Source organism: Amblyomma maculatum, chromosome 3 (genome assembly GCF_055883805.1).
Source record: "Amblyomma maculatum isolate TAMU_Amacu chromosome 3, ASM5588380v1, whole genome shotgun sequence".
Classification (NCBI taxonomy): Eukaryota; Metazoa; Arthropoda; class Arachnida; order Ixodida; family Ixodidae; genus Amblyomma; species Amblyomma maculatum.
In genome coordinates, this window is record NC_139346.1 from 30,949,710 (window position 1) to 31,016,626 (window position 66,917).

The 66,917-nt window shown below is 45.0% G+C and overlaps 1 protein-coding gene across 1 annotated transcript; it reads left to right on the forward strand.

Annotated features, from left to right (window-relative positions):
• The first annotated feature begins 403 nt into the window (after positions 1 to 403).
• LOC146194448 (uncharacterized) lies at positions 404 to 55,500 on the forward strand. Its single transcript, XM_084596558.1, has 11 exons — positions 404 to 527; positions 19,837 to 20,039; positions 20,498 to 20,687; positions 28,476 to 28,607; positions 33,757 to 33,881; positions 36,242 to 36,409; positions 40,630 to 40,774; positions 42,609 to 42,772; positions 45,334 to 45,511; positions 51,643 to 51,859; positions 54,250 to 55,500. The coding sequence occupies exons 1-11, from the start codon at positions 404 to 406 to the stop codon at positions 54,548 to 54,550; spliced, it is 1,947 nt and encodes a 648-aa protein (XP_084452684.1). The 3' UTR covers positions 54,551 to 55,500.
• Positions 55,501 to 66,917: the final 11,417 nt, after the last annotated feature.

Sequence of the window (66,917 nt, forward strand, 5' to 3'; positions counted from 1 at the left end):
TTCGCACCGCCGTTGGGTCTCGTGCAGAAAGCGTGTAGTAATCCTTGACCATGAAGTGGCCGCCGCTGTCTCCGGCGTGTCGGCCTAGTTTTTTTCCGCGGGCAGGCATTCTCTTAAGATTTCCTTCTTTCGTCATAACTGTGTGCTCGCGCCTCTCCTCTCTTCTGTGGAACACGAGAGGGCAAGGGACTGCAACGACAATGAATTCGCGCCTCCCGGTCCAAGGTATCTTTGCGGGGTATCAAAAGAGTCCCCGCAACCCACTCGCTACCAGTTTTGCGCGCAATCGCGACCAGTGAGTGCTCCGTGCTAATCGGATGAAGCCACTGGCCTGTAAGGGCAAATATAGTGGCCAGTTGTTTTTTTTTTTCGTTTTGAGCCGTGCTCAAGCCCAGGCGCAGCCATGGTGTCTAAGTCGGACCTTTTGGCAGTGACGATGATGTTTGCCTACATGAACCCGAAGCAGACCCCCGAGCATCTGGACACGCCGTTGAAGCAACTGAGGAAAGAGTACGACTACATCATAGGCAAGTTCTGCGCAAAGCGCAGTGTATTCTCTGTACGCAGTGTGCGTCTCTGGACAAGCGGCTGGCAGATCGAAAGGAACATTCTCGACCCTTATGAGTAAGAGATGCAGTGCGTCTACCAGCTGCTTGTATCTACTTAAGACGAGGTGTGGCGACTATATTTAATGCCGGGGGAAGATTGGGCGAGTATCTTTAACCTTCGAGTCTGCTCGCTGAATTTAAAATCACGGCAACTAAATCTTCATGCCGCTTTGCAAGAAATTTCGGTTTTCAGATAATTTGAAGCCCAATGCTTGGCACTGTGATTATGGTTGACTGTTTAAAGCATTTTCTGATGTCACAAGATGCAGGCGCTACGAAAAGCGTCAAAGACATTTTTTCAGATTTATCACGCTCTGATGAGATTGTCTTTAGAAACTGTTTTGCCGACAGCTGCGCACATAGGGAACAATTTTATTTCGTACTGCAAAGCATATGCGTATGTCTTTATATCTTTTTTAATTCATGCAAGTTACGCACATTGGCAGCTCTGGCGACCTCTGACCAAATATGCACTATGGTCCCAAATGCATACAAGTTATAGTGACGTCAGGTCCAAAGCGTATGTAGGCAATTCATAACTACACGGATATAAACTCTTTAGTCGTTGAGCGTTTCGACCAGCCTTAGTGAGCATACATGGTGATTCATGCGCCGGCAGAAGCATCGGCCGCAGCTTTGGAGTCTTGGTCAAGGGTTTCCACTAAGTGTTTCAGCTAATCATAGTTCTATAAAATTATAATGGTCACAAGTAGTTACATGAAGAACAAGTTAAAATCAAGTGGATACAAATTACCGCTATATAGTCAAATAACTACATAGATTAGGTTACTGATCACGATGCGAAATCAGCAACTCAGTGTTGAATTTTTCTATTGTTTTCTTCACCTTCCTGTAAAAAGAGCCCTCCTAAACTATTTACTATATTTCTTCGGTAAAGTGATTCTAAACAGTAATTCGAGTAATTTATCACCGAATACTTCCTCACTTTCGATTGCTACAGCTGCTTTCGCCTGTTACTGCATTATATATATATATATATATATATATATATATATATATATATATATATATATATATATATATATATATATATATTAATATTATATAACTATTATTATATAACATTTTTACATGTAATTCGACGTTTCGGTCGTAGCACGACCGTTTTCAAGCATCAGATATATATGTATATATATAAATACTTGCGAACAAAGCACTCTTGGCTGCTGAGAAAATAAATAACGAAGGTGATTAACACTTAAATGAAGTGTTATTCATCTGCGCTATATATATATATATATATATATATATATATATATATATATTGACACATGCCATTCATAGACGACGACGATTTGAACCGGCGATTCGGAGAAGACGACGAAGCGAAACAGTGCTCCGCTTTCGTGCTGCCCTGACTGGCTGTTGGTGTTCTTCGGTGTCAGAGTGCCAGAGCGCCTTCTGTGTAACGTTACGTTACAAATCTGGTGGAAGAATTGCCAGGTATCGATCCAGTCCTGCATAATCAACCTACCAATACGGAGCTTATCCACGTACATCAACGCCTCGGCCGCCGCCTACGTGGAGAGCCCCCTGAATTCGGACCCCTTCCGGCCGCTACCAGGACGACGCATCCTCAGACGGCCGTCGAACCTGCTGCAATGACATCTGAGAGCAGGCTTCCCACCCACATCCTGTGTCATCAGCCGCGAACACCCCCCTCCTTTCATGGCGACGTGTTCGAGGACGCCGAGGACTGGCTTGAGAACTACGAGCGAGTTGCTCGTTACAACGGGTGGACTGATGAGCGAAAGCTCCACAACGTGTACTTCGCCCTTGAAGAGTCTGCACGGACATGGTTTGAAAACCATGAGGCTGCCTTCCCATCCTGGGCAGCCTTCTGTCGTGATTTCAAAGCCACCTTTCCTAGCGCCGACCGCCGGGAGCGAGCAGAAGCTGCGCTACACTCGCGCAATCAGCGCCCGAACGAGAGCGTGCGTATGTTCTTTGAGGACATGACACGCCTTTTCAAGCGTGCAGACCCACAAATGCCTGAAGATAAGAAACTGCGTCACCTGATGCGGGGCGTTAAACAAGAACTTTTCGCGGGACTGGTGCGCAGTCCACCGCGCACTGTGGCGGAGTTTCTCAGCGAGGCAGCGACCATGGAGACAACGCTGCAACACCGAGCCCGTCAGTACAACCGTGACGTTAACATCATTGGGTCCGACGCACCTCCTGTGCATATCGGCAGCGACATGGACGCACTAAGAAATCTCATCCGTTCTGTCGTGCAGGAGGAACTGCAAGCGCTCCGGATGCCTTGCAACACAACAGCTTTTCCTTCACTGGCTGAAGTCGTCCGCGACGAGGTGCGTATGGCAGCTCAGCAAGTTGCTGACGTTGTTCCCCAGCAGCGCGTTCCCCACCAGACGATCGACGCGAGGCCCACCTACGCGTCCGTCTTACGTAGGGCTCCCCCGCCGGACCATAGTATCAACGCCGCAGCTCCAGCAATGGAGCCGCAGGGTCCTCGCATGGAGGGCCTCGCATGGAGCCGCATGGGGCCTCACTACTCCCCTCCGCCAATCTACCAGCGACCCCGTCAAGTATGGCGGCCCCGGGACCGTCGCCCCCTGTGCTATCATTGCGGGGAAGCCAGTCACCTTTACCGGGCGTGCCCGTACCGCCGCGTCAACATGCGGGGTTTCGCCTCGGAGGAACTCCACCTTCTGAATGACGAACGGCCTACTGAGATTGCAAGCGACCTTGCAGCGCGACAGTATCCCGTCACGTCCGGTTACCAAGAGCGTCGGTCTACGTCCCCGACGAGCTACCGCTCGACAAGTCCCCACTCTTCCCGACGCCGCTCCTCTCCCAGCCCTAGCCGGGAAAACTAATACCAGCGGCCTTCGGAGGCAGGGTCGCTGATGTCGGGAAATGTGAAGATCCTCCGTCATCGTCAGGCCGACCCGACGAGATTTCGCTTGTGTCAGGTAGCGACAGCATCCGGCATACTACCTCCGATTTATGTGTAACGATTGATGGAGTGGATGTCACCGCGTTACTCGACACTGGTGCCGATTATTCAGTAATGAGCCGTGGTCTCGCCCGAGAATTGAAGAAAGTTTTGACACATTGGTCCGGCCCGAAAATTCGCACGGCGGGAAGCCACTTGATCGAACCTGCAGGCAAGTGCACAGCGCGGATCGGCATCCGTGGTTTTGTGTATGTTGGAGAATTTATCGTGCTTCCTGAGTGTTCGAAAGACTTGATCCTCGGTCTACACTTCCTGCAGACCAACGGCGCTGTCATTGACCTGAAAGAAGCGCGTGTTTCCTTTTCGACGAAACGAGCCGTGGCGCGCATTGAAAACGAAGATCAGGGTCTGAACGTTTTGCGTACAGTCGACGATGACGTGAGGGTTCCGGCACGTTCTAGTGTGTTGGTTCTTGTAAAGCATGACTTATTCCACGATTACGAGGGCATCGCGGATGGGCACCTTCCGCTACTACTCGAGAAGGAATTAGCCGTTGCTCGAGGACTCGTACAACTCCAGAACAGTTGTGCTACTGTCCTCCTGACAAATTTTGCTAAGGAGATGCGGCATCTCGCCAAGGACACGGCTGTTGCCGTCCTTCACGATGTTACTGCCTTGCCTCATTTATGCACCACCGGAGCGAACCCTAAAGAGGAGGCCGCACCTTGTCATGCTCTGCAGACCGTTAAAATTAACCCCGACTTGAGGCCCGATCAGAGGAATCTTCTTTCGGCTCTTCTGAGCGATTTCGCAGACTGCTTCGCCACAGGCTCTAAGGTTGGTCGCACTCCTGTCGCCAAGCACCGAATCATCACCGATGAGACCACGTTACCGGTATGCCAGCGCCCGTACCGGGTTTCTCCTAAAGAACGTGACGCCATTAAAATGCAAGTGGATGAAATGCTTGCGGACGACGTGATCCAGCCTTCGACGAGCCCATGGGCATCGCCAGTGGTCCTTGTCAAAAAGAAATATGGCGCCTTGAGATTCTGTGTCGATTACCGAAAGTTAAATAACGTGACTAAAAAGGACGTCTATCCGCTGCCCAGGATTGATGATGCCCTCGACCGACTACGCGACGCCAGGTACTTCTCCTCATTAGACCTCAAAAGCGGATACTGGCAAATTGAGGTGGATCAGAGAGACCGGGAGAAGACTGCATTTGTGACGCCCGACGGCCTATACGAGTTTAAGGTGCTTCCGTTTGGTCTTTGCTCTGCACCGGCCACGTTCCAACGTATGATGGACACGGTTTTATCAGGTCTGAAGTGGCAGTCGTGCTTGGTGTACTTAGATGATGTCGTTATTTTCTCGCCTACTTTCGAGCAACACTTGGACCGGTTGCGCATCGTGCTTCAAGCACTCAAAGGCGCGCAACTAACGATCAAGCCTGAGAAATGCCACTTTGCTTTCAAGGAACTACGCTTTCTCGGCCATGTTGTCAGTGCACAGGGCGTTCTTCCTGATCCCGAGAAGACTACCGCAGTGTCAAATTTTCCACGCCCCACCGACAAAAAGGCACTTCGACGATTTCTAGGTCTTTGTTCATACTACCGACGCTTCGTCCAAGATTTTTCTAAGATAACTGAACCACTGACAGCGCTAACCAGAGAAGGCATACCCTTCCTGTGGGGAGACGATCAAGAACAAGCCTTCCAGGAGCTCAGAAGCCGCCTACACAGACCCCCAATACTCGCCCATTTCGATGAAGACGCCGCAACCGACGTACATACTGATGCCAGCAACGTTGGCCTCGGCGCGATACTTATTCAGTGGCAAGGCGGAATAGAACGGGTTATCGCCTACGCGAGCCGAACACTCTCACGATCAGAGGCGAACTATTCGACGACAGAGAAGGAGTGCCTTGCGGTAATCTGGGCCATCAGCAAGTTTCGACCTTATTTGTATGGACGACCCTTCCGTATTGTCAGCGACCATCATTCCTTGTGCTGGCTGGCAAGCCTTAAAGACCCGTCTGGACGCCTAGCTCGTTGGAGCCTCCGTCTTCAAGAGTATGACGTCACTGTTGTGTTTAAGTCGGGACATAAACACCAAGATGCGGATTGTTTGTCACGCGCGCCATTGGACTCCACTGCAGTGGAAAACGCCGACGATTTTCCCTTTATTGGGGCCATTACCCAATCACATATGGCTGACCTTCAACGCAAGGACCCGGAGCTGGCGCCGCTCATCGATTATCTGGAAGGACACGGTGGTAGAGTACCACTTGTTTTTCGTCGTGGCTTGCAGTCATACGCTTTACGAAGTGGAGTTCTCTACAAGCGCAATTTTGAAAGATCCAAAGAGACATTTCTACTAGTAGTGCCTACGCACCTACGGCCTGACATCTTAAGCGCTTGTCACGACGAACCGTCCTCCGGCCACTTGGGAGTTAGTCGTACGCTTGCAAGAATTCGGGAGAAATACTACTGGCCGAAATTATTACCTTCAGTGCGATCTTACGTAAAAACCTGCCGTGATTGTCAACGCCGAAAGACTCCACCCGTGAAACCAGCTGGAGTTCTTCAGCCGATCGCTCCACCGAAAACTCCTTTCCAACAAGTGGGGATGGATCTTCTTGGTCCTTTCCCGAAGTCAAGTAATGGAAAGCGTTGGATTGTTGTCGCGACAGACTACTTGACCCGATATGCTGAGACCGCGTCGCTCACAAATGGAACTGCCACCGAAGTCGCAGAGTTTTTTGTCCACGACATCGTGTTGCGTCATGGCGCTCCGGCTGTTATCATTACCGATCGCGGGGCAGCTTTTACGGCCCGCCTGACTAATGCTGTACTGAACCTTACACACACTAGCCATAGACGGGCCACGGCATACCACCCACAAACTAATGGCTTGGTGGAACGGCTAAACAGAACTCTGGCCGACATGCTGTCTATGTACGTGGATATAGAGCATAAGACCTGGGATCAAATCCTCCCATATGCCACGTTCGCATATAATACGGCACTTCAGGAGACGACGCGGCTCACACCCTTCGAGCTTGTCTTCGGCCGTCGAGTGACCACTCCACTGGATACAATGCTGCCCGTATACACCGACGACGAAGATGAGCTTGACCTGGACATCGCTAGTTTTACCCAGCGTGCGGAAGAAGCACGGCAGCTGGCAAGGCAGCGCATATACCAACAACAGCAACTAGACGCTGACCGTTACAACAACAAGGGACGGCGCTTCGCTGCCTACAAGCCTGGAGACTATGTCTGGATTTGGACGCCCGTTCGTCATCGTGGGCTGTCTGAAAAATTGCTGCGCCGGTACGTCGGCCCATATCGTGTCCTCCGCCGCCTCAGCGACGTTACATACGAAGTTGAATCCGCGACCCAAGATCCCTCAAGCCGCAGACGACGCAAGTTCACTGATGTTGTACACGTCGTTCGGATGAAACCCTACCACGATCGCCCCGCTGACTATTCTTGAGACTGATGGTGCCCCGTTTTGTGTTGTGGTATCCCACACCAACCTACCATAACATCTGTCAGCTCATCGCATCAAGCAGCATTTGCAGCATCGAGGCGATGCTGCCAAGAAGGGGGGCAATGACACATGCCATTCATAGACGACGACGATTTGAACCGGCGATTCGGAGAAGACGACGAAGCGAAACAGTGCTCCGCTTTAGTGCTGCCCTGACTGGCTGTTGGTGTTCTTCGGTGTCAGAGTGCCAGAGCGCCTTCTGTGTAACGTTACGTTACAATATATATATACATATAACAATTTTGTTTTTGCGTACGACCTACATTCCTGTGCGAAGTCATCTAGTGAAAAGAAAACCATATAGAGAAATTAAGGATGTCCGCGCGATAGCTATTTTCCTGAATGTCATTCTATCTCTGTCCACAACAAAAGCGGTCACTTTAAAGTGAATGAATGAATGAATGTTTATTCCGCTTTTGTCGTACAAAAAGCGCGGGTAACGAAAAAAAAGCAGTTCGCAATGACTGCTTGAAGGGCTTCACCACCCGTAAAGTCGACGATGAACAGCAGCGGCAGTTTGTGCGATATAAAATGAATAACTCACGCGTTACAAAATGAGACAGTGCTTTGAAATAGAAGAAAAATTATACAATGAGAAGGAAAAAGTAAAAATATGAATGGTCGACAGACACAATCCTTATCAATGCAACCTAATCAGTGAACATTTCTCAGAGGAAAGAAAAAGTCATTTTGTTCATGTTGCTATAAAGAAAAGTGTTCAAACGCATTGGCAGTATATATTTCAACATAGCAAAACCATAGTTTGTTCTACACCTGGGTACCTCAAACATTTCAGGGTTTCTTGTAGCATAGGGCGTGTTGTGTGGCACCAGCTGTACAATGCGGGACAAAAATGGGTCATTTCGTGCGGTATGCTTTTTATAAAAACAAGCAAACCTGTACTAGAACAGCTTAAGGACTGGAATTGTTTTGTGTTTAATCCGTATGACACGGGTTGGGGCGTCATGGAAGGAATTTGTTATAACGCGTAGCATTTCTTCTGCAGAACAAAAAGCTTTTGTAAATTGGACATAGTGGTATTTCCCCACACCAAATAGCAGTATCCTAAGTAGGAGAAAAAGAATGCATAGTAGAGGTCAATTTTGTTTTCGTCGGTAGATACATTTATTACGAGAGATAATACCTATGAATATGAAAACCTTAGTGCAGACCTTGTTTATCTGAGTATCCCATGACAATGTGGGTGTAAAATGTATGCCAAGGGACGTGAATGATTGGAAATATTCGACTCTTGAGCCGCTGAAAAATATAGGTGGCGCCTTCCCTACTAGCGTGCCCTTAGCATGAAATATTATTGCCTTTATTTTTTCTTTGTTTACCAGCAAAGAATTTAAGCGCGACCATTCCTTCAGAAAAGTGAGTACTTTGTTAGTAGAATCCGTTTGTGGATTAATATCAGTACAGGAGCAGAATAAGCTGGTGTCATCGGCGTAATTAATAAATTTTATCTCGTTGCTTATATTAACAATATCATTATTATATACGTTGCAGACTATAGGACCCAGAAGGCTGCCCTGTGGCACACCATTAGAAATGTGTAGTATATCGGAGCGACAATTATTGATAACAACATATTGGGATCGCGAGCAGATATATGACTGGAGAAGGTTGAGGGCATGACCACGTATACCACACTGTTGGAGTCTTGCAAAGAGGGTATCATGATTTAGTGTATCAAACGCCTTACTGAAATCTACAAAAATTCCAAGAGTAAGCTTCTGGGATTTTATGTTGCCTAATACAAATTCTTTTTGGTAAGGTTACGCATGTTTCGTAGACCTATGTTTGGTAAACCCATATTGGCAGTCATTTATGTTAGAGTGTTTTAGAAAGAAATTATGCATTCGAGAATGAATTACGCGTTCTAGTCCCTTGAAGAAGAAAGGTAAGACAGATATTGGCCTCTAATTACTAAAACTATTTCTGTCTCCCTTTTTGAAGATTACTGCCACCCTAGCAAATTTCATATCAGCAGGAAACCTTCCTGTAATTAGCGCAGTGTTATATATGTTCGTTAAACATGGAATTATTAAAGGCAAGACATATTTTATTGGGCGACTTTGTAGATCGCAAGATTCCAAGCTTTTCGTATTTTTGAGGCTCTTTAAAATACAGTACACCTCATTTTCATCTGTCGGCTCAAAAAAGAGATTGCAATACTCTACCGCCCAAACATTTAGAAAAATTAGAGCAGTAAGGTCGACTCTCGACTGCAGTAAAAAATTCGGTAAAAGCATTGGACAGAGGATGCCCGTTTAGGTCAATACCTTCCACTGTTAAGGTTTTTATGTTATTGGGGTGAGTGATTCTATTTAAAAGTTGATTAAGGCGCCTCCATTTTTCTTTAGGATTATTAGATAGTTCCTTATCAAAGAGGTTATTGTGGTAAGTCGTCCTAGCTGTCCTGATCTCTTTGTTCAAAAAATTCTGAAATGCTTTAAAGCGGGCTAGTAGTGCAGCATCCTTCGTGCCAATAAATTTCGCGAATATTCTGTGCTTCTTCTGTGCAAGTCGCAGAAGTAGTGGGGACATCCACGGCTTGCGGGCGTTTTTCGGCACTTTTGCTTCAATAGTAAGATAACAATCATGATAGATTGGTAAAAATATCCGCAAGTATAGGCAACATCTGAGTCAATGCTTAAAAAGACGGGTTCCCAGTTTGTTTGCTCTATACAGCACCTAAATGCTTCAAGGTTTTCCTCTGAAATAAGCTGCCGACAGCGATTAAAGGTATTTGTGAAGCGGGATTTTGTATCAATGCGTAGGAAAAGGCGGTGAGAGGATAATTCGTGATAAAAAGGTCGATAATGCTTGAAGACGTAGCCGTTATGCGCGTTGGCCTATATATGACGTTCTGGAAGCTAGCAGCTTGAAGCAATATCTTGAGTTCTTGCTGCGCAGAACTGTTAGCATCCATTTCTATATTAAAATCACCTCCTATACAAGATAAGAAATTATCTGACAAGTAATTTGTTTCTTTTCAAAAACCCGAAGGAACTCGTTTGTACTGCTTTGCGGTGGGCGGTAAACCACAGTAAAGGGTTGACGGCCAGAATGAACCGTAAGCATCTCAATGTTGTGGTCGCTCAGACAGTGTTCTGATAAGATCTGACACGAGTAGCTTTCTTTGTTTATAGAAGGGCAACGCCCCCACCACGTTTTGAGCTTCGGTTAAGAACGAAAGTCTGGTATCCCGGAATTCGAATAACGTCACTGTCAAAGCGATACCATGTTTCAGACATCATGATTACGTCAAACGTGCATTTAAGACTCGACTAAAAAGTTGTCAGTTCATCGGTTTTATTTAGAGCGCACTGCATGTGTAAGTGTAGCATATGTAAATGTTTACCGCGCTCTTTGTTTCATAGAAAACGGTTGAATTCACATGGTGTAAAAAGTGCTGTCTCTTCCATATTAGTCAAAGGATCTGGATCAGATGTGTCGCATAAGCACATACTACGCCATTTTTGAAAGATCATCCTGCAGATACAGACGAACGACATTGGATTCATCAGTTTTCGTGCGTAAATAGCCCCATGTTTCGTCCACAACTATTTCCAGTCAAGTTCCTTTTTCTTTGCTATTGCAGCTCCAATAAGTTTTTTTTTTTTTTTTGTTTTCGGGCATTAGGTGTTCATTGACATAGATTGAAATCTTGCCATGCAGTCCAACATCCTTCGTAGTCAGTCGCATCTTTTTTTATTCCTGCAGCACACCATTACGCTTGGCTTTGGACTTGACTCGAACAACAATGTTAGATTTGTCGGAGTTTCGAGTAGGAACGCGGGGGCAAGCCTCAACATCTAAGTCTGTAATCGGCTCTCTGACTGCATCACCAAGTTTTCATAGAATCTCATTGACATTTTCATCCTCATGTTCTGGGACACCTTGAATTTCGAGGTTGTGGTTTCGGGAATATTGTTCATATTGAACAAGTCGTAACTCAAGTTCCCGAGACTTCCCTTCAAACGAAGCGCATCGGGAGTTAAGCTCCTGATTTTCGATCGTTAGCTTCGAGTTTTTTTTTTCTATTTCCTGCTGCAGCTTTTTTTTCTAATTCAGCAATGTCCTTCTGGGCTTACCGAGTGCTGCTAGTTAGTTCCATCTGCTCCTTTTTCACCTCGCGTACTTCGTTCCGCAGGCCACGTTCAGCACATTCAACTAATGTTTCACTTCTTTTTGAAATTCTTCTGTAAGCTTCGAGAGCTCGTTACGGAATTGTTCTTTTTGTTTTGCAATATCCTTAGCCCATTCTAGCAAATACAAAAATATTAGCACACTTGTACTTGGCAGCAGCGATGACAAAGGAAAGATTCAGAAAACTTCACAAGCACCAACACTAACCTGCAGAAAGAAGCAGGAGAGCGCTTTATGCGTGTCTCGCAAGCTATCGCCGCTGCTGTCAAGAGACCAGGCGGCGCAGTGAACGCTTCTTTTATAGGCAACGGCGCTTGCGCAGGAACCAGGACTGAAGATCACGTGGGCCGCTGACGAATTGTCTCCTGGCGCCGGTTTACGTTGTTCCGTCGATGATCTTGCTGGACGAAACCCGGTGTTACGCCGGCGTATGTCGGGCGGGTCGTGCAGCTCGGCGAAAGTGATCTGCAGAAGGAAGCAGAAGAACGCGTTAGGCGTGTCTCGCAAGCTGTCGTCGCTGCTGCCAAGCCAGGACAGTGAACTAGACAACTCACAGAAATTGGTTAACTCCTTCGCCTTCGCATAATTCTTTCATTTTGTTCGCGATCTAGCACTTATAGAAGAACGTTCATAGAGGAAGAACCGAAGCTACTTGCTAGAGGTATACCAATTACGCCGCGCCGCGCGGCGTTGTGCATGTGGAAGAGAAGGACGAGGTGGATGCGCGAGGTGGGACAAGGCTTGCTCTGACTGCTCCTGGCTTTTATGCATTCCCGGCATATTATGTAAATTATGCACTCTTTCCCCGTAACAATAGATAGTAGTCGATCACTCAGAGTGCGCTCGAAGTTAGGCGGTTGCAACGCTGCCGTCTGGCAAAACTGGCAGGCCAATGTCGATGCCAACATGTCTAATGAAAAGTGGTAAAAAATGTACCGCGTTGATAACGAGCCTAGCAATGAGTTTGCGATTCCCTTTTGGGTTCAAAACTTACGCCAACTTTATTATTTCTCGCTTACTTTGGAAAAAAACATGGAGAGATCAACGGCATATTTCGAACCTCGACCTTTACGAAAACCATTACACGTTTTAAGCAAGTATGCATTTCCGCTCTCCTAAGCTACACAAGAAGAGCTTTTGGTGTAATGGTGTCAGTCTAACAGCGCTGATAGTCCAGATAAAATTTGAAGCTGCTGAGCTACACTGAAAGAAGGGGCATCTTTTTAGGTTCGGGTGTTTTCGAGCCTAATATTAACATTTCTTCGTGGAAACATAGATCACCCATTACCAATAAAAATTGGGAATCTTAGCATTTAAGAGACGACGTGACTGCCTTATTAGGCCTCCTCTTTGCATCTCTTTTTGTGTGTGTGTGCAATTTGTTACCCATTTTACGCACTAGTCTTTAATATGTGTTTATACACATGCCCACTGGCATGCAGTCGTTAGCTGACGCATAATGCGAAAGACTGGTAGTGACAAATAGTTTCAGATTTATCTGTCCGAGTCGTGAAAAATTCTACTGCTCAAAATACTGGACTCTTCCGGCTAAAACGCACTCACAAGATAACTTGTAATGGTGTACGTTTTTTTATATCTTCATTTAGCCTCTCAACTTTCCGGAATTGGCGAAAGTCTGCTGTCGTCTGCGGCGGAACTTTTCGTTGCGGCGAGCAGATCAGTCGATTTGACAGGCCGCGCCATGGGGCGCAGTCCGCAAGTTGGACCCTCGTATTTGATATGGGTGGCTTAGGAGAACCAAACCCCTGAGGAAGCCTTGAATTCCGAATCAGACTGGCTACCCCTTGACCGAGCAGACACGTTCGTACGACTTCGATAAATGAGGCTTTATATCTGTGTCCGGTGGACTTTGAACACAACTGTGCGTTAGAGAGTACGTGCGAAATATTAGAGCAACAAATTCGTGACGTAGTAATCAGGTGAAAGTGTTATAAACTGTCCCCTCAATGTTTTCATATTTATTCATTAGAGTCTTTCGAAGTTGTCTCGCAAACTAGCTTCCAGCAATGAACTCTGTTGACTGATTTCCTCGATGAACGTTATAAACCAATCTAGAAATGAAATATTTATTTTTACGCACTCTACATGCAAGAGAGGCGTGTTAAAAAGCCTTTAAAATTTATGTGAGCGCGAAGTTTATGTGACTACCCCTGATGAAGCAGGGCGCACCGGACCCGTTGTCTGTCAGGAACTCTGAACGGTCGTCGAGGGCGATCCCAGGATCTGCCTTACTCGAGGTGACCCAGTGATTTCTAGAGCAGGGAAAACTGACAGGTGACGGGAAAAAGGAAGGGGTGAAGGTTAAACGCAGAAAGCGCGGGATCAGCTGTTGTAGACGCGAAATAACGATACCTTTAATGCACCTCTCTTCACAACTTTCGAATCCTTACTAAGGAAAGAACGCAAAACTGCTGTATTTGTTTCTGATGCCTTGCTTTTTTTCTTCAACCGTGCAAACGTTTCCTGATATCCACGCACTTGTTAGAGAACAGTACCCTTTCATAACGTTCCCACTTCGTCTCTTATGCTGAGCTCCGTGTGAAACCATGCAACCAGCTCTGCGTGCGATAAGAAAAACAACCTCCCTAACGGAGATAAATAACACGCTAGGAAGAAACGCTGTTCCCGCTCTAAACGCCTCCACCAGCAGCAAGCAACGAGGATTAAATTATGCGGGTTTTTTCTGTGTCTCTGTAATTCTGAGCTACTCGGGGCTAGGTATCCGGAAGAGAAAAGCCTTTTGCACCTCTTTGATGCGGCAGTATAGTGAGCATGAACAGACATAAAGCTACCGACGCAATGAGTGGCAGCACTCGTCGCCTCCTACGTTTCTCCACTTTTTCTTTTCGAGGCAGCACAATGCTTCCGCTTTCCTCTTGGCAGCCATGCATGAAAAGGCTGGAGAAATAAATCACATGGAAGCTTCGACAGCAACGACATGTATATTTCAGTTGCCAGCATATGCAAAAAAAAAAAAAGAGTTATGGCCACCGTGCTCTGCTTTGAAAGGCACCACCAAGCCTTTTTTTTTTCGAACCATCTCCTATTTACGGCTATTCGATCCGACGCAAGTGCTTGTGAGACCTCTAATATGGCACTTATTTTATTGCGAAAGCACTGTTTAACACAAACTAGCTCTGTCATGATTCTTTTCGGAAACCTTTGTCAGCTTGAGGAGGAAAATGGCTGCGGTTTAGCTCGACTAAGCGCAGTTATGCAAGCGTAAGCTTTGCTATGTTTAGTTTTACTGTCTTGATAAGCCAGGTTAGACTCATCACCTCTAGCTAAATCCTTAGCATAATTGGCAACGTCAAACGGATGATTAGACTCAGCCCGTCGTGTGCAAGACCGTCCCGACGGCGTAGACTGTCCCGGCCGGCTAGCTTCATCTACAGACGCTCTTATGTATTGCGCCATGTATCTAAGGATGATCAGATTTTGCCCGGTGTCTAAGATACACGGTCGAAGCACTGTTTCCGGTACATAGCTCCTCTGGCTGTCTGCGAACGCAAAGCAAACGACTCGCCAAAATAAAGACGAGCGCCGCTGGCTCCGCGAGCCACAGACGCGGTGGCAAGCCATGTGGTACGTCCCGTGGCTGTCACTCCTGCACTTGAAGGCCAAATTTACCGCGCCGATAAGTTTTCTTCGTCTAGGCTATTAAAGATTTTTTTTTAAGAAATCAGGAATTTGACCGGGGAAGCGTGTATGGAACCTCCTGCTTGCATGATTATGCCATACATGTCAGCAAACCTTCACATGCTATAGGAGCCTTGCGCTGCCCAGGGGGCGCCGCGAAAACGGTGCTAAAAAGCGCCCCCTAGGCGTCTGCTGGGTAGTACAAATCGCCGGTGTATGCATTCGAATGCATGGAGTCAATATGGATTCACCGCTTTAATTTCTATTATGCATGAATTACAACGAATTTAAGACGCTGGAAATTCATCTAGGGGGTACCGTAATGTAAAAAAAAAGGCAATAAATAACCCAGCGTCAGGCATTATACTGGTTATACGACATGCAGCAATTTTAGGCGAGGTCTGGGCGCACTGCCAGTCGATATAGCCAGGCGAGAGTCGCACGAATTCGTGAAGCTCTACGAAAGCTTTACACGCCGATGAGATGAAGCAAGTGAATACACGAAACCGCAACACGGATATGGGCAGCGTAAACAACCCCTCTGAGGCACAAAAAGTCCTTTCGATGGGCACCTTGAGCCGGCCGTGCATACCATTGGGGTTTGCGTTCAATGGAGGCATGTGATTTTGTAGGTGGATCCTAAGATGGTTTTTGCTTTTTACGCACCGTTTAGTTGATAAGTCACACTCGTAAGGCTTGGAAATACAGTCCACGTACTGGAAAGTCCCACAGAAAGCTCAAGCTGGGACTGCAGAAACGTTCAAATTACGCCGCGGCAGGCGCTTGTGTTAGTAATTAAGAAGGCACGCTAACCTCATTTCATTGCTCAACTGCTGTGATTTATGTGCTTGCAGCTCTCGAGCCAGAGCTTTTGCCTGGTGAGGGCAGTGGGGACTTTGCACTTTGCATATTAGAATTAAGCGCTCTATCAGATCAAGAACGCGCGGTGCATGACCGAAATGCTATTGTCGGCTGCTTGGTAATTATAAATATGCCTTAAATTACGTCTATTACTGTTTTCTTTTGAAAGTGAATGGCTGCTTTCATCGAGATAGCAAACGTTTTCAGTAAACTCTAGTTTATCGTCCTCACCTTTCGTTGCTTGACGTACGCACGTGCAGTTCTTACACAGCTGCCGAACACAGTAGCATAACGGACAGTTTCGCTCTCGATCACAGATAAACATATAGCTGTACTCTATATAATTTCAGCTCTGAGCCGGCGGAGCGGGTAGCTCAGAGCGAACGGCGTTTCTCTAATCGGTGCATGCATGCACACGACCGCCCGTGCCAATCGCACCGTAGCCCCGTTTCGTGCGACTTGAAAGAAAGCAGTAGAGTTGAGCAATGAAATTGATATCTTGTCCATTACACCCCGCGATGCAAGCGAAAATAGCAGCGGTGACGATGTTTCGGGACGGATGGTACACAGCAAGATCAATACCGCATGCTTTGAACATTTCGCCGGAAGGCAGCCGCAGCGCTTTTCTTTTCTTTTTTAATGTTAGGCTACTGCTGATTCACAATGATGTCTATGATACGTGACGACTCTTTTCATGCTTACGAAGGGGCTAAAAGAAGCACGAATTGACGTAGAAAGCCTGCGAGATACGCGTTGCAGCATAGGCAGAGCCGCCGTTGTACTACCCAGTCAGGCTTTTCTTGGCCGCCACGAGGCGGCGCCACCATACCCAAATCTCCAGCGCTTCCGCTGGAGTTTTGTTCGTAGCTATGTTCGTAGCTACCTATGTTCGTAGCTGCCGCTGCAGCCGGTTTTCCTGCTGGTTAAACAGAAGCACTCTCGCGCTGCACATTGCACGTTGCCGTCTCCACCGACTTCCATCTGTGCGCAAAAGCTGTCGCACGTGCTACTCGGTTCATATACGTCTTAACTGCGCTTTAATCCTACCTTTTTGTCTCCACTTTCTCCCCTGGGCTTAGGGTAGTGTTCTCTAATTTCTTCCATTGCTACTCAGCCGCTGCTCCCCTCAACGGCCTTGGCTCCACGTAGCTTGCGCCTTTGCGATGGAGCATCGTTACGCTGTAAAGCTCGACTGCGGAGGCCGTGCTTTGATGGAAGCAAACGCTACAAGACGGTCTGAGATGACAGTACGTGTTCAAGATCGACAAGTGGTTGAAATTGTGTCGAAGCCCGACATAAAGCACCCTCTTTTTCTCTTCGATATTTCACTTCGTCTTTGATTCCTTCCTTCAAGGTGGGGTTCCTGTGCGGTTCCGGTGTCCACCAGGTGGCGTGATAATGCACCTCTACTCCGGAGCGGCTTGATGCGCGCGCCCTCGCGTCCTCGAAGGGTGGAGACAACTCCGTCATATTTTGGTCCACCCTTCTTATAGCGCTTCATTAGCGTTCTTGTTATCTGCAATCCCAATCTTGAACGCGCGTCAAGGAACGCCACGCGACAGCCGCCGCAAAAGCGGGACACACTTGCGTGGGCTCAAATATGGAGGCGTAGAGGCGGAACTGACCCTTTCAAAGAATGTCCCGACCCTCCGGAACGGCTTAGGGGGGCGTACGCATTGAGGCACCCTACCTTTAATCAACCATATAAGCTGGCTAGGGAAGAAGAATCAAAGAAAGCAGGACAGGATATTCAAGATAACAAGGGAAATTGTTTAAAGGGAGACAACGCGGTGAACTACAATACATCAGTTATAGCCGAGTCATTTAGGAGCGACGAAAGAGTAATCTCCGCAAATCAGGAAGCAGCACAAGATAGCCAAATACAAAGCACCTTAGAACTGACCAATCTAAACTGGTAAAAGGCAAAAAAAAAAATATTCCTAGAATTACATCTACGGGAATAGATGGAATTCCGATCAAGCTCATTAATGAACTCGGTGCAAGAAGTAAGAAAAAGTTGTTAAAGCTTTGGAAACAGTCATAACGAATAAGGAAATTCCGGACAGCAGGCGGCAGAGTAAAATCATTTTGAATTATAAGGGGAAAGGAGAAAGGATGCACGTAAATTCCTACAGGCCGCATACAATCTGTTATATACATGTTGGCCATGCAGGTGGTGAAATTGAAGATGCAAGCATGGGTAGAAAGTAACAAGCTACTCGGAGAACTTCAGAACGGCTTTAGAAATGGTAGGCACTGAGATGAATGCCTGTTCGTGCTTACCCAATGCATCGAAATATCTAGAGCGGAAAATAGACCTTTGTATTTGGCCTTCATGAACATCAACGGGGCTTACGACAACGTAAACAGGAAACTCCTGTGGAATATATTAAAAGAAGAAGGTATCGGTTATGCGATAACAGAGTTCCTACAGAAAATATACTAGGATAGCAAAGTAAGAATTACAAGGGAAGGGATAACAAATACGGAAGCTGTCAAGGTATGCAAAGGATTAAGACAAGGTTGTCCTCTATCACCGCTGCTGTTCATGCTTTATATGATAAATCTGGAACGGAGGATACAAGAAAGTAACCTAGGTTTTAACCTGTCATATTGATTAGGCGGAAATGCGGTAGAGCAGCGCCTTCCCGGTTTATTGCATGCAGACGATATTGTGCTGCTAGCAGGGAGTCAGGAAGAATTTGAAATTCTAGTTAAGTATTGTGGAGACGAAGAGGACACTTTAGGCTTCAGTTTTAGCGCAGTTAAGTCGGGTCTGATAATTTTGCAACGGCGCAACTGATCAGGGTCTTAAAATACAAGGCCATGAAATACCCAGAGTAGCAGAATATAAATACCTGAGGGTATGGGTAAACGAAGGATTGGCATACATTAAAAAGAATGAGCAATCACTTAGAGCAAAAGGGCTAAGAAATGCCGCAATAATCAAGCATAGGGCACTGTGCGGATACAATAGGTATCAGGTATTGAGGGGCATTTGGAAAGGAATTATGGTGTCCGGGCTTACTTTCGGAAATGAGGTTTTGTGAATAACATAAGAGGTATAGTCGACATTAGAAATAAATTAAAGAGCCATCGGACGATTAGCACCGGGTGCCCATGGCAAAACCACAAATGATGCGGTACAGGGAGATATGGGCTGGACATATGTCGAAGTACTGGAAGCTCAGAGTAAAATATTATATGAGGAACGCCTGAGAAAATTGAACAGTAACAGATGGACAGCTAAAGTATTTAAATACCTATACCTAAAAAACGTTGACTCACACTTGGACACTAACCAGTAAGTATGCTGGTCACAAGGACGAAGAAATAAAGAGTGTTGAGCAACAGGCGAAAAAACAGAAGTTAAAAATTGGTTAAATTCTATGGAAAAGTAACAGAGTATGGAACTACACTGAAAGTGCAAAGGGCAGATCAGGAAGGCAGCTTTCCTCGATAACTCAAGAGGCAGTGCCCCACTTTTTTAAGGTAGATCAGAGTGCCTTAGAACACGCAGCTACAAAAAGAAATTTAACCACGAGTATGAAACATGTGCTGCTTGTGGTAAATATACAGAAACAGTTAACCATCTTATACTCGAATGTGATGGTATCCATCCGGAAGTTGATGCAGGCGCAGTCACTGTTCCTGAAGCTCTGGGGTTTAGAGATACCAGTGGCCGGATGAATGAACCTGCGGTGGAAGGTAGCAAAAAACGATTTGAAGATTGATGGCTTAAAAGCAGTAAAGTAACATGACGTTAGTAATGTATAAACAAAAATTTAATACATTGATGGTATAGTTATCTGATATAAAACCATAATAAAAATATAGGGGAAAAAAGAGCATGACAGCAACTGCTACCACCCCGTTTCAAAGAGGATGCTCCTATATACCATCCATCCATCCCTCCTTTCTGTTACTGAATACTATTTTTAATGTCACGGGCATGCGAAAACCACTGGCGCACGAAATTGGTAGTGAAACCCTCTACAGGAAGATGAGAGGGCTACCGTATCTTTGCTAATCAGCCGCGTACTTTTCCCACAGTGGGCGGTGGTTCGGCGGGCTCGGTGTTGGCCAACAGGCTATCCGAGAGCCCCGCTAACCGCGTGCTGTTGCTCGAAGCCGGTGGAGTCGAGGACTCTGTGACGGACGTGCCTATGCTGGCCTCGGTGAGCCACCACACGGACATCGACTGGAGCTTCGTCGCCGAGCCGCAAGAGGGCTGCTCCTTCGCGCTCAGGGGCCAGGTGGGTGCCACTTTAGCAACCTGCTTGGTGTCTGTCTCGATGAAGGCAAAAGTATCACTTGGCCATATACACGAACCCGAAGTAAACTGAGAATTTTACGAGGCAGTTACTGTCAACAGGGAGCGGAAGTACTGATTGCGATGTATATCTTGCGCGAAAGCGCTAGAATTATATCGTCTATCTGGTCCCTTTTACCAGTCATTTCACCCCAGAAAATCCGAGCACATTCCGAAAAAAATGCACCCATAGAAAACCGGGGAATACTAGGCGGCACCAGGTATCGAACCTTCTACTTCCTGAATTCGAGGCGAATGCTTTACCACGAAGCCACAGGTTCGCTTGTAAAGCAATTTACAACCTAATGTCGCGGAGGGCTAAAACAGGTAGGCTTTCTAGAGGGGATGCATCTCCAACTTACGGAACGTTATTATGTTCGTCTTCTGGCCCGATGTTCGCAGAAACCAGTGTGGACCCAGGGCAAAGTTCTGGGCGGAAGCAGCGTGCTCAATTTCATGATCTACAATCGGGGCAACCGGCGCGACTACGATACCTGGGCGGCAGGCGGCGCCACGGGCTGGTCATACGATGAGGTGCTCCCGTACTTCAAGAAGTCGGAGGACAACACCAATGCCAGCTACGTGGCAAACGGTGAGTCGGGCCCACTTTTGAATAAAGGACCACGTTGTTGGGCATGAAAGCTCTTCAGTTAACCTGAATCCACTGAAAAGAAATCTTCCTTTTTTTTGTTCTTTTCTAAGCGGACTAAGCCATCATTTGGGGATATAGCACATTCAGACTATTTGAGCTGCAGCTGTTTGCCGCCTTGGAACGGGCAGTCGGAACCATTGCACTTCTATGCTGATGAATTCTCGAAGTTAATTTGTCTATAAATCACAGTTAACAACAAAAAACTATTCTCGATACAGGTTGTAATCAAATTAGTAAAAATATTTCAATGGGCTGCCCTTAATAACGAGGCAATATTGTTTGCAAAAACTGTTAGAATATTTTTTTTGTTAGATGTACACAACTGTGAACTAAAATATGTACACAAATGGTTGTTTGCAAAAGTTAGCGACAAAGTAGATAAAGTTCATCCAATATGATTATAAGCATGCACAAAAAAATTGGCATGTGGAACACTAGGATTTATGAAACCATGGGTTGTGACAAGTCAAGAAAAAATGAAAAACAAGTCTCCTTGTTTTAACTCGGATATAAGCATATGAATTCGGGACCGGTACATCAGCAAATGTTCTAGTAAGCTACTACATACAGGGTGCTTCGTCGAACGCTTTCGAAAATTCCTAGCCATCATCAATAGCTAGCAGCCGGACTATACTCACTGCAGGGCGAAGTGCTCTCCCATTTTCCTCTAATTAACCCCGTCCAGTGCTATCCGCATCCACTTTCCTCCTGCGAATTTCTTAACCTCAACCACCATCCTAATTGTCTGACGTCCCCTTTTCCTAATTATAACTAATAAATAGAAAACCTGTTTTTTGGTGCAAAACCGAAGCCGCTGTTACGTACTTGCTATAAAATGTATGAGATAAGTCTCACAGCTTCAGGCACGTCCAAGCTAATTCTGATTTATTTATAACGTTGGCGCTATGCAGGTGGTGCAATTACCTTCTTCATACCGTACGACGCTGTTAACTTTGTTACTTGGTATTTTAATTTTAGCACTGCACTTACATCTCTAGGCACAAGGAACTGTTTTTATAATGCGTTAATTTTGATAATTTATTTAAAAACATCTTAGTTCTACAGAGCATCTTCGCTTTGCGTGTGAGTTTGAATGTTTTGAGCGTAAAATATTTATAACAAATATTATGGAGGCTGATGTAGAAGTCAACCGTTTCAGGATTTTTTTAGACAAAACATATTTCTAGTTAACTTGAGAAATATATAATAACGATTTTACACTGGCCCGAAAAGGCGTCCGTTCGATGTGTGCAATTTTCGGTGAATGGATGGAAAGCATAATAAACAGATTTGATCACTTACACACAATTAATTTTCTCAGTTAGCATCATCTAGCAGTTCCTTTTTATTCTTCGCGTTCTGACCGTTCTCAACCCCCTTTTCCTATTCTTTCATGTTTCATTACTTTAAATATTCAATCAATCAATTACAATGACCTCATTTACTCGTAATTGTCTGTCACACACCAATCAATCATCAATCACTAGAATCACAAATTGCCATGAAACAACTTTTTTTTTTGTGCAGCCCTCGATTATTTCCGACACGCGGTACCGACAGCAACAACAACAACAACTACTACTACTACTACTATTACTACTATTACTACTACTACTACTACTACTACTACTACTACTACTACTACTACTACTACTACTACTACTACTACTACTACTACTACTACTAACTACGCCGATAGATTTTCAGCCGAACGACCTGTATAATGTATCGCTCAAAATGTGCGGCATCCTCTATCAGCACAGACGTCAGAGGCATAACCGCTCCTTGAAGGGGAAATAATAAATCAAACAAAACTGTCACAAAATAACTGACGGTACTTTCAGAGTACGCTTCTCAAGCATACGCTGGTCAGGATAGCCTCACGATGCTATACTTTGGTATTCTTTCTTTTTTGTGTGTGGAGGGAGTGGCAGAAGCCGTACCTTTTCGGAGTCTTTCGCAATCGTCTGATAATGTGGTAAGTCATTCATTGTCGCGACATGAATAATCCTCTTGCAGAGCTCGCTTATCAAAGGTACTCGAAACGCACGAGTCGACGGAGCGTTGCAGTCGTGAACAATGCCTTGTGTCCTGCACGTTACGTGCGCGGCCAACTGAGGGGTTGACGGCAGTCGCTTCAATGCGCAAAGCTAGTGCAGGTCATTGGATAGTTTGAGCCTCTTCTAGGACGGTACAGCAAGAACTGATGGGCATGTTGGTCAGACATGATTTCTAGTGCAACAGCACAACGGCACGAGACCAGAGGACAAGAAGGGACGAGACACAGCACTGACTAACAACGGAATTTATTCAGGAAGCCATTGCCTGTAAAGTTTCCAGCGATACTGAAAAAAGGAAAAACATATAAAGAGCCGTAATGGATATCGCTCATAGCAAGCACATTTTTATAACTAAGTAGGCAAAAATAGATACTCTTTCTGCAAGATAACTACAGAAGGGACGCCTGCACATATCTGACCTAACTTTAGGATCTCAGATACCTCGATAATTTCTCTAGGAATTCCCCGTTCTAGAAATTCTAGAGCGGATGGGTACAACACTCAGTAGCTCTATGTGCTTCTGAACCTTTAGCACAAACACACTCGCTAAGCAGTGTTGAGAAAGTGCCCCATGTCTTGACTACCACATTACCGCAGGGTCTGCCTACCGACGGCTTAAATGCTCGAAAATCCTCAAATTTGCTCGGCAAAGGAGTTTGTACCTCGCCGGCTTAAAATTCAAGAGCTCGGCTTCGAACTCACGCAGTGTGAAGTGGTAAACGCCAAATCGCTGCCGGAAATCATGAATTTGGGACCTGAACTCCTCGGCGTAGGTGGGTTGCATTTAATAGGCCATATTTTGCGACAAAGGGAAGTATCAGTCCTGATATACGGCATGTTCGTGCAGAATCCAGCCTTAATAGTTTTTGTTTCTGAAGCCATAGCCGCTGATCGCTAACAGGTAATCCTTGATGTCTAAGAAAGCTAGGCATATTACGACAGACGTTCCCTTGTACGCATTCGAAACTGCAAATGAAGGCCTGTTCTGAGACTATTCTTTTGTACAAGCCTTTAGAACCATTACATTAAAAGAGTGCAGAAGATGCTTTCGAGTGAGCTAAGTGCGACAATCATATTGTTCACACAGACAGTGTGACGAAAGAGAAAATGCTTGTTTCGCAATGATAATTTCAATAGCCACTGCATTTGTCAAGCGAAAACTGCCTTTGAAATATTTGTATCCTCGACAGACGCATCATATCATGCTTCCACTGATTTAATTAATTGCTTTATGAATCTGGTAGTTTTCGGGTGAAGGGGAATTTAGCGTGTATAAAAAAAAACCAGTGTTACTCTAAACAGCAAATGTCTAAGAAAAGACATTCCCAAAGCACTACTTGATTTCAGATATTGCGACATCTTTACGTTGATTTCTTAGGCTACGTGTGAGGAATGCTGCGCAAGCAGTCGAAGAGGGTGAAAATAAGCACAAGCTGTATAGAAGTCTCACATCCCTAAAGAGAAACCAAACTAATTTTGTACCGCTTAATTGCCATGCTATTTCCACTTCGCGCAGACCATGCTAATGATTTCGTTAGCTTCAAAGCCTGGAACCTAGAATCCGTGGCGATATCCGTAGTTTCTCCGTCTCCAACAAGAATGACTTCGAGCTTTGCATATTCGCGCCTAGTGTCCGCCTTGTGTCATCGAGCCATTATTTAGGCGGCCAGTTGAAATCGTTCGGGCGCAGCCGTTTAGATGCGGCAGCCCCTATTTACGCTCGTTCTCAACCACCTCCGAAAAGCGCGCGAAGCTGTCTTTCCTCCTTTTTTCCGTTCCCGCCAGGGCCGCTCTTTCATTGTCCGCTACAATGAACGGAAACACTTTCCTGCCTGGACGCGTGCTTAGCCAGTGTGCGGAGTGCACCTCGTTAACTACTGCGATGACCTCGTCCCGTGCTCACGCATCCACTAGCCTTTCCTCACGAAGTCGAGGCTCTTGACTCGAGCAGTGCTCACCGCACCGTTAGTTAGGCTGTTCGCGGCACGCATATGCGGCGCAGAGGCGCTTGTCACGTTTTTGCGGCGAGCACAGGACTGCCTCTCGGCATGGCTAATCACCTCCCAGGCGCTTAGTAGCGCTCTCTCCGTCCACGATCCCCATGGGGCCGTCTATCTGCACTGTTACCTGAGCACTCTGTTAACAGCAGGCGGCCTTTGTTCTGCCACATCGTTAGCTGTCGTCAAGTAATTGCGTTATAATTTGTTCATCGTCTAACAAGTACAATGTGTAGGCTACTCAGATTCCTTATCTTTTGTGACAGTTTCTTTCTTCTCGGCAAGTGGTTTTAACAAAGAGCAGCACGTCCCTCGTCTTGCACCGGTTGTTACTCGCGAAAGAAGAGCATTTTACAGCGTACACGGATAGCGGTGCAGGTGATGCTTTGAATACAACGCTTCTAGAAATAAAGCGAAGGCATTAGTTCCCTTGTTATGCAGCATGCCTAACGCATTGTGTAATTGTAGAGGTAGAACAATTAAAAAGGTCGCGCCTTGCATGTGTGATTCTTGAGTTCACGGCAGTGGTCTTTTATGTGAATCACGAAGTAATCTTGAATCCGGAACGCCTTTTCGCACCACCTTTCAGCCTGTAAAAAACGACAAAGAAGTGTAAACTTTTGTGGGCTAATGTAGCGACAAAAACGATTTTTTATATTGGATGTAGCAGTTAAGCTCGCCACCGTTTACAGAAAGCCATATTTAGACGAGGGAAACCTATTGCATTTGGGCGTATAGCTTCACTCGGCTTATTTAATCGAACAATTATACATAATTGGCGACACTTTGAACTTTAGCCTTCAAAACGAGATAGAGGACATGAATCAATTTTAATAAGGATTTTCAGACTGACCATGAGAATTCATATAAACTTAAGGAGATTCTGATAAATTTTTCACGCAGATATTTGCCGTCTGTAGCGTGCTGGTGTTTCCACGGCTCATTATTTTATCAAAGGTGCAACGTCGACGATGCTTGACTTTCGCGGCGGTTCTCATATTGCGCGCCAGCAACTGCTCACGCGTTGGTTGTGGACATGAAGATTTCAACATGAGGCTGACTCTCTTCGGGCCAAAACTTTTCACTGGGTGAATATTGCTGAAGTACTAACCCTTTTGTGGCATTGGACCATTCCAGGTTAAGTCTGTAAAAGGATGTCTGTAATGAGAAAGGTAACGTTCGCATGCTGCCATCTTACGGGAACCGTGACGTGCACAGCCGTTCGCACTGTGTCCCGCACAGTGACGCAACGCAGGCTGCCGCTTTCCACGGCAATTGAGGCCTACATGACGGCCAACTCATCTTGCAAGCTCCGCTGGAGATATCACTGACAAAACAGATGGATTCTCTTCTCGATCGTCAGGTAGCACCAAAAATGTGACTGTTTACTTTTTATTTATTCAGTGGAGTTTCTTTTAAACTCGAATAAAGTCTGCTTACAATAAACCCACTAGCAAGAAAGAGTTCTTGTCGAGCTAGTTGGCGATTATCTTCACAAGCCATGGGATATTGCGCTACATAAAGAACGACAGAAAAAAAGAACACCTAAGCAGGACGAATAAAAACTATCAACTGTTTTCCCGTCCTGTCTTCATATTCTTTGAGCACAGTTTCTCACGGCTAATAGAAAGCAAATCCTGTTTGAAATTCTGAAGCAGACTACTTTATAAGGCTACGCACAAGTTAGTAGCTGAAAGCTTCCCTTTGAAGCCAAACTTTGAACTTGACTTCACATCTTTTAATATATCGCTAGAGAAGCGGAACTCAGGAAAGCTGGAAGATTATCCAAGGTGCTCCTAGCTCCGCTCTGGTGGTTTGATATGGAGGAGACGTTCTGTGAATTTGAAAACCATGAAGTATTTGAGAGGACAGAAATGGAGTCGAATGCATAGGTCACCAATCTGCCTGATTTCCACACAGCTGAATATCTCCTCCTACAGCTAGCGTATATATACGCGTGCATGAGCGCTTCCCAAAAAGGGGTGGACCATTTACGGAAATTACTGTTCTAACACGTGCTAGCGTTCTTCCTTTATTTTTCTATTCAACGTGAAGAGAACATGTTAAGTCATTTCTTTCAGATACAAGGGCGCCTTGCGTGCCCTGGTCGGTAGCACGTCTGGCTCCCGATCAAAGAGTCTTCACTACGTATCCTGCCCCTATTTTAAAATATTGCCAGCTGTCCATTAAACAAAAACACTTACTTTACCCATTTAGATGATTTGAGACATGCGGCTACATTGAATTCGCAGTGCAAGTCATAATCACTTTCAATTCACGCATGACTTGGCGCTCGAGGTGCTTGAAATTCCTGCGCGAGGTCACGTGAATGCGAATCCATTACCCTCTCGGGGCCGACGTTCATCGACTGTTTTTGTTGTTTTTCGCAGCACGGTAACCGTAGGCAATAGCGTACGTAATAAGCATTCACTCAAGTATACTTGAAAATTGTTTCTATTATCTCGCGTGAAGGCCGAATTATACGTTTGTACGTATCAGGAAAAGGAAGTAAATATTTGAATGAATAGTACGTGAATAGTATTGAGCCAGGTAGACAATTGCCTTCCATCGCCGCAGTGCGAACTTCCTACAGCCAATCGACGCCCGTAGAGGATTTTCATCGTTTTTTCCATTTTTACTATAGCTGCTTTTAGTCAAGCAGTATAAACGTTGATCAACGCTCACTAGCGTGTTTTTGTTTTAACGAGGAGTATTATCCTGATTATTCGAGGTTTTGTGCTTACGACTAAATAGGTTTCCAGTAATACAATGTGATTATGTTTGAACTGTTCAGCACATGTCTTTCTAGAAAAGCTTTAAGGCGCCGATGTGCCCAGTGTTTCGTGTAGAGGATCCGGTTAACATTGCGGTACTTCAGGCGCGTAAGCAGTGCGATGTTTTTTTTTTTTTTTTCAGATTATAAAAGGTTTCACAAAGTGTTTATATCTACTTCAGTCCGCACCAACTGTATTTCGCCACATAATAGAGCTTACGGGTGGATGGCGACAGCTGTCTGACCCGACTTTCCAGTAACATCACCCAGTCTGAGCGTGTGCTTGTTGTTGTACGGACTGTCACAGGGCGTTATACAAGCGCAACCTCTTTTAAACCGTTCAAACGCACGAGCAGGGGGCTGTGTTTGATTTGAATGTGATAGGAAGTTTCACACCTACAAGGCTATCAGAAATGTCGGCGGGCCGTTTAATTCTTTTTTTTTTTCTGTTTTCTTTTTCTGTTTTTTTTTTTTTTTTTTTTTAAGCGAGATCATGTACCCAGTTTAGTCTGCGGCCATTTAGACGTGTCCACGTAGCGGGCCGTTCCAGCATACAATCTCGTAGGCTTTCTTGCACACGTCACTTCACCACCGGAAGCGTAACTTTTGGGCTGTCGACAACTTCGTAAAAATGGCACAGCCATTGTGGGCAACGCCTATGATAACATCCTAACTGGTAACCTTGTCCCCAATGCTATCATCTTAACTCCTGCCTATGAATTCATCTCACTGGGCAACTGGTTTCTTCAATAACTGGCAATTAGTTTGCTCTTAGTATCGGTTTATTCAGCCACCTCATTATTTATTTGGTTTCGGGTTGGTTCTGAGTTTGCACGAGAATACAGCCGACATAATACACAAGACAGATATATGTGTATTCCCCATTTTCTGCACTCAGGCTACCACGGCACCGGGGGAGAGCTGACGGTCAGTTCGGCTAACTACCACTCGTACGTGCTGGATGCCTTCCTCGAAGCCGGGAAGGAGATGGGATACAACATCGTGGACTCCAACGCCGGGGAACAGACAGGTGTGGTCAAGCACACCGTGTGCATCGCGACAAATGTCCTTTACGTCATTACGCTCATATATCTTACAAAATTTGCGCTTCCTAGATTGAAAATGAACGCAGGTAACGAGGAAGAACACGAGCAACTGCGCTTAGCTATTGATTTTTATTTTGTTTATTTTTGTTTCTTGTCAACCTAACCAGCGCAGCTGTAGTAAAACGTGTTCTAAGTGATCAAATTTCGAGACCTTCCTCATCATACTAGGGAACTGGTTGAGGGGCCTAAAATTGACAAGCTTGCTAATAGGGCTGTAAATATATCCTTTTCTGAAAAAAGCGTTATCGAAGGCAGTGCCAACAGCCTGACAGTGTTGGCTTAGTCTGGACTTAGCGAACAACATTTTATGGAAGTTTGTGTCGGTTTGAGTTTTTGTTTTTTATTTTGAGCCGGAGGACGAATGTTCTTGCAGCCGCATGTAACACTCGCGTTATGCCTAAAGTGGAAAGAAAATACCCGTGCCGTAATTAATCGCTTTACCTTAGACATGATTGATACACCGGTAACGCTGAAAACGATTCGACAGATGTGCAGGCTTCGTAAAAGTATTCAGTCTGTCGAGTTTGTTGCATAGACATATAATGGAAATCCTCTACACCTTTGAATGTTCCAATCATTGCACCAGTATAGACGAGTGAACATCTGAGCATTGGAAACTCGGATAACAATACTCTCTTCAGTACAGGGCCTAACAGCTCCGATGATCGAACATTGGACTGAAGCTAAATACCCGCGCTCAGTTGAATGCGCGAAGATATATTCATTCATGAAGGAATTATCCATTTCTAATAAATGTACCGTCATGGCAGGATTACGGCAAAGGCAGCAAATGGCAACTAGATTTTGTCTCTGTCGTGACGAAATCCACGCAAGTATGCAAATAGAAAACATGACTACTATCATATACCAAGCTCCTAAGACAAAAGAAGGGAAAGTGGAAAAAAGAAAGAACCAAGACGTACATGCCCTGAATGAAAGCAGTTGAAGTGACAGCAGATGAAAGAAAATAGGGAATAATGGCGGCGTTATACATTATTTTACGGGCTGGCCACTCTGTCACAGAGGGTGCTCAGCTGCTGATCGAGAGAACACGAGTTCGATCCCAGCAGTAGCAGCTTTCAATGGAGGCGCCCGTGTGCTGTGCGATGTCAATGCACTGTAAAGAGCACCAGGCACTCGAAATATTTCGAGAATTTGAGAGGGCATCCCTCATAGAGCTTTGTGAATCCTTATAATCTAAACCAAGCAATGACTGTGGAACATCCGGGAGGTAAATTGGCTCTACATAAAGTGAAAACTGAAAGTAGTCAACGTACATGAATGCGTGACTAAAGGATCTAAGATCTACGTCGTCAAGGATTACACTATCAATAGCATACGTTTAGTGTAAGAAAACATTTGCTCTGCATAATTACTACCTTGGTGCAGTAAAAATTAATCTTGAAATACTTGTGCAGCTTTAAAACGCCTGCTCAAAATGACCGCATAATTAAAACACTGCATGCTATTTATACACTGTTTCACATAAGGTAACGCTAACAGGAAATTAAAGCTTGTAGGAAATTAATGTAACCCGAGCACTGTTAGCCGTTAGCCAGTAGGGAAATCAAATATTGTACATTCCACGCTCAAGAAGAGTACTGAAAGTTATAGCCGCATCTAGTGCTCTGTACGAACCGACATGAGAATAAATAAGGCGACATAGGGAAACTAACTATAAACCGACAATTTCACTTGTGGAGAAGCTGTTTAGCAGCAAAAAAAAAAAAAGTACTAACATGAGAGAGTTTGCCCCTGAAAATGTTTCAGGACATATCTCGATTGAAGAAGACTCCCAGAGCTTTACCTGAATCCACTAGTTCAGTTTTGGCGGCTTAACATATCATAGGGTTTAAAGAAAACGCTTACTGCTCCTTACCAAAGAGAAAGCTCGCCTAGCCCCATTACGCGAACACCCGGTCGCCGGCATGTGGACACAATGGTGTACCAAAACGACTTCGGATGTCCACAGAAAGAGATGTGAAAATATATACTGCGCCTTTGGCGAAAGCCCTTCCAGCATCATGGGGAAAATCTCGCGTCGACGAAATTTGTACACAAGATGTGTGAGCGAGATTCCGCGAATGTCAGAGTGAGGTCATCAGGGACGATGACCTCACTTCGTTGCCTCATGGGAATGGCTCCGGCGCTCTATGTAGCGCCACAACTGTGAAATTACCAACTGCATGGGCTCACGAAGTAGTGCTGCGAATGCCGAGTAGCCCAGCTATGCATTAATTAAAAAAGCGAAAACATTCTAGCTTACATTCATGTTTCATTGCCTTTATTGAACAATGCTAGAGCTACTCATGCTGGCTTCTGACGAGTAAAACCAATGCAAGAACGTACAAGCCGTACTTGCAGTAAGTACAGTACTAAATCTGAAAGAGACTGTCTTCGCTCTTGTAAATTTTGGGAGGCAATTTTTTGTACTATGCTGACACTGTGCAGTTTTTTTTTTTTTCATTAAACTTCTAAGCTACCTCTGCCATTCATTTACTCAAGAAGCCTGTGCAGGAAGGCATTTTATTTCAGAAGCATTTTAGCTACTCTTCTGGCAAGCAGGCCTTCAAGAGTTCCGAAGGGCGGCTTATACATATGCATAAGGGAGTTTTTATGAAAAACAGATATTTTACATTCGTCGATATTGTAAAAACTTAAGCAAATATCAACATTTACTGGTCGTATTGGGTATTTTAGACATATTCATCATAGTTTCAGATGCGCTGGAATGGAAACAGACATAGTTGGTACGGCAAGCTCAGATTGTTCAAATGCAGCGAGTGTCAGTGCCGAGAATTCGTTCAATTCTCGCGATGTCTGTCTGTGCTCATCGTTCGTATTTCCGTCCAACACATCTCGGAAACGTTTTTACAAAGGCGCGAAGAGCCCTGCTTAGCTAGCTTGACCGCAGGAATCAAATTCCATCGAAAATAAGGAGGCGGACTCGGCCAGAATTGACAGAAGAAACACATCACAGGTGCAGGAAACACATTTGCGCACTAATCGCTGCGCAAATTCAGTCGCACGGAAGGTCATAACTGGCGTAGTTGTCGAACTGATTGAATAATTTATAGGAAGGGAAGGGAGGCAGGTGGGAGTAATGTAGAGAGAGAGAAAGAGAAGCCGTAGTGGAGGGCAACGGAGAAATCTCGACCACCTGGGAATCTTTAACGTGCGCTTACATCGCACAGCACACGGGCGCCTCTTCGTTTCGCCTCCATCGAAACGCAGCCACCGAGGTCAGGTTCGAACCCGGCGTAGTTGTCGAACCTGTAGACTACGAGTGCAATGTTTAGAGTGAAATAATAATAATAATTGGTTCACAGGAAGGGAAAGGCGCAGTATCTGTCACGCTTGCCCTGTGGACACCTGAACCGCGCCGTAAGGGAAGTGAGGGAGTTGAGAATGAAAATGGAAAGAGAAAGGGGAGCCGGGGGGGAGGGCTACGGAGCCGTGCGCTGACATCGCCCAGCACACGGACGCCACTTCGTTTTGTGATTTGTGATGTTGAACGTCCCAAAGCAACTCAGGCTATGACAGACACCGTAGTGGAGAACTCCGGAAATTTTGACCCCCTGGGGTTCTTTAACGTACACTGACATCGCACAGCAGACGGGCGCCTTGCTTTTCGCCTTGATTGAAAAGCGGCCGCCGAGGCCGGGATTCGATCCCGCGTCCTTAGGAACAGTAGTCGAGCGCCGTAACCACTGCGCCACCCCGGCGGTCGCCTCCATCGAAACGCAGCCGCCATGGTCGGGTTCGAACCTGGGAACTGTTCTTGTTGTGGCTGTAGGCAGAAGGAAAAGAAAATGCACGGGTCTGCTGCTGGCTCTATAGCTGAGCCACCTCCACTGCCTCGTGCAGACAGGAGAGAAAATAGAGAAGGAAGAAAAGGAAGACGGAGAGAAAGAGGCGCGCCGCAACAACGGCCGTCGTCCACCACCGAAACGGTGGCAGGTACAATGACGGCCTACAACAGATACAAATTCTGCTGCAGGCTAGCCCCCGCCGCAAGCGGCAGTGGCCTACCTGTCCCAGCCCCATCAGAGCCTCAAGCACAATAGTCGGACGTCTTACCACTGCACCACCTCGGCGGGCCCTTAGAGTGAAAGAAGGAGCCGTTTTGGTGTCGCTACAGCTACTATATATAGTCGCCTACTGAGCACGCGCACAGAGCGAGTGATTCACACGGTGAAGCGTGCTTTCAGGACGCGGAACCAGCTAAGGAATCACGAAGGTAGCTTTTGCCCGGAGTAAAACCGAGCAGGTCCTGGTGGCAGTTCCTGACCCTACGGGGTTGGGACGGTGGGCCAACGCTGCTCGCGGCGGGGGCTAGCCAGGCACCGAATTTTTATCTGTGGTAGGCCATCATTGCACCCGCCACCGCTTCGGTGGCGGTGGACGACGACGGCCGCTGTTGCGGCGCGCGTCTTTCTCTCCCTCTTCTTTTTTCTTCTCTATTTAGCTATTCTGTCCGCACGAGGCAACGGAGGTGGCTCAGCTACAGAGCCAGTAGCAGGCCCGTGCATTTTCTTTTCCTTCTTCCTACAGCCACAACAACAACAACAGTGCCCGCAGTAACAAATCGAGGCAAGCTATCTAGCAAGGCCTATTTATGATCGAGCTTTCTCAATGTGGCAAGGACCGTTTTAAAATTTCTTCATAACTTTATTGAGGTATCTAAATTCTGCTCGCAGATAAGCGTCTGCCTTCAGTGCCTTGGTATATGATGAGGAGGGCAAAACTTTCGTTGAATCGCGCAGCGCAATTACAAACTGAGACGAGCGCGGACCGTACACGAAAGCAAAGAAGCCATCTTTACTTCCAGGCAATATCAAAGAAATAAAAAACATCCCAGATGCCTACACCGCAAAATAAAGGCAAATATGAACTGAATGACAGCAGGAAGCCACCTCACATTTGTTCAGGACGAAATATGTTTTTGAATCAATGCCCAGGTGGCTAAATGTTCGTGCTTTATGAACGAAATGAACTACTCAGAGGGCATTATTGATGGTCTTTATCACATTGCATATTCATGCCTAATGTGCACTCCGAAAAATACTGCAGGCTTCTGCCCCAACCAGTTCACGATGCGTGGCAAGGAGCGATGGTCCACATCAAAGGCCTTTGTGATTCCTGTGGCCGGTGATAGGCCCAATCTTCACATCTCCCTTTTCTCCATGGCGACCAAGGTGAGTTGGTGCAATCTTCATTGGCGACAGGAACTAATATTCCACTTTAGGTTTCGGTTGTAGCCCGTATCGTTTCTTGTGTTAGCTACAGGTTTCCTTCTACAGCGACAGCTCCGAAGTGCACATGCATGGTAGATACTCGTATCGGCGTTAAACTACAAATCATCCCTGCCATCCACCCTTCTTTTCTCCACCTCCTCCTCCTGACACTAAATACTGAATGAGAAAAAAACGTTCGTCCAAATGCACAGGCTGGGCATTTCGTTTCAAAAGGGGAATTGTTAATCCTTCTCAGCTGATACAACTAGTACCAATTATGTATCTTTTTTGCATGTAGTCTTAAATTTGTATAGCCACCGTAGACAAATATGGCTGATAGTTTGCAGCCAGTGTTTACCACAGCACAGGGCCGAAATTTATACTGCAGGGAAACGTTCCTCTGTAGCAAAACCCGAACAGCTGTTGCTAACCTAGGGCACTGTCGTCCTCGATGGTAGTGTTAATTGAAAAGTCTAAAGAATGACACAGAATTTCCTTATGGCGTTATCGCATGCAAAAACTGGTAAATACAGATGTTACACTTCTGGCTATCTTTACTTCAGTCACTTACCGAAAGCATGGTGTCGAAACAGATTACACACTTCTCAGTTCGAATTCCATTCATTCTTGGGAGCACGGAGGTTGAAATAACCGGTGATAAATCATCATCATTATCATCATTTATTTTGCCACATACCGTTGGGGGTCCCCAGAAGAAAAAGCTGTTGCGAAACAGCTTGAAATTTCCTGGGACCCGTACAAGGCAGCATCACTGAAAGCATATCTGTACATTAGCAAACAAATAGTCAATTTGTTTTTCAGTGTGCATTTCACAGCTACAAGCAAAGTAAACACAGGTCGCAAATATCAGTGTACGGAAAGATAAAACATATAAAAAGTCGCCACAAGCAAATTACGTATTGTATAAAGAAGCATAGAAAATAGAGGCCGTCAGCAGTTGGATGCAACAAATTCGCGTATTTGCCTTGGGGTAACTGTTGTGAAGTCAATACCTTGGCTTGCAACTTTGTTTAGTAAGAATGGCAACCTGTTATTTCAGGGCTGCAACATGAAGTCAGTGCGTCTTTTTGTGAAACATTTGTGAAAGCAATAAATTACTAATGTTGTTCTGTGTTGTGGTGTCCCACAGCAATGTATAATAGGTATTATGTGATGAAAACAGAGCATAGAAAATTTGTAATTTGGCTTTTTTAGGGCGAATGTGATGACATCGCGAAAGCGCTCCAGTGACTGATGTACGTTATTTCTATACAGATTCAATATAATCCGTCCACGTCATATAAGTAGACAAAATTACGCCAATAATTTTATGTTTATCAACTACGTAAATGAATGTCCATTCCTCCAGTGTAAACGTTCTACAGCTTTGAAAACATTTATAACAATGAATACACTTTCCGTAATGCGCAAAATTTTCGAAATGTAACGCAGAATGACCCCTTCTCAATCGCTGTTTTAGATGTACAGCAATGCATAAAAGCAGTACGATGTATTTCTCTATTTCCGAGCTCTCCACTGGACCACTTAGCCACACGCCACGAGGCAACTCATGGTGCGCTCTGTTAGCACCGGGCATCATTACTTTAGTGCACTTCTCAAATAAACAACTGAGAGAACGCGTAGCGCTTAGCGTCCAACGCCTTAGAGTTGAACATATTTTAATGTCAAATGCTTCAAAGCTCGTCTGAGTTAATATGTCCACGCGTCAAGTCCTTAAGACAGATGCCAATTCAGATTCGGCATTTCTTTTGCTTATGTTTTTTGGCATTGGCATGCACAATACTCAAAAACAGAAAGACAGTGGGGCAAAAACAGGGAGCAAAAGCATCCTCCTGAGCACGCGCAGCAGAGCAAGGGGCGCTGGGTACCGTTTCACCACCAGGTGTTGTTTAACCGCAGTAAACTCAAGAAACAAGAGCTATTTCAACTTCACCTCCACCCCAATTCGACCCTATGGACGTAGGCTGAGAAATAGAACGCCTTAGCTTATTCCAAGGACACTGATTCAATCCTAACCGCTTTCCTCTACCACCACCACCGAGGAAATGAAAGGTTCTCGTGTAGTGTGCGGTGTCACTGAGCATTACAGCGCCCCTGGGGGTGGGTCGAAATCTCCGGAGCCATCTAATACGTCGGCCCTCATAGCCTGAGTCTCGAAAGTTGTTAAACACCATCAACTAGCAGAACCAATGCCTTAGCCGCTGCGCCAGCGTGGACTGTACACAACAATGCGGCAACAAAACGCATAGGCATTTAATTTTAATCGCGTTCATTTCCACCGGTTTTTCTTTTTCCCGCAGGTGCTCTTTGAAGGGAAGCGTGCAGTGGGCGTCACCTTCATCAAGGACGGCGTCGAACAGACCGCACTGGCAGCACGTGAAGTAATCTTGTCGGCGGGGGTCGCAAATTCGCCCAAACTTCTCATGCTGTCCGGCATAGGACCCAAGGAGCACCTCCGAGAAATGAAGGTACGACGATTAGGCCGCGCTAAGAGCAGGCCACTTTAAACCAGAGTAGACGTAGCCAGTTATTTAGCAGTACTGCGCGACCGTCGACTGCAGCGGGCGGACATCGGGAGAAGAACGAGCGAGGGGTTGGAATCATACTCGTCATACTGCTCGCACAATATGTCGTCTGCTTGGCTGTTCTGCTCCGCCGAAAACAACCCCTGGAATCAAGTTTTATGTCCGAGTTCTGAGAGCGCTTGGTCTATCGGCGGTGTACTTGTGGCTTCGACTGATGCAAATGTAACGTTTCATGTGCTACACTCGTTCCCTACTCTATTTCCGGGTACTGCATCGAGGAAGGTTATTTTGAAGTTGACCGATTATTCAATATTTAATGTCTTCGACAATTATTTTTTTTCCAAAAATAACGAGTGCAAATAACTATTGATGATCCTATGTTGCTTATTTCAAATGTGTGTTTACCATTACACATTTTGTCCACACTATATGCCAAGGATAATAACAATTAGTGGCAGCTTCTGGGACGCTGTTGCTTAACAGCCGGTTGTGGCAGAGGCTGCTTCCCACTAATCAGAACAGCCTAGCAGAGACGACTCACTGAAGCAGCAGTAATCGAGGGCATACCATTGCCCTCGCTTGCCTTGCTATCTCCTACGTCTCCCGGCGCAGCAGCGCCAGGCAGTCGACGGTCCCGCGGTATTATTGAAGGAATTGGCTGGGTGTGCATGTTCAGTGCACTGCTTTGTGTTCGCTATGTTTACACCTCGTGAAGTTTGTTTTGTTGTTGCCACTGAAGGAAGAAGGAAACAAAAATGCACGGGCCTGCTACTGGTTCTGTAGCTTAGCCGCCTCCGCTGCCTTGTGCGGACAGAAGAGAAAACAGAGAAGAAAAAGAAAAGGGAGAGAAAGCACGCGTCGGCAACAGCCGTTGTCTACCACCGAAACGGTAACAGGTGCAATGATAAAAATATGGTGGCAGGCTAGCCCCCGTAGGGCCAGGAGCAGCCACCCACCGTACCCCTTGAGCAGTCTGCAGTGGTAGTGTCTACACTTATTACAGAGCTGCATTAAGCACTCAAGTAAGAGTCGTGATCCATGGTCTCTATATCGACTCGTCACGTCTGAAAAGAGTGAAATTTGGTGCATTCGCGCAGATTACTTCCAGTTGCACGCACTTCTCACTACTTGTGGTTCCGAAGTAAGGACCAAACTAGCATCTCCAATTTATTTTCACTGCATTTATTTTCCTTAAAGCCCCTTTCGACGTATTGTACAATGGTAGCGGTAATCATCGAGGTATATCACACACTTTGTATAAAATTTTAATACTGGCATTTGAAATATGATGGACAGGTGATGGCAGCGATGTAGGCAGATCGGCTATTTCTATAGAAATTGAAAGTGCGTGAGATGAGTTCCAAAACCTGATGGCCTTACAACACCCCAAAAGTGAGTACTGAGCTCTGTTCATAGCAGAAAAAAAATCGAATCAGATTTTGACATGCATTCAATAAATTTTTAAGAAACAGTCTAACACCCTTTTTCCTATACTATGTGAAAGCTTACGATAGATATTCAGCAGAAATATACACTTCGTCTCTTCCAAACATTCTCATTTTTTCCGTGTCCCCTGAAGATAGAATTGTTTTTTCTATTGCATATAATATGCGCGGTCTTGCCAGTGGCAGTACAAAGTATTGGTGACGATATGTCAGGTTCACTAGTGAAAACGGAGTTTTTAGCCTTAGACATAATATTTTTCGTGAAGTCTAACCTAATATAATTTAGTGCGTGTTATGGGCGTTCATAGTTTTCACATAAAGACTTTATGGCAACATTTCATTTTCTTTTTACGATTCACTGTAATAAAAGCATCGCTTAGCGTTTTGAATCGCTGTCAAGTATCATATCTCAGTGGCGCAGAATTTAGTCTAACGCGTAAGTGCTAGGTTTGCTTTTAGCTGCGTGGATAGGGAGTTCCTTCTCGTTCCTTAATTTTCTCAACAATCCGAGAAATCTTTGGAAGGAATTTACCAGTTTGAGAGTAAAGCTTTTGTTTTATTATCTACCAGTTTTTTGACAACATATGGGCCTTGAGTTGTTTATTAGATGGAAAGAAGGCGCAGAGCTCGCTTTTCAGTGTTTCACAGTTGCCTTTAACGTGCAATTAGGTAGTCCTCTGCGGACTGGCGCGAAGTTTCTGTGAAATTGAAAATTATGTGGGTAATCTTATCATATCTATTTGCTCCCAAATAATCAGTCGAGGAGAGGCTATTATCAGGATTAGTCTGTAACATCAAAAATAGAAATTTGTCAACTCTTTTTCTTCCCGTGTAGGATTTAGTACTAATTGGGCAAGGTTAAATTCGAACAGATACTGGTAAATTTTCTTGTTTCAGCTCCCAGAGTGCGCTAGGTTATGGCATTTTGTAGATGGGTAATTAAAATTTCTGGAAATATAATGATCTCTTTTTTTTCCATCAATGATGGATTGCCATCAAAGCGAGCATTTGGATATTGCGTGGTTAATTTAGTCAAGACGGTACTTAGCAGTGGGTACAATTGAGGTGCTTGTGCGGGGGCCTGTAGCGGACACCCGGCCGCACTTAGAGTTGTGTGGCTCGACGGACAAGCCAAATTAATTAATTATCGGATAAATGTTTAGAACCATTCATAGTAAGTGAGGGCTTCCCATAATTACAGCAAATCCAGCACGTGTTTTGTAGTGATACGGACGAAGCAGGGAAAATTTCTGTACATAGGCAAAACCCATTGCATCACTAATGTCATCTATCACCCAGGCTTCTTTTATCAGGAGGCCGCTATCAAATGTTTACTCTGGGTGTAACAGGAGCGGTTGCTTGGGAATGAAGCTGTGTATATTTCTCAAGATTGACGTAAACTAGAGATCGGTGCGGCGACTTCTTTGGGAATTGCTGTAATTGTTAAAAAAAATACTTTACTTTTTCCTTACTTTATTAAAAAAAATGCAGCGATTAGGGCCTATATGGAGGCCTTTGTACAGCAATGAAAATCTAGTATCTTTGTTCTTGGCAAAGGTTAGAATTTGGTTTCATACGTAAATAAACCGGACAAGAGGAATTATCCACAATGCTAGAATTTATAATCATCAGCTTGCGGCCAAATGATTGCGTCATTTGGTTGGCTTTAAAGGATAGCATTGATTGCAATTACGTGACGCTGGCGCTTCCTGTTTTGGCGTACAATACGGTGAGGGCGTTCAATGTCTTTACATTCAAGATCGGATTCAGACGATCGGAGCAATGGCGATCCGGATTCGGCAAATGTCTTAGATGGTGCCGAGATTCAGGGAAATTTACCGGACACTTACACTTTGTTACCCGGTTACCCTCAAATCCTTTAATCTGTGCATCTATTACCTCCCACGTACTCACTAGCATAAAGTAGTCAGATACCATATTATGTGAAAGATGACCCAACATAAAGAGCCTCTTTAACTAAGCCGTACGTAGCTGAGTGGCCGAGGGCAGCATGCGCATGCATGACTCCTGAGAACCAAGAAGGGTCTCCAATCCGGTTCTTATCCCATCCTCCCCAATGTTTCTTTTCACTGTAATTCGTTCCCTTTTTGATTCGGCCTGCCCACACGTGACATCAAAGTTTTTCGACCAATGCTTAGTTTCCCCTCACGCTACCAGGTTCTCCACTGAAAGAGAAACTCATACCGCTGTCGCGTTGATCAATGCCACACTAGATGAAAATCAACGTCAGAACGAAATAGCTTCTTGACACAATGTCGTTATCATATTGTGTGCATTCTGTTCTGCAGAGTAAGCGTTTGCTTTTATGTTCTGCTGTCCCCTTTCAGCCACATCAGTGATTGTGACCAGAGAATTTGTCACTTATTAATTTGAGGCAGATTTACATAGCAAATCAAAGCGGGCAAAATACAAGGGGATGGTGGTGAAAAATACGACAAAAATATATATTTTAATTTTATTACTATTTTTTTCTTATGTTTGTCCATAGCGTGCGATGCCCACTTTATGTTCGGCGCCATAAAACAGATCAGAATTAAAAAATGATTGTGTAAAACCAGTGAAATTCGCTAATTTATCCTCTTATTATTACCTGCATCTTCTGACCAATTAGGGCGCAAGCAGGAGAGGGCGAATGCGCAGTTCAATGTATTTAAGCTTTCGAGCGTCAAATGTTGCCCGTATCCATCGCCTACGCAGATTCCTGTGCTCGCTGACCTTCCTGTGGGCAGCGATCTCCAGGACCACGTAATCGTCGGGGGCATCGGCGTGCACCTCAGAGACCCCTACAACATCGGAGTCTCGGGGGTCAGGGCTGCGCTCGACTACTACCGCTATAACACGGGTGAGGCTACACGAACGAAGATACCTGTGTTTTTGAGCCAACGCTCTACCAGCAAAGCTACAAATGCTGAGCGATTATGTGATGCCTGTTCCTGATTCAGACTTGTGAGCCTAGCACAGCAACAGCGTGTTCTACAGTTAAACCAAGTGCAGTGTGGTGTACTACGCTTAGCCACGAGTCAATACAGTGACTATCATCTATGGTGAACATGACCTTTCACCCTTGATCTTTGGCCTGGGCCACCCGCAAAATTTAACCGGGCACCCCAAAATTGACCGACATAAGACCACCTAGTAAGCAATGTTTTCTCAAGAGTTACCGGCGTAGCCCAGTTAAACCAGTTATTTTATTCCCTCGCGTGTGCGTAAAGCTAAGTTGTACCACCATATTACTGGAAACTTGTTTTTTTTTTCGTCACTATTAATCCCCCTTTTCAGATGTAGAGGTAATAAAATATTAACGCTGGATTACGTAAACCGATACCTGGATACGCTCTTGTTCTGTCCCGACGCAAAAGCGTGCCATTGATAGCAAAAAAAAAAAAAAAAATCCAGAACGCGGCACCAGAACCTGAAGCTGACACCACTGTCATCCGATGGTTTGTCGCCGCTCTTGTGGAGGTCAGTTCATTGCCTGTGTAATATGCATATGCAATGCGATCATCATTGCCCGACCTAACACCTATGTGCCTAGAATGCTTGTAGCACTTTCGGGTGCAAATAACCTGTGAGCAACTGTGCAATTCTCTCATTGCGTTGGCCCGTGGAGATAAGAAATCTGGCGTTTACGCATGCGTTTCAGTCGGCGCTAGGTGGAGGTTCATTTAGTGGCGCATGCTTGAACGAGCATCTCGCCAGTTGCTATTGTTCCCTACTTTGCAAATATGCAAATATTACAGGCCTGTTATGAAGACAGCCTTTTTTATGTTAGCCTTGCAGTGCACACAACTGAATAAACAAACAAAAAGAACGTCAAAGCAATTCACGTTATTTTGACACTCTTCAGGATATCAACCAAGAGGGATCATTATTTTACAGATTTATCGCAGCGAAATTTTCATAAACTCGTGGTTCGTTGCTACATTACGAAACAAAATCGCTCGAAACTGCAGCTTGCAAGCAAGTAACAGGCGATAGAGCAGTGGTATAACCTTTCTCTCGCTGCGGTGTCACTGTCACCCTGCATGTCAGATATTTACCGCTCCTCCGCAAGTTACCATGACCGCTAGATATCGACAGATCGCACCAGGTCTCATTGAACCCGTAACCTCAACATAATCCCAGCAGCAAATTTGTCATTGGTGCGAAAAAAGATAAGAAGCAAATCGGCAGACGTCGATGGTCAGTCAAGATGCAAAATGGCTACAGCAAGTGTATGCCTCTGCTCACGTGTCAGCGTCCAGCGTTGCTATGCCATTCAAAGTTGTTATCAATATCTGTATGAAACCTTGGTCGCCGGCTTTGGTGGGAGTTTATTTCCTGCCATGCGAATAGCATGGCAGGAAAGATATAATTAGGGGCATATTCTCAGTAAGCACATCTGAGAGTAAATTACATAAAAACGAGTCATTCGTGAAATTGGGAAGAACGAACTTTGCCAAATTTTGTATTAATCTTGAACGCTCCGCATAAAATCAACGTTACGAGAAGTTTTTGAAACCAACGTCGAAAATGAGCATCCGGCTAAAGGAGATGCAATTTCGTCGACTCTGCGAGCGCCACTTAGCGGAGTGGAGGCCAAAGGATAATTTGTGTGCATTGAACCTGCCAAATTTCAGCATTGAGTGATATAGTTTAGGCCGCACTGAAAAAGGCTACATTGGCGTTCTGTTCAGGTGCTTGGACCCTGCCTGCTGGCGCCGAGGCTCTGGCTTTCGTGAAAACCAAGTACGTCAACGCGAGCGACGACTACCCGGACGTGGAGATCATGCTGATCGCAGTGCCGCCGAGCTCGTCCTTCGTCGAGACTTATCTCACCGGACAGGGCCTCAAGCAAGAGGTGACGCCGGTCCCGGCATATGTGTATACACAGCGAACAGTTCGATGCAATTGTTGTTATTAATGATTGTGTGGCCATGTTCTGCGACGTTAAAGCTTATTGTTTAGAAAAAGAAGCACTTCTGGTTGTCGAAATATGATTAAGAAATAGCTCCTTCTTTCTTTTTTTCTTCGTTTCACTAAACTTTTGCATGGAAGCACAAGAGGACTTTGCGATCACCGATTGGCCCAGACTACTCTCAGCAATCCGCAATTAAGCTCACATTGACGTCACCGCAGTTTGCTTAGAAACCATACTAGTGGTGGCGATATCTTTCATTCGTTGTTTTTTTCCGCCTTGCAAACACTTAATTTTCAGAAGCAGCAGCGTCGTTTTCTCCAATATTGAGAACGCACGTTTAATTATTATACGACTGTCACGTCAGTGTGACAGCACAGACCCACGTTGGGCGTCCTGACGCTATACACTCCATGCCGCATATTGCACTAAGGCTGTCTTCTTAAACCTTCCACAACAGGACAGATCCGCTGCCTTACACACCCATTCAGCGTTCGTCGATGGTTCGACTGTCGACCATTAGCTGACGTAATTACCGATTAGCAGCTCAGTACTAAACCTCAAAATTCGAATGAGACTGGTCATGCATTGTGTGACATTTTGAGCTTTAATGATGAGCAATTTGCCACCAGAAAATGCCTCAGCAGGCAACATTGTGTATTCTTATTTGAGAACGAGGGAGCGGTATCTATTATGAAGGCATTTCATTAAATCCATCAAATCAGTTGGGATATATGCCGCATAAAACGAACTCGGCTTGTCATTCTCATTCTACTCATATTATATTTCTATTCCAACCCTTTTCTTTTCTCTTACTTCTCCCTTCCTCCATCTGCATATATTCTCTCGACTCTGTGAGAGATGACAGTCGACCCATTCGTTTTCACAAAGTCGTTTAATGTTCACGCAATAAAGCGTGAAGCGAAACACATGCGTACAAAACACTCCCGTACATAAGAAACACATATGATTTCCTACATGTAGTGGACGTGGCCTTCAGGTCATTTAAGTCGGCTATTTTTCATTCGACGTCGAATCTGCACCACGCCAGAGAGCCAAGCACATGCTCCAAAAACAAAGTTTGACCCTTGCGGAGACCTCAAGCAGTTTCGAATGCTGTCTGGCATACCATTAAATTATGAAGTTCTCGTGCACAGCAAGTTTCCATACAATGGATTGTTGTACTTGACAGCAGCGCATTTGCTTTGTAAGTAAAAGTATACCCAAACGTACGGCACATTCCAATTCTGGTGACAAGAGTGCCGTCTATGTGGGCTTCACGGCGTAAGGAAATCACTAGTGTGGCAGATGTTGTACAGGGTACTCTTCAAGGCCAGGGTCACAACTCAAAAGGCATCGCAACCGCCTAGCTCCAACCGTCACAGTCCTCTCTTCTTCAATTTGAAAGGTAGAAATGCCTATCATGCACCATGAAATACTACAGGTCACCTTGAATTTGTCCTGAGTGCCCCTTTAGCACTTACATGTGTGCCTTTTCTGTTCGAGTACAAAAGAGCAAGGTTTTTTTTTTAATTTCGTGTCATTAGAATTCAGGCGGATATAGCCCGCGGCCAAACTGTATAGCATATTGAAAAACGATTTATCTGTTATTTTCAGCTAAATAAATCCTTGTTGCGCCTATACGGCCTTTCTTTTTTAAATCTTAAGCAACCTGTTTTATTATATTCTTATTGAATTATCATGATTATTTCATCTCTTTAAGGCCTATTTCACAATTTTTGCGATCCTCACCCAGCACCAGCGTCGCTTGCTATGCCCTCTTACTCAAGGAAGTTTCACCAAGGTGACATAAAATGTATTACAAACCTGAAAGGGGAGAAACACTTTAACACACATCATAACAGAGACAAACTAATCCCGCCACACGAGGAAGACATCTCTGATTTGTATGTAAATTATTATATGTAGCGACAGTTGAGGCCCCCTTATGGTAATAACTTGGTAATTACATCCGCCTATATGAATCAGTCGTCCCATGCAACGCTAGCCTTTTCTGCGAATCCCTTAGCCTGTCCATTTTGAGCAAACCGCACACTAGGGATATTCTATCGTCAGGGTATTTTTTACTGCTCTAAATGTGTTACAAGCGTCATACCCAGTCTAAAGTAAGCGTCTACGAAAATAATTCAGCTCCTACAAGCTGCTGGTCGTGACATCGTCATGCAATTTACAGAGGACGTAATACTATTTGGTTGGTTTGGTTGGTTTGTGGGGTTTAACGTCCCAAAGCGACTCAGGCTATGAGAGACGCCGTAGGGGAGGACTCTGAAAATTTCGACCACTTGGGGCTCTTTAACGTGCACTGACGTACCACCTGGGGCTCTTTAACGTGCACTGACGTATTACTATAATGCCGCTCCATCATACCGTGGCGTGTAAGGTTGTGTGGCATCTCCTGTATACTATTCTGCAAAGACTCAGTGGCATCCGCTTCAGGAGATTCATATAATCCTTATTAACGATGTGTGTGCGGTGCTGCGCAGGTGTATGACCAATACTACAAGCCGTACCGCGGGGAGCCGTCCTTCCAAATGATACCCATGGTAATGCGGCCAAAGTCGCGAGGCTTCGTCAAGCTGCGCTCCACCGACCCAATGGACCCGCCCGTCATTGACCCTCGCTACTACAGCCATCCCGACGACGTCGACGTAATAGTGGAAGGTTGGTCCCCAGTTAATGTGTTACTACTTAGAGCGATTCGTTTCCTGACATATTCTTACTGCATAGTCACTCCGATGAAGCTTACGGAAACTGTAAGCGAACAACAGCTGAAAATAGTCACTAAAATCCTAAATAACTGCACAAATAGTGCAAATAGAAGTCACGCAGTTCGAAGTATAACCCATAGTAAGCATCCACCGCCTTGTCGCACGAAAGCAGTTGAAGTAAATGTTATCGTTGTTGCAAATAAACTTTCATTTATGGCGCAGCACTTGTCATTAGCAATCGTACCGAGTGTTACAAGTGTTTTTTTGAGCATTTACTAGATAGCGAAAGAAGCTTGAGGACGCTTTAACACCTAATTGCGGTACGACAATTGCCTGTTGGTTCACTCATGCTTCAGTTTTTATTGTGTAAGCAATACTACGCATCTCCAGTTTTTGATCTCAATGCCTTTCAGCTCAACTGCACTTGTAAAACCTATAGTGCATAACAGATCAGCGAACAACGTTCCGCGCGCTCTGAAGATTTTTTGTCCTTCTAGCGACGCTTTTATAAACAAGCAGTCGTAATAAACGAAGTGGGAAATAATTTGCTCCTGCTAAATGAACTACTATTTTTTTCATATTCTTGAAAAAGACACTCCTGAAAATAGCATGATACATAGGTGTCAAATATTGCATTGCGCTTACACAGGGTTCAACATTTTCAGCGATATCCGTAATGCCTGACAGCGCCACACGCAGTCCTTAAATGTGTCGAGACACGAAAACACCGCCGCGCACTTTCACACGATCGCTTCAGGGATAAATGGAGGTGGCCTAAATGCATTCGCCGACCGTCTACGTGAAAAAGATCTCGAACGCACGGTACGCATGACCACGCGAGAGCTGGAAAGTCGCGTCCTTGACGAATAAAAGCGCCGACGGCCGTTACTAAATTAGAGCGAGGTCCTGATCTATCTTATCGAGATCTACGTCGGCATTACACCATGTCCCTTTCACGGGTGACACAATCAGCATATCTATTAAGTTTATGAGAGTTAAAGGGACAGCTTAATGTCATTGGTGGAAAGTAGGACGCATCATATTCTCACTGCTTATTTGAAGCGCAAGATGTAACAAAATTCGAAATTTCTCGGTGTCATACACATCCCAAGGCAAGTAAACTTAAGATTTCTAAGGCATTGCATTTAATTATTTCATGTAGAGGCTCTCAACCAACAACGAGTATTTGGTGCTGGTATAATTCGCATTCAAGCAGCAGAGTAGAAACAAGCACTGTTAACGTATAGATTGTATTATACATTTAATGTCAGTGTGACTGCCCTGGCTTTTGCAATATTACAACACTTATAGAATGGTATTCTTAAGAGCATTACAAAAACTTCTAAAGTTCATCACAGAGATGGACAAGCGCCATCCTGGCATAGGGGTTTAATTTTCTTCCAGGCGCCGCTACGTCTAGAACGTTGTGTGACGTCTTCCTTGCAGCAGAAACTTACACGAGTCACAAATAGCCACAGCTCTAAGAGCCCCGGTGGCTTTGTGTTCCAATATAATTTTAGAAGGCGCCTTAATTTCATTACATGCTGAGAATTAGAGAGCATTAAAATCTTAAGTCGGCTCGGCCTGCTTATTCATAAGCCGTCATCGCTGCTTGGCCAATGCGCTGAATCTGTGCATCCCCCGATACATCATCTTCAGCGGCGTACTTACGTGGTAACCCTGTCTGCTTGCGGGAAATTTCGGTTTCAGTAGAAGCAGCGTAGTTCATTCTGGCTGCAATCTGTCCTGATACGCGGAGCTGTCCGAACACTGCTGCACACAACTAATCTCAGCTGCCAACAAAAGTAAGCTCTCCACCTCGCTTGGCAATGCAACGTGAACAACGCACCTGCAAGCTTTCAATGCCTCTGCAATCTCGGCCTTCCACGTGATTCCTTGACGTCACATATCACAGCGACTAATAAGCGCGCAGCCATGTGACGTGACTTCATGATGTCACAGCAACCAGCTAACTGCACGGCAGACGGCGGATACGACCGGATGCCAACAGGTTTCCTCCAATGAAGCTTTTGTCGCTAAAGCATTATTAACTGGCATTTAAAAAATGACTCAGAAATAATAACTTGTTTATTTATTCGAGTGCCTATATATCGCCCTGGTGGGCGGTACAGTTAGTGGGGAAGGGACAAAATAATCAAACCCTTCACGGCACTAAACTTGGAACTAAAATAGGCAGAGGTGTCAAACATAATGGTGGTTTAACAGCGCAAAACAGGCATTGACGAAGAAACAGACGAGACCCACGCACCAAAACGATCAAACAAATCGCCTTATAGTACACTCATATTATCTTGATACGGCATTAAAATTCCTGTCCTCGCTTTCAATCACGTATTATTTATCAGTGAGTATGGTAATCACTTCCGCGTAACTCTGCGTGTATCTCATGGTTCTTCTGGGAAGTAATCTTCTTCAGCCAATGAACCTAGGTCCTGTACAACGAGCTTTCTTCTTTCTATTATTTTTTTACTACTTTTCCACAACGGCTCTCCAGCGACGTTAGTGAATTCGTCGACAAAAGCGTGATTTAACATTTCACTACAAACGGCTGAGTTATTTTTCAAGGAGACATTCGTCGCGTAAGAAAATGGGTTAATGACTGTCTAATAACCCATATCCCAAGCCAGTGCAAGCTCAAAAGTTTCAACACCAGAACATAGCGCGTTTTTCTTCCTTACAAAATTAGTGCGCATCCCGAATAGATCAATAAATAAAACAGATACTTGGGTGTGAGTTTATGTCCTGATCTAGTTTGACCCGCGGTATACCTATCATAATTTCACCTGTGAAAAAAAATTGGGATTTTTTTTATTGCCGTTTAGGTCATGCTGTTAGGGAAGTAAAATTGCGTGAATGTCAAACATCGGCAGGACCGGTTGTTATTTGCCCCCTCAACCGACTCCCCTCCGTGATGTCTTCCGTTGGTGTATATATGGTGGCTATATAGCATTATATGGCTATGTAGGCGGGTTCGACGTAGACGTGAATATAGTGAACTAGAATAGTTCACTATAGACGTGACCTTGTCGGAGCTGTAAAAGGGGAACAATTTGGTATATCGGAAAAGAGAATGGTACCAGTGAATAGAGCGTCAAAGAAAGGTGTGCAAGTGACAAAACGGTTGATGTGAGTTCATTACGTAATAAATGAGAGCCAATTAAGTATGTAATTGGGAGCCAAGATGGCTGCCAGCCAGCTTCCGGTTTCGGTTATCAGCTTCTGGTCACGTGTCTCAGCGCAGAATTACGAAAGCCTGAGCGTTGCTGCTGCACACGGAACACCGCGCGCCCCTTGTCGAACAAAATAGCGTTTCGCTGAACGCATCAAAGTTCACCAAGACGGAGTATCTGTCACTCGCGGAATCCCGCTGACACAACTCGCGGATAACGCAGCAATGCTCAGGCTTGCGCACTTCTCCAGTGCAGATTCTGCAGTGATCTCGGAAAATTTTTGATTTTCTTAGCGTAGATTCTGGGTTAAGAAGTGCAGTTAGTTGATGGAGGGAGCAAAGTTGCACAAATTATTCTGAGAAACACTGTGGCATGAGGCCCAGGCCAGACATTCTCACATAATATGAAACCAGAGTTAAATGTACTTAAATTCAGCGTCAAGGCAGGAAACGTCTGGCATGAGGATATCCATCCGCTCCAACCACCAGAAACCATGGTTCACTAACAGGTAGAAATGGTTAGAAAAAAGAAGCGGCTTCCTCGATCGGTGAAATTGAAGCAAAACGCCTGGGTTTGGAACAGGTATTACGTAGCCGATTAAGAATACTACGCTGCTATTCGAGACGCTAAACAATTCTTCTTTAATCTTGAATGGCCGAAAATCCTACACATTGATCCAAACAAAATTCCTGCAAATAACAAATCCGTCGAACACTCCTCACCCACTGTGACCCATTCATTGTGTCGGCAAGGCTGATCCTTACCGACACAGTGGGCGAAGAGGTCACTGGCGTTGAATGCGCTGAAATTTGCGTTTTCATGTCTTTACAAATGAAGCTGGCGGATTACCTCCTCTTCCGACCTATGTACTTAAAACCTTTCTGTCCTTCTCTTTTGATGATATTGTTACGTGGCGGCAAGCGATGACAACAGAAGAACCAGAGAGAAGATGCTCGATGGTCGTGAGATGACGTTTAATGAATCTGTGTGCGGGCCTAGCGCGCGCTCCTGCCCGCGCCACTGCCCTCTTCTTCCTCCTTCGTCCGTAACAATATTTTGACTCTGTTAGGAAATATGGAGCTCTCGTCATCAGCTGGCACCGATGGAACCAATTCAAAACTGCTGAAAAACACGAAGTACATCACCGTTAAATACGTATCACTGTTGTTCACACAATTCCTAGCTGCCGGAAGCCTCCCGAATAACTGGGAAGTGGGGAAGGTCATTATAGCACACAAATCAGGTGACGAAAAATCCCCTCTTAGTTACCCCCCATTTTTCTAAACAGCGTCCCCTGTAAAACCACGAATCATGTCATTTACTCCCAAATTATGAACCATCTGTATAGCAACAACGTTTTTCACCCTTCACAGCATGACTTCCGCAAGGGCTTTTCTTGCGCCTTTTTATTCATTATTTGCATAACTTCAGTTCAGTTCAGTCTTTCAGTCATGCCCGACTCTTCGTGACCCTATGGACCATATCACTCCACGCTTTCCGGTCTCTCACTATCTTCTTAACATCACATAACTTGATCTGCAGCGCTTCGAGGATGCCATCTAACCATCGCGTTCGCTGCCTACCGCTTCTCCGGTGACCCTCAACCTTTCCCAACATCAAATCTTTCTCCAGCGACTCCTCTCTTCTCATCACATGCATAACTAGCTGGACCGTAATATGCAAACTGATGCATTTTCTTAGATTTTTCAAAAGCCTTTGACACCATCTCCCAAGCATGTTTGTTACTAAAGCTGGAACAGCTAAATTTACATCCTAACGTCCTTGTCTGAACTAAATAATTTCTAACAAACCGCTCTGTGTTTGTTTCCGTTATTACCGATTTAACAACACATCTAACGTGTAGCGTTCGCATGTTAACCGACGATTGCGTCACCTGACGCGCAATGACTACCGCATCTGATCATGCAGCTCTTCAAAACGATCTTGATCATGTTCATCGCGTGTGCGAACAATGATCATAAAGCTAAATGTCAATAACTGCAAACTTGTTTCCTTTCATCGCCACCAACAGCCCCTCGTATTTAGCTGCACCATTCTGCTATCGATTCTTTGCAATCTTATAAATACCTTGGAGTAACCTTAAGCAATGATCTTTCTTGGCTCTTTTCGTATCACTAACGTCATGTCACCGGTGAACCGGTTTCTTGAATTTCTGAACAGTCTCCTACAGCATGCACCACGGCACGTGAAATTATCGCTTATAAACTGTTGATCAGGTCTAGGCATCTCCTATCTATCATGCACTTCAATGTTGTATAGCAAATGCCCTAGTAGAAATGCGCCTTAAGATTCATTCATTCTGACTACTTTTTCAATACCAGTGTAACAACATTAAAATTGACTTCAATCCGAACTTCTGGACCTAAGCACTCGCCATCGTATAGCTAGCTTTTGCTTGATGTGATAAGATTTTTCACAGCTCACTCAACCATCCTCCGTGCCTAGCACCACCTGCACGCATATCCCACCGCACATTTACTTCATGTTCCTCGGCCACTTAATAGAACTGCTACATTTTCGGGGTCATTTTTTCCTCGAACAGCTATCAACGAAACGGCCTTCCTCACATAATTGATTCAATCGCCTGTCCATCGACGTTTGCAGTGAATATTCCTCGCCATGTTCAAAAATTGTAATCCTCAACTATGATATGCAATCCCACCCCTTATGTAATATCCCGAAAGGGGTCTTTAAGGCAATAAAATGAAATAAATGAACGCAAACACGGAGCTGCGCAGTTTCCAGGCTAATCACAAGAAAACGCACAAATGCTGAAACCGATGCATCTCTTCTAATATACTTCTTTAGGTAGTTTCATCATCTTCTGAGATCGAAGTAGAATCTCTGATTCGTTCACGTTCTCTTGGTGCAGGCCTCAAAGTGTGCAAGCAGATCGCGGACTCAGAGGCATTCCGCGCTCATGGCGCTAAGTTCTGGACGCCGCCATTTCCCGGTTGCGAGCATCACGCGCAGTTCAGCGACGATTACTGGCGCTGCCTGGCTCTGTCATTCGCGGCCACCGCTGCTCACCCAGCTGGGACCTGCAGGATGGGCAGTGACTCACTGGCTGTCGTCGATCCCCGTCTCAGGTACGCACGCAGAAGCACACGGCGTCCGAGCTTCAACACAAAATAAGCTTAAAACGCGAATAGATGAGGTCATTAAATAGCGTAATATAAAAATGAAACAAAGGCTTCGGAATTGACATGTTTTCTATAAGAACCTTTAAAAAAGATACTGCCAAAGGCTTCATTACCCCGAAAAGACCGCGTCTGTGTCGGCGAGTTGCGAGCAAATAATCTCGGACATGACTGTGGTAGGTCGTAGCTTGAAGACCCAAGCAGACACTTGTTCCACTTTGCCAGACACTTGTTCTTCCATGGTTTGTGCGATTTAAGGACACCTCGTGATATCATAAATTTGGGAGGAGCTGCCAACTCGGGTTCCTCATTTGAAGTGGCGAGATGGAATAAGTTTCAACATTTCCTGGCTATTGGATTCCAAGTCAGACACGCCACTGTATAGGCCACATTCTTGCGGCTTGGATAAACCGCAGCCTCCCATGTCAGGGGGGGGGGGGGGGCAGCTACGACAGCTAAGTGGATAACTTGGGAGCTTAGTACTGCATCTTTTTGAGATGCTTGGTGCACTGCGACATACCCTTAAAGGCGGAGATTAAGTGTCCTCCATAATTTCTTATAGGTTTCGATCTCACCTAGAATTGTTGTGTTTAATATGAATTAAAATGTATTTCACACGTAAGCTTCGAATTCAAAAATCTGGCATTATTTAAGTGCACAGTAGCATAGGTTACAAGAATTAAATACTGTGGAACTTTGTGCGCGCTTGTAAAGACATATTTTTCTAACCATTACTTTCTTAAAAACTCCCATCAAGGTGGAAAAAGGCTGCGCTGAAAACCAGAAAACTGCATATGCCGTGCTCTGAGCAGATAGATTTCCCTAAGTTTAACAAGAGCTGTCAAAGACGCCGCAGTGCCGGCCTGAGGAATAATTTGGATAAAACAGTGTGTTATAACATGGAAATATATCTACAGCGGTCGACAGTCCTATTGCTAGAACGGGCATAAAATGAGTATATTCCCTAGATGAGGCTCCAATTCACAACACCGGAGTTGCTCACAAGCACTGACCTATTAGTACTATGCGATAAACAATTGCACCACTGGGGAGATATGGTTTGACCTTCGGAACGAAACAAGTATGGTAACCATCACGAGCTGAATGACTTGTAAACTATACAGCAGAGATGTGGTACAACGAAAATAAAAACAGAGCATTCCCCAGGTGAGGCTCGAAATCACAGCCCCGGCATTGCTCACAAGTACTTTCCTATAAGTATCGTGCGCTAAGCAATTGCACCATTTGGGAGATTAGGTTTCGCGTCCAAAAAAAAAAAAAAGCATATGTGGTAACCAGCACAAGTTGAATTGTTTCTGCACTGGCCGGCAGAGCTAGTGCTACAACGGAAATAAAAAATAGCATTCCCCAGGTGAGGCTCGAACTCACAACCCCGGCATTGCTCACAAGCACTGTCCTATAAGTTTTTTTTTCTTTATTGCATGAATGGGTACAAATACATCAGTAAAAGATCGTGGTTGCCATGCCCCTTGGCTGACAACCGTGTCTAATGGACATTCATTACCACAAGTTCGCCCATCAGACTCAAGACCTCCTCCGCAGCGTCTGGCTGCTTCAATTTTTTTTTGTTTATACACTTGTTCAACAAAATAATCACATACAGATCGTGCATCGACATCAGAGTGTTTATAAGCCATACTACTCCTCCAAATTCTGTGAAGGCACAATAGCAGGATGAGGTCATACTGAAAATCATCATTAACAGTTGTCAAGCACCGAATTCCACGTGGCGTCAATGGCAGGTATTTTTTAAGTGTCCTTTGTAACACATCCCAGTAGAACACCGCATCCCAACAATCTAGGAACACGTGCTCAACTGTTTCAGGTTTCCTACAAAGCACGGTCCTATAAGTACCGTGCGCTAACCAATTGCGCCACTGGGTAGATACGGTCTCGCCTACTGAACGATAATTTCATGATAACTGGCACGACCTGAATGGTTTCTATACTGGCCGGCAGAGGTAGTACTAAAAATAAAATAAAAGGTTTCTTTCATAATCATACGTACCAAGCTCTCAGGTTTTCAAGCCTTATCCATTAATTACATGCATTAAAATCTTGAGTTCGATGTTTGACTGCCCTAGTTACTTAAGTGTCATAAAACAAAACAAAAACTGACCTCTTCAAAATGCGTGCGCTTACAAACGACCTCTGCTGGCTACAATTCGTTTCATGGTACTCCGATGCAACTGCTCACTAATCATACATCATTATCATAACAATACTGAATGCACATTCCCTCATTTTCCTCTATTACTTCGACGGGATGGCAGGTATGAGTCATTCATATAAGCTTTTTTTTCCTTTCTCTGGCGCAGGGTTCTTGGTGGCGTGACCGGACTACGCGTCGTGGATGCCTCCGTCATCCCAGACATGCTGTCGGGCCACCTGAACGCGCCGGTCGTGATGATCGCCGAGAAGGCTGCCGACATGATACTCGAAGACACCAGAAACACTGTTCAGACAGGCAGTAGAGTGGTGGCGTCCAGCTTACAGGAGGCAGCAGTCGGGGAAAGCAGTGTCTACTCTTCGGCCTCTCCCCTCTGTTCCTGTCTGTCACTGCCAGCAGCGTCGCTTCTTGCGGTGTTGCTGTGTGCTCACACGATGGCGCATCGATAACGTCGGGTAAACCCGAGCCACGTGCAAAAAGCGCCTCCGATTTCGTGGAGGTATTGCCGCGTAACTGCCAGACGTGTTCTGTCCGGGACATCAGCCTGTAGGTGGTCCCTGCGACATCAATTCTCACAGCGGCTCATGTCCGAAAGACTGTTCCATTTGCTTTTCATCTCTGTTCAGTGGTAGTTTTCCGAAACTTCCTTTTGTTTAAAAACAACAGTGGTGTTTTTGTATTTGAGTGTCTTCCTGGAAATGCTATCTCCCGACTTTTTTGTTGCATGGACTTAACAAAAGGTAAGAAAGGAAGCAGTGGAGCTTAACTTCGGACTTCGAATCTTTGGTCGATCCTTCGTGCGAAGGTGTCCATGTGGTATCCACCTGTCGGTGACAAACTTTTCTCAAGCTTTCACTTACTCCATTATTGGCAAATGTGAGGTGAAATTTCCTTACGCTAAGAGCAAGTCGCTTACGAGACAGCGGATTGCGAAACCTTAAGTGGAGGCAAAGCACTATTAATCGAATACTGTGCTAGTACTAAATTTCTACAACAGTAATATTTCACTCCATATGTTGGTTCATCATATTTATTAACTTCTTTGCACGCAAAGATGTTAAGAAGAAAGCCTTTCTAGGCTCTTGGATGCGCGCAAAAAGTTTGCGTCCGCGCGAGATTTCCACCCCGTCTAGCACTTGAACGAATTAAGATAGGAGAACTCGTGCTCTACAAAGACTGTGTGGCCGAGTAACTTTGGCCTGTGCTCTGTTTTGTAATGCAATAAAAATATTTTTCAGTATTTTCTCTTTACAATAAACTTCACGTCAATTTACCGCAACATGAGCAAAGCATATTTTTGAATGATTGTGCCCCAACCCATACTTCATTTTTCTTCGGGGTTCGATAATGCGACTTTTCATACTTTGTAAATTCATGACTCTTTTCTGCTCTCCTTAAGCTGGCCGTTATAAATTTACAGAACGCGATGAAAGGTAATAACTACTTTTGTGGTATTCGCAAATTGCTGTCGCCTTTCGCCCCGTTCTCTGTGGGTTTCAGAGAAGGCATCTGACTCAATTCTAGATAAACGAATAAAATAGAAATATTTAGCCTTAAATCTGGCAGGAAACATGTGGCTCCAAAGAACCACAGTATAACCTATGGCTCTGTCTTCAGATGTAATAAATATCTACTCTTATTGTGTTTCCTTTTTTAAACAAACATGCATACGCCGCTTTATTCGGTACCGATTTGAACGGGGAGACGTGTAAGGAAACCTTACTGCAAGCACGGAGTGATAACATCGCCTTTAAATGAAAATAACTGCGTAATGAGGTACAGGTTTATGTTCTTTCTACTCCGCCATGCCATTACCTCGTCGAAGATGAAACATCCCCAAAGCGTAATTTCGAGCTGTGGTTTCCAACCCGTGACGCCAGACACCTAAGTAGCCCACGAGGACACGTATTCTTGACGACTCGAATGAGGGCCATTGTGAATAGTTTCCATTACTCGTTCTGGTACTGAAAAAATGTCGCGCCCCTCTTAGTGCGCATATGCGGCGAAAAAAAAGTATCATCAGCCGGACTATACCCACTGTAGGCCTAAGGCCTCTCCCATATTGCTCCAATTAACCCGGTCCTGTGCTAGTTGCATCCACTCGACCACTGCGAACTTCTTAACTTCATCAACCCATCTAACTTTCTGCCGCCCCTGTAATATACGCTTTCCTTCCCTTGGAATTGATTTATTACCCTAAACGACCATCGGTTTCATCCTCTCTTTGCACTAAATGTCCTGCCCATGCCCAATTTCTTCTTCTTCCACTAAAATGTCAGTACCTTGAGTTGTTTCTCTCACCCACTCTGCACGCTTCCTATCTCTTAATGTTATCCCTACCATTTTTCGTTCCAAAGCACTTTGAGTTGTCCTCAACTTAAGCAGAAGCTTTTTCTTTATCCTCTAAAAACTATGAGGTACACTTAAGCTCCAGCTTCAAGGATATGACGCTATAGCATAGCTACTACCTTACAGATAACGCCCCGCTGTAACCAAGCCATATGAACGCGCCTGCGTGGGCAAAGGGGCGACTCTGATATCACCCTCCCGAGTTGGCAACTCCTGCCATATGGAGCGTCAGGCAACCCTGCGTCCAGTCAATGCTTGGCAATGTCAGCTGCCAGAACCATGCTCGGAATTCTTGGCTCACTACGCCGACGCCGGATGTTCTGCTGAACGGGGCATTTAATTCTATTACGTTAAAATAATACTTTTTTTGTGGGGTGGCATCCCAGGAAAAGAGGTAGCGTGGCAGGAGGCAAAGTGCACGTTCCAGGCCTATTTTAACCCAAGAAAAGTAGGCGCCAATTCAAGGTGCACAGAAGGGAAAGAAATATTGGTTGACTTCCTATTCTATAATAATTTTAATTTAAGATTCGCCACTGCCATGTTGCTGGAAAGTCTTTAAGAACACTCCTCACTCTGGTTTGTTTGTTTGTTTGTTTATGATCTACGCTAGATGCGGTGCTATCGTCTATCTCCCTATGCATCCCGTGTTTTTAATGGGTTTCTCCCTTCTGTTATTGGTATACAGACAATATTTACCAACAGCAACAATATGACTAAAACAGTGCACGCCTCGTGCTCTAGGGAGACTAGTTAATCTCTGCTCTGAAAAATAATCATAAAACGTTCAAACTGTTCCTAAGGATGCGGGATTGAATCCCAGCCGCGGCGGTCGCTTTTTAAACGAGGTGAAAAGCAAGGCGCCCGTCTGCTGTGCGATGTCAGTGCACGTTAAATACCTCCAGGTGGTCGAAATTTCCGAAGCCCCTCACTACGGCGTCTCTCAATGCCTGAGTCGCTTTGAGACGTTAAAACCCACCAACCAACCAAAACGTTCAAATACATGGCACACTTACTACTCCGGTCCTCAAAAATATACGGTTCTTTGTTTTACGCATCGTCCGTCAATATCTATTACTTTTTTTAACGAAACATTTCGGCGCTATTCAAGCAGCCGTTTTCATCTCAGATCAATCCATTGACTTCGAAGCTGTCATTTCATGGAACGTTATTACCAATTCGAATCAACTTCCAAAGCTCTTTCGTAAAATCAACGTGTAAAGTTCATTATTGCATTTTGTGAACTCAATCTCCGTAGCCATTCAGGCCTTCGCGCATATTTTGATTCGTTTTTACCTTCCCGGCGGCCACATTCACATATATTTGACTGATCTCTTCATTTACTACATCCGTCTGTGCAACTCTTTGCGCATGCCGAACATAGACTGCTGACTGAAAATCCCCTGACATAACCTTCCTTTGGTATTGCTTCTACCCGGTAAATAGTTTAGAATGGGTTATGCTTGGGCGTGTTGGTTTATCGTCCCACGTAAAGCATATCGCGGTAAAAACACAGGACAAGGCGAGGAGAGGACCACCAGTACTGTCGGCAAAGTTTTACTGCGATTCCAGAGCAGGCATATTCACTTCGTGTTCACAAGGTGAAAAAAAAGAAACGGAATTGTAACAGCGCAATGCTTTTTGGTAAGTAGTTTAAATGGCGTTCATGATTATTCGTTACCGGATAAATTTTACAAGTTATGTGAGTGTGTAAAGACTGCACTTGCCGAAATCGAAACATTTATTCACCTCAGTTGTTCTGCGTGCTGCGATAACACGTGAATCTAATACGCATGCATCCAATGTTGAATGCCATCCACGTTTTTTTTTTTCTTCTATTATTGCCTTATCTTTTGGAGTAAAGAAGAGGAAATAAAATGAGTTACTTCTTCTTGTCAAGTGGCTGCTTATTTACTTTTGTCAAGAAAGCATCAAGAAAGCATTCAGAGCTCTGACGTTTTATGTGAAGCAACAAAGCTGCTCCCCTCTTTCTGGTGGCTACTTAAAACCTCATACCTGTTTTGCTGAGTTATAGCGCTAGAGATCGCAGTCTGGGATGCTGACTACAAATTTGTGCTGCTCGGAGTCAGGTGGCAACAATCCAGAATTAAGAAAAAATAAACTTCCAGATCCCCTGCTATTGTCTATCAGTTTCCTCTCCGGTGTGGGAGCGTTTAGAAAAATGGCGAGAGTTTAAAAAAAAAAAGTGCCCAAGTTTTCAATAGCTTTCGCTCTGATTTTCTATTTCTGGCTGTCCTTCGTTTTGTCTACGGTGCATCTTATATTCTTCCAGGTATTGCGCATGCGTGCTGTTGCATAATGAAAGAACCTTCTGTAGTATCATCATCGTTCGATTCATAAGTGCAGGCTCCATCCTGTCCTCGCCCTTTCTTTGTCCTGTCTTTTCGCTACGTTTCCGTTGAGCATAATGGTTTGGTTTGGTTTGTGGGGTTTCACGTCCCAAGGCGACCCAGGCTATGGCAGACACCGTAGTGGAGGACTCCGGAAAGTTCTACTACCTCAAGTTTTTAACGTGCACTGACATCGCACAGCACACGGGCGCCTTGCTTTACGCCTCCATCCAAAACCGGCCGGCGGGGATGGGATTCGATCCCGCATGCTTGGGAACAGTAGTCGAGCGCCCTCACCACTGCGCTACCCCGGCGGGGCCTGTTGAGAATAATGTCTGACGGGATGGCCCCACAGTATACTCTGCCAACCACACTAAAATCATTGAGGTTCCGAATCAAAAAAAAAGAAAAACGTAATCGTGCCGAAAATACTTTTTTTTTATTTTTTTTTCGTAACATTTCTGTAGTTCTGCAGTTTTCTCAGTGGTAGTCTTCGTAGTCTTTAGCCCTGGAGAACCTTTCTGAAGTTACGAAGCAAGAAGTTTTGTTGTCAATACAGGTTCACGGCCACAAGCTGCGCAGACATTGAGTCATGACAACAGAAAACTACTTGTGCTTTTCTTCCACATAGCTGTTTTCAGTTTTTTTTTTCTCTATGCGCGGTGTCAGTGCCAGTATGGTTGAGAGGAAGAGTCGAAGCCGCATGACTTCCAACGACATTTCGCGGCGGCCTTTTTGAAGGTGAATTGTGATCCCGCTGCTCCGACGGTTGCACACCGGAAGCTGCAGTTAGTCTTTTTGTCTGGCTTTCGCCTTTTGGACTCAAAGCAGGAGATTTAAGCTAATAGCTTTCAAGGCACCGTTTGCAACAATCCGACGGTTTTTTCCCCAGATCTCTCCGCCTTAAAACAATATGTACTTGCTCCGAAAACACGCCGCCGCGGCCGGAATAAAATGCGAGTTCTTTACCGGACGAAATTGCTGTTGTCACAAACAATCTGTGTGTGGTGTTTACAGTGAGTTAGTTGTGTCGACAAAAATTCCTGTAGTGACATGAGGAGTTTGAATGTTGAACAGAAAAACGGCAGGAGAAAACGTAGCAGGAGGAGGAAGGGTTATGTGGATTGTAAATGATTTGACAGATTCCTATTGGCTGGAGGGATTGGTTAGGTTTGGTAAAACTTTATTTCCCACAGTAGGGGTCCTGAAGGACACTCGGCTAGGCGCCAGGTGTAGAGGGCAGCTCCCACGTCGGCACAGAAAGCCCGAAGCTCTCCGCCGCCGCGAGGGCCTCCTGGACAGCCCGAAGTTGATCATGTGGAGGTATTTGTAATACTGCGCTTTATTTTCATTGCACTATATCGCGCATCCTTAGGGTAAGCACACGAGCAAGTGATGACGTTCCCAACATTCCCAACAAGTCGAACCAAACTGGCCGAGGCACACAGCGACATAGAGATGGTGGTTATCATATGTCACTTCACTTGAATTCGCGGCCGCGGCTCACGCACTGGCTCTAATAAAAGAGATGTCACGGGCTTACGTGTTACCCCTAAAAGTGAGAGGCCCTATGCAGTAGGTCATGATGAATAAAATGAAGTTCAAACTACAAATCGTTTTCTTCCAGGGAACCAAAGATAAGACTGCGTGTCTCGCCTGTGAGGCGACCTCAGCAGCATTTAGCACAGCCGCAGTATCAGCTTTGCACAGACGCTGTGTTGTTCCTTTCTCACGGCTCATGAGGATGCAAGAGCGACGCACTGATAAATTATGTGTAACAGTATCAGAATAATGTAAGCTCTTTCAGGCTTCCAATATCATTCATCGGTATAATCTTCTTACCGCGGAGACATTAAACCACACGTTTTCTTCTAGAGAAATTATAAGAAAAGGCCGTCGGTTTAACCCCTTGCTTTGTTGACTAATAAATTATAAGGAGCAGCAAAGCGTCTTTTTTCCAGCAAGATGTTGGGGTTTCACAGAGTTGAGCCCTGCGAAAAATACCACAGCTATCTGCAAAGCCTCCCGATATGAGAGTCTGCACCACAAAATTATTTTGCGTGCACACAGAGCAAGGACTCAAATTACACAATACACAAATGTTGGTCCCGTCATGGTGGCAAGGAGGTTAGGACTCATGATAACCGCTCCCGCTCAGTGGACAATTGCCACAGACTCGTGTAAATACGGCAAAGCATTCTGTAGTTCTGTTGTTTAACGTTGGTACTTCTGCAATTTTGTGATACTTTTTGTAGCTCTGCAGTAGTTTTTTTTTTCCTCAGTAGCCTTCTGTACACTGCACCTCTGTAGTACGCTTTTGTTGTTACTACTCAAAATTGTGATGTTACTAGAAAATTTCTGCCGACACAACTAGCTCACTGTAAAAACCACAAACAAACTGTTTGTGACAACAGCAAATGTTTCCTAGATGTTTTCGTCCGGGACAGAACTCAGATTAAATCCCAGCCGCGGCGGCTGCTTTTCGGAAAAAAATGCAAGGCGTCCTTGTACATATTTTTTAGGGCGGAGCATAGAGATCTGGGGCTCGTCGGATTGTTTCAAATGGTGATCGTGCCTTAAAAGCCTGGCAAGCTGGCAGCAACGGCTATTAGTCTAAAAGGAACCTCCTGCTTTGAGGTCAAAAGGCTAAAGCCAGACAGGAAGACAAACTACAGCTGACGGTGTAGTTGCGATGGAGGAATACAACGGTCGGAGCAACATAGAAAAAATGAGCTTACGATCTACTTGCAAGAAGGCAGCAGCAAAATGGCGCTGAAATTCTTGCAGGTCTTCGACTCATCCTGTCAGTCATAATGGCACTGACACCACGCTTGGGAAAAAAAAAACTTAAAATAAGCCAACAAGAAGTTTTCTGTTGTCATGACTCAATTTCTGCGCAGGGTCTGGCCGTGAATCTGTAGTGACAACAAAACTTTTTGTTCCATCACTTCAGAAATGTGCTCTAGGGCTAAAGACTACCGAAGCGTACTACTGCAAAAAACTTGAGAACTACAGAACTGTTAAGGGACGAATTGGAAAACATTTGTCGTATTTTAGGCACGGTTCTGTCTTTCTTATTATTCGGAACCTTAATAATTTTGCTGTGGTTGGAAGAGTATAACTATGGGGCCAGATATTGTCTTCAAGGAAAATGTAACTAAAATGTAACGAAAAGCAATGCAAGCGATTTCACTTTTTACATAAAATCAGGCTTTAACTGCACATCTTCAAACGTTATCTACCTTCTAGAATGCTCTTTTTGTCATAAACAGTACATCGGAGAGACAGGACAACCAATGAACATGCGGCTTAATGGACGTCGGGCAGACGTAGGCAAAAACCTCCTGAAAGCAGTTTCCCAGCATTTCAATCAGAAAGACCATAAGTCCGAAGAAATTAAATTATATATTCTCCAGTCAGGCTTTAAATCTGCAAGGGACAGAAAATATAGAGAGGCGTATCTAATTCATAAATTTAGAACATTGGAACCAGCAGGAATAAACATATCTAAGGGAACGCTAGAATCCCTTAGGTATATTCCCTCTCCATCAAAACTATTCGAAAAAACAATCTCACATAGCCTTAATTGTACAGTTTATTCACAACGCAGGTACACCCTATTCCCTTCCGCAATAGCATAACCCTACACGTTCCTCTAAACATCTTTCCTCCTTGTCACTTGTTGCTTGAATTTGTCCTCACATTTTTTTTATTATTATCATTATTATTTTTCTCTCTCTCTCTTTTCTCATGTCAGTGTTGGTTCCCTGTGCGCTTATTATCCTGTGACTGTATCCCCCCCCCCCCCTTTGCAGAAAGTTTTAATTGTCCTCCTTAGATATATGCCTTATCAGGGCCCTTCGCAAACCCTCCCTTTGTAAGGTGTATCTGCACCAAACCCGCCTAAGTGGTTACTAATCATCTACCCGGTACTATGATTTTTTTTTCCTGGTACTGCCGCTTTTACTTCTTTTGTAGGCCACAGGATCTCGGGTTCCAGGTTGAGATACACACTTAAGGTTATTATTATTTTTCACTATGTGGTTATTATCCTATGACTATGTACTCCCCGCCCTACCCCCTCCTTTTAAGAATTGTCCCCCTAGATATATGCCTTATCAGGGCCCTTTGCAAGGCCTCCCTTTGTAAGGTGTATTTTCACCAAACCGTCTTTAGTGGTGACTAATCACCTAACCGGCATAGTAGTCCTTTTTTTTTTTCCTGGTACTGCCGCTTTTACTTCTTTTGCAGGCTACAGAATCCCTGGTTCCATGGCTGATAAGTACATACTCAAGATGTTTTTTTTTTCCCACTTCATAACCCACTTTCTTCTCTCCCATCTTCTCCTCCCCACTCTTTCGCACCCACTTTCCCCTCCCCAGCTTTTGTTCTTCGGAAGCAAAAGCGTATTTAAACCCCTGCCAGTGATGATCGCTATGCCCAGACGAAGACAAGTCCACTTGTCGAAACGTTGGCTCATCTGCGACCTGAGGCGTGCCCTATTTACCCTTGTTCGGTTCTTCTTTTTCATACCGTGCAAACCATCTTCTTCCTTTCGTTCTAACGAAAATAGAGGACAAAGAAAGGCGAGGACAGGATGGAACCTACGCTTACGAATCGAACGAAGCTTTTCAAGGCCGGATTATCCAAGGTTCAAAGTGTTCATATGAACCGGGCCCTCTGTTCTCAGGGGCCCGCCGAGAACTGAAAAAAGAAAATGGCGCGTTTCGAAGTTCGGTCCGGAAAATAGTCAAATCATCTTTCTGATTTCCCGTGATTAAAATTAGAGCTTATACATTGCGATGTCTGATGCACCAAAAGCGATTCGTCGCATCGTACATCGTACACCATAACCAGCCTCATACTTCGCCAGTCAAAGTACAAAACCATGCACTCACCGAAATAAATGAAAAAAAAAATAAATTCAAATGTTTCGAGCTTGTCCTAACTGGTTTCGATTAGTTTCAGCTGATCCCAGCTGATACTCACCTGGCATTAACTGGTTTGAGATGCCTCCCATCTGGAAAAAAGATGGCCCCAGTTGGTGATCAAGTGGAATCAATGGTGCTAGCTGGCTTTCAGTGGGGAGTCAGCTCGTTCCACTTGTCAAACCAACTGAGCCCTGTCATTACTACTGTAGATGTCAGTTGTGTGCTTTAATAATCTGAGCGTAAGCAGTGAAAGCTGTGGCAAAAATAATAAATTATTAGATAAATCTTATGGCTGCTCAAAGGAGACAGCCCATTCAGCACTTTTTTGCTGCTGATAGTGCAGCACACCGGTGGGTCAACAGTGAACGCCTCATCAAAAAACTCTCCCTGAAAATTCGCTTATATAAACGTAAATACCTTCCTTCACTTGCTTAAAGGTGAAATAAAAAACCGGACATATGTTACAGGAATACATACCCCTTCTAAAATTTGAATTCTTGCGAAATATTTAAACTTATGTGTAAGCGTGTCATAATATAATAATATTATTATTATTAATATTTATAAGAATAATATTCATTGGTCCATACAAGAGGAAAGGCGCAGTATTTGTCACGCTTGTTTCTGTGGACAGCTGACCGCGCCGTAAGGGAAGGGAGGAACGTGGCAGTGAAAGTGGATCGAGAGAAAGAGGAGCCGTAGTGGAGGGCTACGAAGTAATTTCGGCCGCCTGGGAATCTTTAACGTGCACTGACATCGCACAGCACACGGACGCCTCTTCGTTTCGCCTCCATCGAAACGCAGCCGCCGGCGGTCGGGATGTTTCTGTAAAAATTAGGATGACGATGAAAGTTTGTGTTCACCTTATTTTAAAGGACGGTTTCAGTACGCGCAGGAGCAACTGCAATGGGAGCCGGCAAACGGGAGCCATTAATGATGTCCCATAATACATTTAAATAAGGAGCTGAGGTGTTCTCCATATTTCTCCCGATCTCCGTATTGTGAGGCGGTTGCTTCTCAGCGTTGCGCTATCCAGTAAAATGTAGATTTCTTCTGTGAAGCAGAAAACGCGTGTGATACATGCAAAAGTGCATCCTTCTGCTTTTTGTTTTAAGCTGAAATTGTGTGAAAACGTAAACGTGCTGTCTTTGTAAATGTGCACAATCTACAAGTGTAAATATGTATTTCCAATTATTGGAGCGTGTAATTTGTTTGCCAATTCAGTAATGATGTCATTTTCTACAGGCGCTACCATTTCGAAAAGATTTAGTTTCCCGTATTGTGACTACTTTTGGAGCACTTTATGTCAGCGTATAGAAGAAAACATCGCAGTTTCCATGAAAACATTGCTTAAACGAGCTGTAATTCGTCTTGCTGGATGAATTCACAAGACTATTAGATAGTTGGTAGCGTACTTACAGTAAGAATTTGCGAACGCCTTAAGAACAAGGCCTATCTTTTCTTGCTCGCACGCAGCCAATCGTCCTGCGTTATCGAGTTGGCCAAAAAAATACTGACTTGAAAATTTTATTTTTCACAAATGCGCGCTCTAGTTTCAAAGGGCGGATGTTGCGCCTCCTGCCATTTTCGTAAATATCTGAATCTAGACTCCAGTAGCCGCTGTGCTCTGCGGTGAAGTATATGGGCAGACGCGTCCACAAACAATCCGCAGATTCTTGGAGGAAATATGGTGTGTACTCAGTATCGGAAGCTATGAAACGCGTCAAGTCTCAAACAGGACAAGAGAGGTGGTGGGGAGGAGTAGGGTGGTCAGGTTAATTCTTTTTTAACCGGGCCCTCATCTCCGTAATCCGGCTCTGACGATAACACTACAAAACGTTCCATCATTACGCAACAGCACGCATGCGCAAATCTTGAAAGAATAAAACATCCAACATAGATAAACGATGGACAGCCAAGAAAGAAAAAGAGAAAGAGAGCGAAAGCTCTTAACTATGCGAATTTAAGCGCTTTTTTTTTTAAACTCTCGCCTTTTTTTTAACACTCCCGCAGCGGAGAGGGAACTGATAAACAGTCCCAGTGGCGCGAGAAAAGCGGCATCCTGTGTTTTGGACCACATTGTTGTGCCCGGCCAAAGCCGCCCAGAAATTCAGCCGGACGCCAAACTTCTCCGGCGAACGCCTCCTTCACAAAATCCTGATACTACTCTGCAAGACGCTAGTGTACTGGAGGCGAGCCGTGCCGTTTGAACATGAGCTGAGCATCCAGACAGCTCGGCGCCGTGGCCCTGGCGGAGGACCCTTTCTCGGCCCGCGGCATATTTGAAGCAAGCTCTCCCATTGGCCCTGCGAAAGTGGTGCCGTCGAATTGGACCATTTGAGCGTCAACGGTTTCGCGGTTTACGGAGACTCAAGTGCTTCCGTTCGAGACTCCGAGTGTGAGTTCGTCACTAGCGTTCATCGGGAGCAGTTCGCCCCCTGAGAGAGCGGACGCGGCGGAATCTCCCCGGCCGTCGCTGCGCGGGAATAGTCGCGTATGGCTATGTTAGCTTTCGGCCCCAGAGCCGATCTCGTTGTGTAAATGCTTGTAAATAGTGTATAAAGTCATTTCTTCATCTCCCCAGCGCAGACTCGGATTCATCGCTACCGCCCAGGGAGCTGGCAGCCCTCATTCACGCAACGGGCGACGAGCGCTAGGCAACCAACTTTTTGGAACAACCCTATTGACGGTGGGCTACTGTGTGATAACCTCACCGGCACAACAACGTACAGATGAACATTTGAACGCTTGCCAAAGCACTGTAAGAAATCTCCTTAGTGTCTCGCTGGGAAATTCGTGACTTAGTCATATCTCAGTAACCGCACTGTGCGATTGCTTACGTGAAGCACAGTCATCGTACACAGTGGAAAAATTTTGGTCGAATATTTAGGGGAATTCCCCAAGGTAGAGTAGATTTGCAATAAGGGATTGATTAATCACTGAAATTCCCCTAAGCGCAGTCATGCGGCTACGAAGGAAAGCTACACAGCGTCCTCGAACACTGTAGTGTAATCAAAAGTTCTTCCTGTCTTGGGGTTCGAATCCGTGATCATCGCTTGTCCGATGCTAACCAAGACTACCTAACAAACTGGGCTAACTAGGACGACCAGCAGAGAGAAAGGGAGAGAGAAAGAGAGAGAGAGAGAGAGAGAGAGAAAACCCCTATTCGTCCAACAAGTGACTATCCC

What these genes read in the sequence shown, in the direction of transcription:
- LOC146194448 (XM_084596558.1), top strand. Translation starts at nt 404, where the DNA reads ATGGTGTCTAAGTCGGACCTTTTGGCAGTGACGATGATGTTTGCCTAC. An exon ending in AGAGTACGACTACATCATAG is followed by an intron (nt 528 to 19,836) that starts GCAAGTTCTGCG and finishes CTTTTCCCACAG; the next exon opens with TGGGCGGTGGTTCGGCGGGC. An exon ending in GACAGGGCCTCAAGCAAGAG is followed by an intron (nt 42,773 to 45,333) that starts GTGACGCCGGTC and finishes GGTGCTGCGCAG; the next exon opens with GTGTATGACCAATACTACAA.